Consider the following 72,089-nt stretch of genomic DNA (forward strand, 5'->3'; position numbering starts at 1 on the left):
GACCTTTCCCCCAACACATATAGGAAAGGCCGGGATAATCCCATGCGGCTTGTGAGAATGACCATCAAATGCAGTCAAAATGGTGGGTGAAGGAACAACCGAAGGTGATCCAATAGCCTTCCAGCATGACATCGACATAACACATGTGGAAGCTCCTTCATCTATCATGGTGTGAAAAATATTGATTTTTTGGTATGTAGACTTTATTTGGAAAGCCATATGATGAGGGAGTCACTTTTTGACATTTAACATGTCAAAAGTGAGCACTAAAGAGTTAGCTGGATCAACTGCTCCAATTGCGGAGAGTAAAGCACTTCTCTGAGACGGACACGACTGAAGAACCTCTAAAGCGGACATAGTGCACGGACTTTGAGCCAGATCCTCCACAATAGAGTAATTTTGGGCAGCCCTAGCATTAGGATTAATCGTCGCGCGTTTAGTGAAACCTTTCAGTATCCGTGGTATAGTCTCAACAGGGGGTCGCTCAATATGAAGGTCAGTACTTCCGGGAACAGTCTTGTCCTTGGAAGTTTCGGCTTCACCATAATCACGTGACCAAGTAGCCACATGGAAATTAGAACCCATCATGAAAACATTTGAAGATTTCTCCCCTTCTTGGTTGCCCCCAGTGGAGGTTCCAGGGTTTGAACTCGCGCCAGCAAGAAGTTGCTGCCCTTGGGGAAACGGGTTGGTTAACATAGCTTGAGAACTAGAAGTCCCTTGCTGTCCTAACAAGCGCTGAGCGTATTCAATCTTAGGGTAGAGATGAGTTAGATGGTCTCCACTGCACAATTTGCATGGAAACTTAACTTTCTTTCTTGACTCATTTCTACCACCACCAGTGTTGTTGCCGGATTTATTTGCATCAAGCTTCCCATCCTGGTTCTTTTTCTTACCTCGTCCTTTCTTTTTTCCATTGGAATTTTGACTTCCTTTGGGGTTATCAGATTGGATGGCCTTTATTGAAGAATTTTGGGAAGCGGAGGGATTAGACGATCTGACTTGGTTGTTAGAAGCAGCTTGCAAAGACAACTGCTGCAATTGATTCAACAAGTTCACCATAGTTGTATCTACTGACCCAATGATACCATCCACGTGCGGACCTGACTTCGACTTAGCTATGCCAACCGTAGATCCAGGAGCATCTGGCAAGTATTTATGTAGGATCCTAGACTGAGAGTAGATCAATTCTAATTGATGGGCCCTAAAAATGGCTTGCTCGTCAGAATAGACTCCAGACATGGAGACATCCTTGGAGATCTCGGGTTGTAAAGACTTCAAAAACCACTAAAGACGGTACTCCAAAGGGATTTCGGATTTAATGAGCCTCTTTCTCCATCTCCATTCCTGAATATGGTCAGAAATGTGGGTTGCCTTATCCTGACGAAAGGTGGCCAAAAGTTCAATTCCGACATCATAGTGGACAGGCAACTGAAAATGATTTAAGAAGATATTGGCTAAGTCAGCGAACGATGTAAAGCTGCCTCCTGGCAACTCTATATACCATTTGGCCGCATTACTAGTCAAGGTGTGCTGAAAGAGTCTCAACCTAATCGAGTCATCGATAAGGGAGTTAGATGAGCACCACAAATGGAATGTGGTTACATGGTCGCATGGATCTTCACCACTCTTCCCTTCGAATTTTGGAATGTCCGAAGGGAGTTTGGTTGGGACCGGAGGCCAGGCTGGATTGTACTTGATTGGGTCATTTGTTAACTTAGTGAGATCTGGCAAGTTCAACGTTGCTAGAAACGGAAACCTAGGTGCACCTTGGGGGTTCCACCCGGACTGGGCAGAACTTCCAAAGCTCTGAAAAGATTGTCCTGGAATTTGAGAGGCACCAGGTTGCCCGAAGTAACCAGTAGAACCGGCTGAACCAAAAGGCAAGCCTTGTGATCTAGCAAAATTCGGAGTTTGACCAACTCCGACCGTATAACCTCCATAACCAGCAAATTTTCCTCCTAAAGGATTGTAAGGAGTTGATAACCCCTGATACGGATTCCAAGCCGAAGCTAGAGGAGGAATATTTTGAAACGAGCTAACCGTGGAGTACGACCTATTCCCTTGTTGGCCGATAAATGGATTCCCAGTTCCCGTGCTACTAACCCCAGGGTTATTCCAACCTTGGAAAGGATTGCTACTTTGTCCTACAGAAGAAAAAGGCATGGATCCTACCGTCAAGTTGGAATGTGGTATATGACCACTTCCAAAAGGAAAACCCTGGAATGAAGCCGATCCGCCCATCATGGGCGTAGCAGCAGTAAACGGAACCGATGGAATACCCTGTGAGTGGGTGCCAAATGGGAAGAATCCAGTACCAAAAGCATTGGTTTGGGCATTTCTACTCGTGGATGGAATGGAGGTAGACCAAACTAAAGATGTGCTAGCAAAAGATCCAAACAAGGAAGCAGAGGAGATGGAAATGGTTCCTCCCCCTTGCACCGATGTTGGGGTTTGCATAGTCATAGCACTTGTAGAAGCCATGCTTCCAGTAGTGGTCATCGATGGTAAGCGCGTAGCGTAACCTAGACTTGACGGTCTATGCGTCGAAGTCCCAACGTATTGCAGTACGTCTGGATGACTAGATGGTAGAGGAGAATTTGGAGCTATTAACGACTCTGAAAGTTCTTCTACCTCTATGTTATTCTCTGCTTGAAAGAGAACTCGAGAAAGGACTGGAGTGTCCCTCTCTTATTTAGAAGTGCGAGGGCTTGCTTGGCCGCTAATGCCCTCGAGAGGAGGATCAATCCCCGATGCGTCAACCGGTGTGGGACAGAACCCACTGGTAGTATTGCCTCTGCACCTTCTAGGAGAAGGCTCTAAACTTGGTGGCAAAAGACCACGAAGTCTTCGAGACCGTCTTGGAGATCGGTCAGCAACTTTGAATTTTTTGTTATGATCTAATTAAAGACTCAAAAAATTGAAAGATAGGCCAACTAGGAGCATAGATCACACACTATAAAGTCCCTAAAGATACAGCCAATCAAACAACTTCCAAGTATTTTCGCTCCGGGTGATTAATACCGAACACCAAAATACTAGAAAGTGAATTAAGGGGCCTTCCGAAGATAGTCTGGGATGGTGAGGGCCCAGTCCTATCAGCGAAGGTATCAGAGGAAGTTACGCTGACCTCCTAACAATAGCCTGCACCGGTGTAAGCCCCCAAGCTTCGCAAGGGTGCCCTCCAGTAGTACTGTCGAGAGTGATGCAATGTCGACCTCAGGTGCCACGGGATTCCCCTCCGCAGCCACCTGTGTAGTTCCCTAGGAGTAGCAACTATGGATACCAACTCGTCGCAGAATCCAGGCAGAACAGTCGTGAGGTAAGTTCAGACAAGTAGGAGAGGCGGTATCTCTCTTCCCTGTCTTCACAGACCCTCGTGCTTAACTCCCAGATCCGGAACTTTCCTGGTCTTCCTAACGCTATTGGATTTTCTCTCGTTATTCAGACTCCTACGTTTGACGTTTATATGGCCTTGGAGAGTTAACTCTCCACTCACCTAATCCAAGGCCCTAAAATCCTAATCTTGTTGGTGTAACTGACAAAAACAAAAAGTTCTAGTGAATTTTAGTTAGCGCTTGATTTTATTAGGCTGTTCTTTAAGTCACAAGGTAATGGAAGTGAAACTAGTGGTGTCTTTTGACGCAAAAGAAATTAATAAAAACTTAACTACATGCACATGCACTTTTTCATTTTTCGATGAAGAGCAATTTCTATAGGGTTCAAAGGTACTTCTAATAAAACAAAATTTTCTTTTCTTTTCGTTAATTCATACTTCACACTCACGAAAGCTAACAAAGCTATATATGCCTAAAAAAGGGGATGCAAATCTATCCTAATGCAACAACTATATGTGGATGCAAGATTTAAAACTACTCTAAAAACAAAAAATGAAAGTTGCTTGCTTATCAATCTTTATCTTGCCACTTAAAATGCCTAGATGGAATATGAGATGTTACCATTCATTTCGTCTAAACACTAAAAACAAGTACTAAGACAAACATAAAGCACTTTCACTTTACTAAAAGGAAACCAAATGAAAAGCAAGTTCAAGAAAGCAAAACTAAGATTTTCAAAAGATTTTCTTCAAAGCAACAAACAAAAGAGTCTTTTCAAAAGATGCTCTCAACACTGAAACTTGTGATTGAAGAATAGGCAATCAAACACTTTTGCGAATTGACATCACTCAATGGATGAAAACTCAACAAAAATAAATGTGTTTAAAATCGCTCTTAACAATCAAAAGTAGCAATGAAAGCTTTGGCAATGAAAACCAAAAGATCAAAAAGACAAATTCCAAGAAAGTGTCAAACAACAACTTTCATGAAAGAAAGAAGTGAATGGTCACAAAAAGCGATTTTGTCAAGCAAACAAAAAAGTCACCAAAAGCAAGATTAACACAAAGATTGTGATCAATCTCCCTACTCTGATGAATCAGAGCAGCCAAGATTCCTAGTAAGAAATCTTGCGTGCTTTAGCAAAAAACGATGACGCTTGCAATCAACAAAAAATAAGACCAATACTCCTTATACTCAGAGAGAATTCAGAACGAGATGCTCGTTGTAAAACAAATAACTGATACTGGAAAATGACTGTTTCAGACTGACTCAAACCACCAGACAAACCTTCAGAGACTAAAAAGATTTATAAATCTTGAAAATTGCAATATATACGCGACTGTACTGAAGTACAGATTGTATGTATACGCGACTGTGTTTGAGGAAACCTACGTATACGCAGGTTTACTCAAAGAAACAAGTGTATATATGGCTCTGTATCTAAGAAAAACAACGTATATGAAAAGCTTCAAGAAAAATAAAAAAAAACAAACTGAAGAAACTGGCAAAGCTTAAAGTTCAAGAACAGACCAGAGAGTAACAGCAAGCAGACAAGGCAGCTGAGCCCTGATTGGCTTGAAAAACACCCAAACTAGGAACAACAAGAGTGTTGTCCCCAGCGGAGTCTCCAATTCTGATAGAGAGAATTACTCCCCTATGGATTTTTGGGTTGAAACCCTAGCAGACTGAAAGTTATCTGTTCAAAGAAACATGCATTCATACAACCATTATGCTATTGTAAGCAAATTCTATGATAAGGGTACGTACCTTTGGTCCTACGTTTGAGAAGGCCTTTAGGGTCCAAACCCTTCTTAGAGTTCCCTTCTTCTCTTCTGTCCTGCAAAACAACCAATTCAAAGAACACAGTAGTATATGGACAAAAACTTATAAAGAAACCATCTTAATGTTACAAAGAAAGGTAGTTAGTTATGAAATCCAAACAACCTTTTATATATGAATTCTAAGCATGAATATCATTAACATAAAGAAGATTCATTTCGGGAACCAAGACATGTGTTTCTTTTATTATAGACAAATAAAGTACATAAAAAGGAATATTTTCACCTGAGTCACCTTTAGCAGGCTCCAAGCAAAGCTTCCTTCCGGATCCGTTCCAGCCTCAAGCCTCTAACAAACTCCTTCTATGACTCTCTCCATGATGTCATAAATGGTGGATGAACATCAACACACAAGGAAACAAAGGTTTCCTGTACAAAATGGGGGAAGTGCAGAAGGCACAAGGGACTTCAGACCTGGTCAAGGGAAAAATCTCAGCATAACCTTTCTCTCTCTTCTCTCCTCCTTTAGGCCTTCCCTTTGAGGTCCTTTTATACCATCTCCAAAGTAGTTTTTTAGTCAGGAGTTGGTTGGGAACAGTTGGGCCACAGGCACTAACAGGTGATCAGCAGGTAAAACCCGCGATCTCCGCCTGAAAATAAGGAGTTTTATATTTTTTTAAGTGTTTTAATACATACACGTGGGTTGGCTATGCACATACCTGTGTATACACGCGTTTAACTCAGGGAAATGTCACGTATAAGGGATAAAACACTGTTTTTTAAATTTTAGGACCAGGTCTGGAAGGAGGGGTTGCCCTAGGCCATGAGTACAGCATCACAAACCATAAGAGTGAGATTTGGAGCTATAACACCACCTAGTCCCATAAACCATCTTAGAGCAGCCCCTTTTAATGTTGAGGGGAATAATTTCAATTTCTGGGGATCGGTGGTGTAATCATATCCCCTACACAACACATCAAATTTGAATAAAAATGCATCCGGATCTTCTTATGTAAGACCGTGAAAGGTTGGGATATGTTGAAGAGGGATAACTTTCATGGGTGCATTTGCTGCAGAATCCCCTATAGGATATTGTAATGTAGAGGTTTGATTATTTGGCTGATTCTGAGCCATAGGATCAAATATGTGCCAATAACCTTCTGGGATATCTAGGAGGGTATTCCTAGGTTGAGAGGGAACGATTTTAGCGGGGACAATTTTAACAGCACTTCCTTTATCTGGGATAAGAGGAATACCTGATGTTTGAGGGGATTGAATTCCTTCAACAATGATTTTCACAGCACTCCCCTTATCTGGGCTATTTACTGGCTGATCTGTTCCAATGAGAGATTTTGGTTCTTCTATTTCCCCTGTTTCTCCTTCTCCTTCACAGAAGTTACTGAAATTCCCTTCCTGCAATAGTTTGGAGTAGAATTTTCAATTCCCTGAAAGTCCTACTCTTCAATTTAACTATGCACCTCAGCAAAGGCTACAGATGGTGATCCTGTGGCCTGAAGGGAACTAGTAGGCTGCTTAGAAATGGTTTTCCTGAAACCTGCTGATGGCTGAGATTCTGTTCTCTTATAGATTTCATCTATGAAAGTTGTTCGGCCAAGGGTCACCGACCCCTTGGCTTTTTCAGGTTTGGATGGGAGCTTAATATTCTTTTCTTGTTTTTTCTGCTTAGTCATGCACTCAAATAAACTGCTAATTTCTATTCAATCAAAGCAAAAGCAAATCTGTTAGGAAAGCGGACAATGTAGCAGGGCTTTTACATGCTTCGTACGCAGGTTCTTACCTTTCGTTTTTAAAATCCAACTCTTTCCTAGCAGGTTCGTACACCACTCTGAAGAAACAAATGGCTACACTCTTTCCCCGGCAACGGCGCCAAAATGTAGAGCTATAAAAAGGGTCTCTTTCACCTCTAATTACCTCACATTAATATGTCAATCTGGGAACGTTTGGTTATTTCAAAGAGTGACTCGATCCGAGGCTATTTTTCAGAGTAATGCAAGTAGTACAACGTCCTACAAAATACAAGAGTAAACTGATGCTTGTCTATAACTAAGTTCCTTCAAATGACTAAAGCACACACTCTCAAAATATCAGTCAAGGGTCTGATAGCAGTAGTCCATCCCTTTGGAAACTGATGGAAAAGAAAACTAGAGCATGGATCATGGGTCTGGGAGCAGGGCAGTAAATGCAGAGGATCACTACAGCCACAGATCGTCTCTCACACCAAATGCTAGTAAATGAAATAGCAGATAGAAATGGAACGACAAATAGGAAATTAAACAATAAATCTAGAAAGGAACAACAATGCTTAAAATGGAACAACAATTCTGAAATGGAACAGTAATCACTAAAACTAAACCTTGCGAGTAACAATCACACTTTATACTATCACTCAAAAGCTCTTATCGTAATCAAAACTCCAATCTTTCATTCTCAAAGCAAATCACACAATCGACTAAAGGAACAACAATAATTCTCAATTATGGAACAACATGTGAAAGTCATACACACAACATTATAAGAAAGTAATCTGACTTTAATTACAATCATCAACAGGAATTATCACTGTATTTCCAAATGGAACAGCATGAACTCTGAATCATAAAGAACACTCCCTTCAGATAATTACCTTAACACACATACTTAACATAGAAGCTTCATAACACAAGGATAACACTGTTCAGTTGAATCCAATAAGATTTCATCCACTCTGAAAGTATTGATAATATAATGCAGAGTCAATGGAAAGAACATTAATGAACGAATCTTAGCAGAGCATGTAATGTAACTTATAAAGCATATCAGATTACCAACTAGTGATGATAAGCAAACCACGCAGAAATCAAATCGTAGTGATACAGAAGCAAGTGTCCTCCGGGGCCGGGCCCTTAGCCTCAAGGGTACACCGCTTTAAGCTAATCCAGATGCAAAGATGAGATAATCACCAAGTTTATATTAATGCATAAAACAGAAAGTACAATGAGCCAAGTTCAACGAAACTCGATGATCAAAGTTAAGACTTTAACAAAAAGTTACATAAAATCTTCCTTTTAGACTAACAGTGTCGCCCCTTTATATAAGGATAATGGCGGAGATGTCTAAGTGGTAAGATAAATAAAGCAACAATCCCTCAGGATCGAAGATCCTGAGGGATTCGCAAAACTGTTAATCCCTAATCACTTCTTTCTCTTCCACCAAGCTGGTGCCTTTTCCTCCTTTTTCGGACTGGTTTGCTTCAGCTTGCTTTGCCTTGTCTGCACTCGGTCCTTCGTCAAAGGGACAACAGTTACCCTGTTCTTATCTTCTTCTTTGGAACAACAGCTCCTCATTTCTACCCTTTCCTGCACAGGAAAATGACAATTATCAGCGGATAAGTCTTTGCATACTAATTCCACATATTCTACCACAATTCACTATTGTTTTCCTCATTCATGATGTGAAAGATTCATAAGTCCTATTGAAAAGCCACTAAAATGATCATTAAAAACATACCTTTTTAGTACTCCACATCAATAAAATTGCCAATTTCAACCCTACTTACCATCCCAGCTGCAGATTTATTAATCCTTGACATAACATGATCTCTTGGATTTTTCCTAGTTCTTGCCTTTCCTATTGAAATGTGTATGCATAAATCACAAATATCTCAACATGATAACTAAGAAATATATCCTTTACCCATCAAATTGAGAATATCTATCCACTCATCTATGATAGATTTCAACAAGAGAGATTTCAAAGTTTCTTCATCCAGATTATGTATTTTAGCCCTTTTTACATTATAATCGAATCTTTCATGACATATTCAATATTTTCATCTTATTTTTGCATCATTTTAGAGACTCCATATTTAAGGTTATGGGGCATACACTAATCCTTGTATTTTTCTAAGAATGTAGTTTTCATTTGTTCCCATGTTCTTATAGAATGTACTCCTGAGTCCATAAACCCTTTTAAAGCTACGTGTTTAAGAGTGGATGGAAACAATTCAACTTTTGAGTATCAAGCAAGTAGTCATAGGATCTACACAAGACTTCAAACTCAAAGAGAAGTGCTTTAGGACCCTCATTTCTTAATCCTTGGAAATTAGGGAGGATAGAGTATGACATATTTTTCATTGTGCCTGTGGTATCATCATCAAAGATGGGAAATCCAAAATTGTTAAATTGGCAACTAGAGCCAAACTCCATGTGGGTCAGCTTATTTATGGTAACTCATATTTTTATTGGATCCCTCTCGTCGAGAGGTGTAGGATTGATCCAAATATCATCCGATTCTGATAAGTATTTATGGAGATATGAATTTATTTTGTTTATGTAATTATTATCAAGCCGACTAGCTCTTATGTAGGCTCTAGAAGCCCAACCGACATGTCTATTCATCATCCTCGTTTTGGTATAAATAGATAAAGATTTGATGTCATTTCATCATACAATTCTTGATGTGATCTCCTCTCCACGTGTTGGGTTTTTGGAAAGGGAGAGTCACAAAAAGAATACGCTGTCCTTGTTTAATGATGCCCTAGCCAACGTATGCTGATCCAACACAGGGACAAGGAGACTCCTTCAACGTAGTCATGAAGACACATATACATAGTCAAATGATGCTCTAACTAATTGCTAAGAAGAGTACTATTACGTTGCACACAGAAACTCTCTTATATGCTATTCATGGTAACGTTGTTCATGGAGCCCTAGCCGCAGTAGGCCACAGGCTTATGGGGATGCAAACAGTAATCTTTTTGGAATGTTGTCTCATATGCAACCCGCAGTTATATCTGGTAACTATACGCAGCTCATACACGCAGTTCAGGAAGCATGATATGATGTTCATACACACAGTTCAGGAAGCATTATACGTTGTTCAATACGTTGTTAATGCAACCCTATACGTTGTAATGGAGACTTGTTAAATTAGTTAATGAAGACATGTTAATGCAGAAGAACTTCGCATTCTTCCTCTCTGAAATTTCGGGTATATAGCCGCAAATCAAACATGGTCCAAATGCAAGCATAAATGTCAGCCATGATGGAGTAGTAGATGGTAGCCACGATGAATCTGTTGTCATATAGCCACAGTCAAGACTCTTATACGCAGATCATAAAGACAGTTATACGCAGAAGTTTTGGCCTCCTCACTGTCTGGATATATTGGAATTGATGAAGATCCAGGTGGTATTCCTGTAGTTGTCTCAATGATATTCTTGTATGAAGAAAGCATAAAAGAGATGTATGTGATATAGGCATTTCATATCTATCTCAGATAGATGAATCAAGACAATCTTTATATAAGGACACAGAATTCTCTTCGGTCTCAAATTGATATCCCTGTATCAGAAAACAGTACCTTGGACTAACCAAATCTTCGGTGATGAACACAATCCTCCTTGGTGGTATTCATATCCATGAATGGGATCAAATGACAGTGTATTCTTGTGGCAAAGAAGATCTATGAAGCCCTACAACTGTGCTAACTCGGCATAGTAGTATATCCCAATGAGAAGACTGGATCTGTCATTCTCAGTATACTTGCTGATTTGAGATAGCAATATGGAAGTAGCATAATAGTCATTGAGTACACATCATATGGGTGCAGATCCATGATGTTGAGAACAACTCAATGATATTTGGGCGCAGCGCAGCATGATCTTGATCGTGATTGGTACATCATGGTACAATATGTAGTGGTGCAACTAGAGGACTAGATACAACATGATGATAGGTGAAGGAGTCATCTTGAGAATCAGTTGAAGCAGAATGTCTTCAATTGATCTCATCGTCATACGATATGATCTAATGCTAGATCTAGATCAGTCAAAGAGTTGACTACTATTGTAAATGTACTATCTCTCTCTCTCTCCTTCTCTGCTGAACTTTGAAGAAAATAAAAGAAGAATTGATCAAGGGTTTCCCCACACATTGTGGGGTTTGTCCCTAGCTTGCACCACATCTTGTGTCCTCTTGACTTGGCTTGTCTTCTATGATTTATATTTATGTTCTATCTACAGTTTACTTTATGCTGATGTGATTGCTAATATGGAAAAGAAATTAGATAAAATGCTCTAGCATAGAACATACCAAAAACTAACATGGTATCAAAGATGAGGTGAAGACAATGCCCAAGCAAGAGTGAAAGAGCAATCACCAAAGGCAGTTGGGACAATACAGAAGGATCAATGGGTTCCTCATAATTCACCTAGGGTGAAGTCGAAGCAGAGAATGTTATCAGAATGGCGCAGCGAAAGTTTCTGATGACCCATCTAAAGATCACTTCATTAGGAAGTTTGGATCTAAGGGTGGAAGGAAAGGCAGATGCCTTGTTGAAATAAGTTCGGCCGTTATGCAAAGGAGTGTCTGAATGGTAGAGACACATCTCTTGATGAAGATAATAATGATTCATGGGACATCTTCAATAATCAAAGGAATGACTGGTAATGCAGGTCATCAAGGAAATGGTCGACTCTTCCACGAAAGCAAGGAACCCGAGAATCTCTTTTATGTACCTGATCGCAAGAAGAACTTGATGTCCATCTTAGAAATGGAAGTCAAAGGTTACTGGGTGGCACTTATGAATGGAAAGGTACATGTTTGAAAATTGAATTTTCAAAGATGTTTTTGAGTTCAGGGTTGTATCAAGTTGCAGGAAGTCCACTGGGGACCATGTCCATTGACACAGCACAGGAGGTCTGTGAGTCAGATGGTGACAGAGATTCCTAAATTCAAAAAGAGCATGAAGGTACATGTCTGAGATGTATCTAAGGAAAATCTTACAAGGGGACCATTCCCCCTCATGTAGCAGGTCCACAGGTTTGGAACAACCCGAGGGGTTTGAGATTGATGATCAGGAATCTCATGTATGCTTATGGAAGAAAGCCCTCTATGGCTTCAAGCAAAGCACCCTGGGAATAATATGAGAGGATTGATAGCTATCAGATGAAGCTGAGATTCACTAAGAGTGAAATCGATCCAAATCTTTACCTAAAGGTTGAGGATGATAGACCTCTCATACCGACACCTATGTCTGACAGGTGCAGACCCTCTCATTTGTAGAAGACAGAGGGAGTTGGATTCCAGATGCAGAATGATAAAATGCAAGCCTGTGACTACCTCGAGGATCATAAGTTATATGGTAGTGATGATGGACCAAGCTTTGGGAATGCCTCTGAGTTTCATAAACTGATTCGCATTAATGTTCTTGGTGAACCTTCGTCTGGACATATGTTTTGCAGTTAGCATGGTGTGCTCATATTTGGTTGAGTCTCACTGGATTAGTGCCAAGAATCTTTTGAGATATCTTCAGGGCACAATCTCTCATGGATTGAGATACTATGCCAGAAAGATGAATTGCATTATTATTTGAATGCTGAATGGGCAGGCAGTGTGGAGGATCACTAGAGCACTTTTCGGTGCTGGTTCTCTTTGGATTCTACTTCGATGTAGGAAGCAGAAGTCGGTTGCTATAAGCACTGCCAAGACCAAATACATGGCTACAAGTATGATCTCATATGAAGCTGCATGGTTGCGGAAGCTCTTAAGTGAGTTGTTTTTCTCTGTGACGACCGGAGGTGGGATTTGATTATTGAGGAATCCCATATTCGATAATTGCTCCAATAGAGAGACATCAAATACTGCCTTATCTGGGATATGTTAAGTCGATGATCAAGGAGGTTCCATCGCTCTGAGATGATGTACAGGTCAGAGCCCCGAGGAAAGATCAAATTTTTGTTTTTCCCGAACGACTTGGAGTTGTCGAGAGACCTTTGTAAAAGGGTCCTGCATGTTGCATACATTGAGCTCTAGGAGCTATGGGGGGCTTGCGGTTCTTACTGGAGCAACATACGACCACAGGGTGACTCGCCCTCCCCTGGTGGTGCGCACTGGAACAAGATGATTCACGCTCTTGTGGGACAAGATGATTCGCTCTCTTGTGGAACATGATGATTCGTTCTCCTATGTAGCAGGATGATTAGTTCTCCTGTGAGGGCTGGATTGATGTATTCTCCAAGGTGATTGTAGCAGGATTGATGTGTTCTCTTGTGAGGACAGGATTGATTAGTTCTCCTATCGAGGCATCCTACCCATGCAGTCTGGGACTCATGGGAAGTACCTCTCATCTGATCAATGAGCAGGGAAATGAAGTTAGTGACCATAGTAGTACCGATGGACGCATCGTTGTATCTACCGTACTCCCTACACTAAGATGACCTCCATGGTCTGGGACCAGTGGTAGGAGTTGTACATACTATGACGCTGACTTTAGGTCATATGAGTTTGGTCTGGGATCAGTGGTACATACTCCGAGACTGACTTCGTGTCAGTGCAGGACTGGACTGGGACCAGTGAGAGTCGTACATACTATGACACTGACTTCGGGTCGGTTGAGACTAGTCTGGGACCAGTAGTACACTCTTTGAGCCTGCGATACTGATCTGGGACCAATGGTAGGAGTTGTACCTACTATGACACTGACTTCGAGTCGGTTGAGACTGGTCTAGGACCAATGGTACATACTCCGAGACTGACTTCATGTCAGTTCAGTACTGGTCTGGGACCATTGAGAGTGGTACATACTATGACGCTGACTTCGGGTCGGTTGAGACTAGTCTTGGACCAATGGTACACTCTCTAAGACTGCGATATTGGTCTGGGACTAGTGGTAGGAGCGGTACTTACTATGAAGCTGACTTCGGGTCAGTTGAGACTGGTCTGGGACTAGTGGTATGCACTCTGAGACTGACTTCGGGTCAGTGGAGAATGATATGATTCATTCTCGATCAATTCTTCTTCTTCATAGTTCAGCAGAGCTGAGCAGAGAAAAGCAGAGTCAAAAGAGCAGAGCAGAGCTAGCAAAGCTAAGCAGAGTAGAGCTGAGCTGAGAAGAGCAGAGTAGAGTAGAGCCAGTAGAGCAAAGTAGAGCTAGCAGAGCTGAGCAGAGCCAGGTAGAGCAGTGCAGGGCACTAATGGTAGAGATAGTACAGTCGGACTTATGGATCAACAGATTGAGTTCTCCCTAGTTGAGAGGGAGTGTTAAATTGGCAACTAGCGCAAAACTCCATGTGGGCCAGCTTATTTATGGTAACTGATATTTTTATTGGATCCCTCTCGTTGAGAGGTGTAGGATTGATCCAAAGATCATCCGATTCTGATAAGTATTTATGGAGATATGAATTTATTTTGTTTATGTAATTATTATCAAGTTGACCAGCTCTTACGTAGGCTCTAGAAGCCCAACCGACGTGTCTATTCATCATCCTCGTTTTGGTATAAATAGATAAAGATTTGATGTCATTTCATCATACAATTCTTGATGTGATCTCCTCTCCACGTGTTGGGTTTTTGGAGAAGAAGAGTCACAAAAAGAATACGCTTTCCTTGTTTGATGATGCCCTAGCCAACATATGCTGATCCAACACAGGGACAAGGAGACTCCTTCAACGTAGTCATGAAGACACATATACACAGTCAAATGATGCTCTAACTCATTGCTAAGAAGAGGACTATTATGCTACACATAGAAACTCTCTTATATGTTATTCATGGTAACGTTGTTCATGGAGCCCTAGCTGAAGTAAGCCATAGGCTTATGGGGATGCAAACAATAATCTTTTTGGAACGCTGTCTCATATGCAACCCGCAGTTATATCTAGTAACTATACGTAGCTCATACACGTAGTTCAAGAAGCATGATATGATGTTCATACACGCAGTTCAGGAAGCATGATACGCTGTTCAATACGCTATTCATGCAACCCTATACGCTATAATGGAGACCTGTTAACTCAGTTAATGAAGACCTGTTAACGCAGAAGAACTTCACATTCTTCCTCTCTGAAATTTCGGGTATATAGCCGCAGATCATACATGACCCAGATGTAAGCATAGATGGCAGCCACGATGGAGCAGTAGATGGTAGCCACGATGAATCTGTTGTCATATAGTTGCAGTCAAGACTCTTATACGCAGATCATAGAGACAGTTATACGCATAAGTTTTGGCCTACTCACTGTCTGGTTATATTGGCATTGATAAAGATCCAAGTGGTATTCCTGTAGCTGTCTCAGTGATATTCCTGTATGAAGAAAGCATAAAAGAGATGTATGTGATCTAGGCATTTCATATCTATCTCGAATAGATGAATCAAGACAATCTTTATATAAGGACGCAGAAATCTCTTTGGTCTCAAAATGATATCCCTGTAGCAGACAACAGTACCTTGGACTACCCAAAGCTTCAGTGATGAACACAATTCTCCTTGGTGGTATTCATCTCCATGAATGGGATCAAATGACAGTGTATTCTTGTGGCAAAGAAGATCTATGAAACCATACAGCTATACTAGCTCGGCATAGTAGTATATCTCGATGAGAAGACTGGATCTGTCATTCTCAACATACTTGTTGATTTGAGATAGCAATATGGAAGCAGCATAACAGTCATTGAGTACACATCAGATGGGTGCAGATCCATGATGTTGAGAACAACTCAATGATATTTGGGTGCAGCGCAGCATGATCTTGATCATGATTGGTACAACATGGTATAGTATGCAGTGGTGCAACTAGAGGACCAAATACAACATGATGATAGGTGAAGGAGTCATCTTGAGAATCAATTGAAGCAGAATGTCTTCAATTGATCTCATCGTCATACGATATGATCTAATGCTAGATCTAGATAAGTCAAAGAGTTGACTTCTATTGTAAATGTATTATCTCTCTCTCTCTCTCTCCTTCTCTGCTGAACTTTGAAGAAAATAAAAGAAGAATTGATCAAGGGTTTCCCCACACATTGTGGGGTTTGTCCCTGGCTTGCGACACATCTTGTGTCCTCTTGACTTGGCTTGTCATCTATGATTTATATTTATGTTCTATCTGTAGTTTACTTTATGCTGATGTGATTGCTAATATGGAAAAGAAATTAGATAAAATGCTCTAGCATAGAACATACCAAAAACTAACAAAAATGTTTGGACCTCCTCTACCACCTCCTCTTCCTCTTCCTCCACATCTTCCACCTCCTTTATTTCCTCCTCTTCCACCTCCAATCCTAGGTTGTTCACCATTCAAATTATGTACTTCACCTTCCCCTTCTCTTTCCATTGTATATTATTCAGAGCTAATGTAAGGCCAAAATTGGGTTTTATAGTTGCTCTTCTAGCTCCTGAGGTTCTTCTACCAATGGAATGTTAAAATAAGTTTCTTCTTCTTCCTCTTCCCTAGCAATTTCTAGTTCTTGTCCTAGAAGTTGTTCTTTAGTTGAAGATAGAAAAATTACTCCTTATGTTGGGGATGTAGGATCTTCTTCTTCTACTACGACTTTAGTAGAGGAAGTTGGTGAATCGTTAGGCTGGAATTCAGATCTAAGTACCTGAGGAAGTGTATGTCTTCCTGCAATTGATGGAATATGAGTTTGGGTGGATGGTGTGGCACTACGAGGTCGTGGTGGGGTGAGTGGTGATGTTGGAATCAGACTCCTACCTCTACTTACAAATCTACCTCTAGAATCTTGTTGTAGCGGCTACAACCACCCTCCAAAATTTTACCTTAGCCTATTTTGGAGCCTCCCTACCAACCTTCATAATAACTTGCCTTGATTTTTCAAATCCTCAAGCTTCATTCTCTTTCCTGCTCAAAGGTAGCCTGTCGATCACAGTTTGATATTTTCCCTGACTCAAAGTTGGTCTAGTTGTAGGTTCAGTAGCTTGCACTTGAAAATTGCACATTTCTAGAGGGAAACCATCCTTCCCTCCAGAAATTGTACAATCATCTCTGACAGCCTGCTGGGCTCTAGGATTGTGCAATCCTTCTAGCCAACCTTCCTAGCAGGATTTGCACAAATTCTCCTAGCAGCAGGCTATTCAGCCCAGGATTTGCACAAATCTAGGTAGGATTCAGCTACTCTGCCCAGAAATTCCGCAAACCTCTTAGGTAGTCAGCCCAGATCCCAGCCAAAAATCCACATTTTTCTCCAGCAGTATCTTTCATGTGCAACTGAGTTGATTGGTTCCCTCCGGGACTGAGAAAAATAGGCTTGCATACATGGGTTGCTTATCCCAAGGCAGCACGCAAAGGCATCCTTTTCTTTAGGGATCAATGTTAACAGTTGGAGGTTACATGTGAGGATAAATTTAGAAACCTCCCACCAAGTGTCGCTTCCCCTAGATTTGTGGCATGCGCATCACAACCTAGATGTTATAAAAAATAATCAACCAGACACTACAGAGCTCATTCCTCACATCAACCTTGTAGCTTTTACATCCCATATCACATCTAGGAGTAGTTGACACATTCATCTTAGTTGTTTTGGGGTAATCTTGCTTCGCATGCCTTGTGCTGCATTTCTATCACTTTTTGTGTTTTTGCTTGTGGGAGTACTATTTGCTTGATTTCTTTGAAAGCTTGCTGTCATTTTCATGTATACTAGCTTGTCCTAGCTCTGTTTAATTTTTTGTTTCTATCTCACTATTGTCGCATGCATGAAACTGTTTTGCATGGACGTTCGCCCAACCGGAGAACTGCCTCACCCAAATGCATGTTGATCTATTTTCTGATACTTTCATTCATGTTTTTCATGCACTTTTAATCACTTCTTATATCACTTAATGTCGCCATGCATTCATTGACTTACTTGATTTCAGTTTCCCATTGGCAAGTCGGGCCAACCTTGGAGAGGAAGGAAGGCTCACGTTTCTCTCCATATTTGCATATTACTGCCCAACACTAGCTTCAAGGACTATTTTGGGCATTTCTAGAGGACACTAGCTACTTGGCCCAAGAAATTGCACAAATTTCTCCCTAGGCTAGCAGTCCTTCCCGACTAGAATTGCATATTGCGCAATCCCAGTAGTCGGCATCCCGACTAGACTGTGCATTGTGCAGTTCTAGCAGTTAATTAGTCTCCAAATAGCTTGGACTGTGCCTTTTGTAGTCATTCTCCCTACCTCTCGACCAAAATTGTGCAACCTTCATGATCATTCACCCAGGTATGTTACAAATCAGTTCTCATGTTTATTTTTGTTTTCAACTGACAGATTGCTTTCCATGAGTGTTTCATATCTCTAGGTATCGCAAGTGTTCATCTACCTCTCAACAATACAGGTACAATGGTTTCCAGGAGAGCAGAGACAAAGACACCATTCAGAGCATGCTTGCGGATGCAGTCGATCAAGTGTCTATGGGCTTGCCTACTCACGAAGACATCAAGTTGTTCGTAGACAAGGAAATCAAGTTGCAGCATCACAACAAAAAGCATCATGAACAACAACTGAAGGCAGCATACCAAATCTAGGGAATGCAGTGAACACAACGAATGCAAAATGCAAGAGGAAGGTTGTGGACAATACAAAGGCAGAAAAAAGTTTAAATATTAGGCAGATCCACGGATAATGAAAGAAACTTTGGAGACTCTGGCTATGAAGTGACAACACGACATTAATATTGCTTGAAGGCAAAATATGGACAAAGAAGGAGTTTCATGTGCTAAAGCAACAACTCAGGAAGAGCATGAAGCTGCACATATAGACGAATGAGTTACAACATGAACAAGAACAACAGTGGGTGCAACATGCACTCACAGGTGAAACTATGCTCGTACAAGTTAAGGATCCATCCTAGCAGCTGACACATAGCAGACATGGTGAGCAATGTTTTTGATCACATGCAAGGGATTTGACAACATACATTTCATTGAGCGTGCACATGCAATATAACTCATTTAACACACTCACCAAGGTGAAGACAAGAAGCAAGTCCAACTGGAGCTGAACATGTACTTCGGCAAGTTGACGTGCATGACCACCAATACACACTTGAAGATTATCATGGACACCATGCATTAGTGTGTTGTCAATTTAGCCACACCGAAGAAGACCATGCGCATGTTAGCAGACGAGTTGGATGAAGGGGTCGAACCAATGCACGGGTTGCAACTGAGGCAAGAGCTCGCCTCAGCAAGATGTCACCATGAGGTTCATGCACACCATCACAAATGACCAAGCTTGGCAGCAACTCACCACCTTCACCATCAAAAGCATGTCAAAGAGTTGGTCTCATCACAACAGACTGAGTATCAGTGATGTCTTGCAAGGCTTGCTCAAGCCATGTTGTCTCACATGAGTACATGTTCATTGTAATGTTGAGTCATCTCAAGTGTAAGTCAAGTGTCAATGGTTGGATGTAACCGTCATAGAGTAGGTGAAAAGTCATGAGGGTAGTTGAACTGTCACAAAGGGGAATGTCAAGGGTCACCCCATCCTTTGCTATAAATAGTCCCTCATAACTCATTGTAAGGGCTTTTGGTCAGCCAAGCTTCTACTAAGACTATTTTGAAGAATGCTTGGACAATATTATAATGCACCTTGGCTTCTCCACTACATGGAGCTAGTACATCTCTTTGGAGGAGCCGGCGGATGTGGCTATAACATTCCACTGTTGGGGCTAGCAGGTTTACATGGATATATTGTATGATTATGACTTACACTTCTTTATATAATAAGAGCCAGCACATTTTCATGCATTTATTGTTATTGTAGTTTGTATGTTCCAGTTGCCTTACTGATATATGTTTTTTAACTTACGTACTTGTGTATGAACTAATTTGTATGCAATTATATGAATCTTGTTTTTAATGTGTTGCATATGTTATTAATTCTATCACCATCCGTGTTGACTACTTTGTCGGACAACAGACAAACTTTTATCATGAACCTTGCTATATTAACTGTCACACTTGTCTCAGATTGATCCATGAGTGTTTTTCGTGTTATCTTACCTTATATGTTGTGATTGTCACATCCGAGTGGATTGCTCCACCAGAAGCTTCGCATGTCCTTTGTGTGGTGTGTTCCTAGCCGAGTTGGGACTGATCCCTTTCAACCTAGAACTCACCATCACCTTACTCTCCATTTGAAGTGTTGGAACCTCTCATATGCATTCCTTGACTCTCTGCATCAGTCACACCCTTGCTACTAACATAGTTATCTTACTTGCCTCTGTACAACATTGCGGTCAAGGCATTACCTTACGACCCACTGTTGGGATGCCAACACCAAACTGTCTGAGGTCTAATTGGGACCTCTTACCGGGGAGATTACCTTGACATGTTGAAGGGTCCAACACCATCAACAAATCTCTTTCCTTATGCATATAATTTGTATTTGTATTTTTATTTTTTAATGAAAAGAAAAAGACTCCTATATACACTTCCCTAGAAATAGTGCCAAAATGTTTGGTAATTTAATTGATGTTAAATTACTACATAAATTATTGACCAGGGCTAGTTTATTGATGAAGTGTATGTGTATTGTATGTACTAGAAGCCCTGGTTATTCAAGAAATTCCTAGATTAAATTGAGATATCAAGATGCACAAGTTTTCATCATTCTCACATAAAAATAAATATGTCACTCTTTAACAAAAATGAAATAAAAATTATTGCACTCACTTAAATGAAATATCACACTTTCTTGAAAGAAATATGAAACTAGGATTATCACACTTGCTTAAAATGAAGATCACACTTTGCAAAAATAAATATCACACTTACTCAACTAAATAATGAAACTAAATTTCAATCTCTCTGATAGAAAAGAGAAATTAATACTAATTGGAAATTGAAATTCTCTTCACCAAACTCAAATTATACTTCAAATCATAAATCAATCCACACTCTGATATACCACTTATCATGTGCACAATAGATCTCAACTTCACTCATTCATCCCAAGGAAAAACGATTAAATAAAACATGTTCTATTATAAACTCAGTGATCATTATCAAAATCACACTAGCAATCGAATTGGATAGTTAGATGAATGAATTAAACATGATATAAAATGCATAATTGAAATATTAGTTGAAAAAAATAAAATCCTTGCAACTCCAGGGGCCCTCCTGTGAGATGTAGGCAACAACACTACTCCTCAAATGGACTATATACGCATCAAGGCAACATACAACAAGGATAAATAAAACATAATTTTATAATTGTAAAACAAAGTCTTACAAACAATATTCAAGACTATGTTTGTCATGTCGAGAGATAGATTTATAACCTCCATCAAATAATTATTTAGATATTTATGGGCCTATCCTACTCGACAGATACTAAAAATATCACAAAAAGATAATATATGGTTATTTTCTCATGATTTTCTATTGGAGAAGCAAATCATGAGGCTAAATATCAACTTCAATTATTTTTTTTGCTCGCCTGTTTCGTCTTCAGCTCCTTCTTTGTTGGTTGACTTCCACGTTGACTAAGCCTATGCAGTGTTCTTATCATCGATACAAAACACGAATATAGTAAAATATCATTGTGCCATATATTAGCCACCTTCCCTTATATATCTTTCCTCGGATGGAGTTTCAGAACCAATCAAATCTTCGATGCTAGAAAATCAGTGATTAGTTGCATAAATGGTGCAATTTAGTAGCTCATGAAAATATTAAGTTAAGTGATAAATTGATCCGGATTTAAACAGGAATGCAACAAATTATAGAGATAACCATATACACAAAGATGCAGCGGAAATAATACTTCATTTCATTAATGGAAAATACTGAAATATGCTTACAACCAGAAATGGAAATAAACCAGCTAGGGCGATGGTAGCTTATTTCTGAGAAGAGATGTGGTGGCTACATGCCTCTGAACTGTGTTACAATGAGGCTTGAAGGCCTATTTATTGTTGAGAAATAATGGAAAACCATTAACATTCCAAAACCTAACCCTAGGAGATGAAACGCCAAACTGTGGGCCCCGTTTGGGGTAAATTGGTATATCAACTTCCCGGGGTCGTAACTTTGGCATACGATCTCCATTTGACGTGTACAATAGCTCGTTAGAAATATCTATCCGAGTACTACCATTGTTGCCCCCGGATCCCCCAAAAAACATCGTTTAGGGCCTCAAAACGGCTCCGGAAGTTCAGGACCCGAAAAACTGCTAAAAATAGTAAGTTGTGTTATAATTAAGGAAACTGAAAATGCTGAGAAAGACAATGGTGGGGGTCCAGGTGGACTTGGCTGGTGGCCACCAATATCCACCTGGATCATTCCTCCCCCCTTAGGAAGCAATGGTCCCCATTGCGTTGAGCTCCTCCATGAGATGAGGAAACTTTTGTTGAACTTGTTCCCTGGTGAGCCACTTGCCCTGCTAAAGGAGTTGGCCTGCTTTGACAACTCGATACAGCTGGATATTCTGTTGGCGAGTTTTCTTGATTTGTGTGTCCATGATCCAATCAGTTGCAGCTTGTTCCATGCAATCTAGGTTTAATTCTGTGGGTTTGAGTTGTTCTGCAATGTCGGATGTGTCTAGCAATGGTGGAAAGTATGGCCGAAGGTGGTCCACATTGAACACTGGGTGTAGGCCAAGGAATGGAGGAATGCTGAGCTCAAATGCATTGTCTCCCATAGCCTTAGTAATGGTGTAAGGACCATATCGGAGTGGTCTCAATTTCCGATAGGCTCCAGTAAGGCGTTCCTTTTGCAAATGCAACCAGACTTTGTCGCCCACCTGAAACTTGTGTGGCACCCGATGTTGATCATGTCGCTGCTTGTACTTGGCATTTGATTTCTCAAGAATGTCATGGACCTGCTGGCGAATATGTTGGATGCCCTCAATGAAGCTAGTGGCCTTATCTGTTTCGGACTGGACACGAGCTGAATTTATGTGAGTAGCTACAAGTGGCATGGCCACATCAATGGGGCATAGTGGCTGGAATCCCAAACCCACCTGAAAAGGACTATGGCCAGTGGAGCTGTGAAGAGCTCGGTTGTAGCTGTGTTGAACATAGGGGAGGCTCTCGTCCCATGTGCGTGGATGCTTTGAGTTATACATGCACAGAATGTGCACAATCATCCTATTGACAACCTCTGTCTGGCCATCAGTTTGAGGATGGAAGGCTGTGGACTTCGTGAGTTTGGTGTCCAGCATTGACCAGAGACTGGACCAAAATGTGCTGAGAAACTGACTGTCCGATCTGAGATGATAGACTGGGGGATCCCAAAGTGCACCCACACTCGTTCAAAGAAGAGTTTAGCAGTGGCTTCTGCTGTGATATTCTTCTTGCAGGCCACCATAATGGCCATCTTCGAGAACCTGTCGATGACCACAAAAACACAGTCATTTCCATGCTTAGTGGAAGGAAGGCCTGACATGTAATCCATGGAGATGGATTCCCAAGGTCGACTAGGGGTAGGCAACGGGGTATAGAGGCCGTGCTTCTTAATGGTCAGTTTGGCAATGGCACATGCAGTACATGATCTGATGTACTTCCCAACATCATGTCGAAGATTTGGCCAATAGAAATAATTTTGCAGTACTGCCATTGTTTTCTCAACCCCGAAATGCCCAGCAGCCCGACTGTAGTGTGCTTCCCAAATCATCTTGGCACACTCGCTTGAAGGAACACAAAGGTGGCCGAGGTGGCATAATAGGGCATCCTAGAGGTGAAAATCTGGAACATGCCGACCCTCCAAGAGTGTCTGGTATGTATGGCCGAATTCTGGGTCGCTTTTGTAGAGAAGTGGCCAATCAGAAGTCTCGTGCCCACAAGAGTTGAGCACAGTGGTTAACGCCATGATCGGTGGTCGAATGAGGCAATCTGCAACATTATTGGTGCTGCCCTTCTTATACTTGATATTCAAGTGGAACTGTTGCAGGTATGTAGACTAGTTCTGATGGCGATTATTCTGCAATTTCCCTCGGTCTGTATGAACTGCAGGGGTCGGTGGTCTGTTTGGATGACCGTTTCCTTCCCCAGAATGTAATGCTTCCATTGTCGGTAGGCCTGTACAATGGAATACATCTCTTTATCATAAGTGGGGTACTTTCGGACTGTGTCTGAAAGTGTTTCACTGTGATATGCCACTGGATGTCCATGTTGAGTAAGGACTGCCCCAATAGCAAAGTCAGAGGCATCTGTCTCGACCTCAAATGGTTGTTGTAAATCTGGTAACGCGAGCACTGGTGCCGTGCAGAGGCGATCCTTCAACTCCATGAATTCCTCCTGTTGAGATTCAAACCAAAAGAATTTTGCTTTCGCCCCTCCCTTGGTGACTTGACTCAAGGGCCAAGAAATATGAGAAAACCCCAACACAAACCTGCGGTAGAAGTTGGCAAGACCTAGAAAGCTGCGGAGCTCTGTTAGAGTCGTTAGAGAGGGCCAATCCCGAATGACTTGGATCTTGGCTGGATCGACATGCACCCACTGTTCATCAATGATGTATCCCAGATACTTAACCTGGGTCATGCCAAAAGTGCATTTCTCCAAATTGGCACATAGCTTGTGTTGCCGTAGTGTTTGGAGAACCTGTCGGATGTGGTGGAGGTGCTCTTCCCAACTCTGGCTGAAGATCAGAATGTCATCCAAGTATACTACTACAAAGGAGTTGGTGAATGCCCGCAAGATGTCATCCATTAGCCTCATGAAGGTTGCAGGAGCATTCGTCAATCCGAAAGGCATAACCAACCATTCGAAAAGGCCCTCCTTGGATTTGAAGGCAGTCTTCCACACATTAGAGGGTTCGATTGGTACCTGGTGATATCCTGACTTCATATCGATCTTGCTGAAATATTTCGCCCCCTTTAGTTGGTCTAGGAGGTCATCAATCCGTGGGATCGGGTACCTATTACGGACAATGATCTTGTTCAGCACCCGATAGTCAATACAAAGTCTCCATGTCCCATCCTTCTTGTGTACCAACACGATTGGGCTACCACAAGGCGATGAACTCAGACGGATGTGACCTTTCTGCAGGAGCTCCTGAATCTGCCTCTTGATTTCATTGTTCTCCAGAATGGAGCGCCGATAAATTGGTCCATTGGGTAGCGGCACACCTGGGGTTAGATCGATGGAGTGCTTGACTTGACAGTGAAGAGGAACCCCTGCAGGGGAGGTGAAGATGTCCTCGTACTCCTCCACAACCTTGTCCATCTGTAGTTGTCGTGCAGAGGGACCCCGTCTGGATGCCGTGGCCACTGTCTTCTTCTTTCCTTAAGGGCGTATCATCAGGAAAACAAATTTCCTGGTTTTGGAAATGATCTTACTGCATTGTCTTGCAGTAATCAAAGAGATGGCGGTAGGTGGTGCTACCTCTGGTATCCTGTACAACTTATTTCCCAATGTAATAGTAACAGCACGGGGCCTTGATTCATACACAGCATGTCGCTTCCACAAGTATGGTTGTCCTAGTAATACATCACAAACTTCAAGGGGAGCAATGTCACACAATACCTCATCCGTGAAGGGCTTGATGTTGTATGGAAGGCAACACTGCTGGCTCACGCGAAGATCTTGTCCTTGGTGAAGCCACCCAATGGTGTATGGTTGTGGATGTGCTGTGGTCGATAAGCCCAACCTCTTCACGACCTCTGCCGAAATGAGGTTCTTTTGACTCCCGCTATCAACAATGAACTGTATCGGGGAGCCCTTTACCCACATCTGGGAGTGGAAGAGACGCTCCTCCTCCTCTTGATCTTCGGGTTCATTTTTCTGGATCTTGGCGGTAGCAATAGTGGCGTTGGGATCCGCATCAATGATATGCTTCCCTTTTTCATTCCCCTTATCGGGTTCTGACTCAGAGTCGGAACATGCATCTGATTCTGAAACCTTTAGCTCAGCCACCAGTGACTGCTTGGCCCAACCCTCACTTGTGTTGTGAGTGGAGCTCTTATGGAACTCACACCATTTTCCAGTGTCCTTTCTCGGCTTCGCGGCGCTATTCTTTGCTTGCAGCTTCGGCTGGTTGTCTTGGGCTATCCCGCCTTGGCTTTGTCCTTTGTTCTATGGTTTAGGGGCACCTTTCCCCTGCTTTGGATTCGCAGATCCAAAGTCTCGCTTCTTTTGTTTAAAATTCTGCTCGACCTTGACGGCATATCGGTATGCTGCGCCGAGCAAGGAGATGTTCAGGAATTGTATTTCTTCCTGGATGTACTTGTGCAGGCAGCCACGGTATTTGAGTATCAAATGTTGCTCTGAATCCTTGATACCCAACTTTGTGCGAAGGGTATGGAAAAGATTGGTGAACTCCGGCACGTCTTGGTCCCTTCCCTGCCGCAGCGTGGTCCACTTTATGTATTCATCCTCATAGCTTCCAATAGGGTAGTACTGCTCCTTGATGGCATCCCGGAATGAATTCCAGGTGGGTGCGGCTGAAAATAGTGAGCCAGTACTTTCATCCTTCTGCTCGCAGTAGGTTTCCCACCAGTCCTTGACGTGGGGGGCTGCTTTGAGAAGAGCAAAAACAATCTTTTCCCGACTCGAAAATTCATGAACAGAAAAATAACCCTCTAGCATATTTAACTATTTATCTATGACTTCTGCGTCTATCTGACCCTCGAATATGGGCATTTCAAAATTAACTTGTACCTTAAAGGGTGTGGCGTTTCCAGAGTAGCTGCTGGAAGCCAATGCGTCGCTTCTGGGTAGCCGCTGAAGGATCTGGGCAAAGTTGTCCATCATCGCGTTCCGTTGTCGCTCGAGGGCTTCTTCGAGCAAGATTTTGATGGGATCTCCTGCCCCCTCATCTTTCTTCTCATCCGCCATGGGAGCCCGTCGGGATTTGCGAGGCTGGTCTTGCAAAGGTTCAACCAGTTCAAGCCCTAATTCCTTATAACCCGACCTTGTTGGGGACATGCAAAGAAAAACAGAGAAAAAGCAGACCGCTCTGATACCACTGATCCGGATTTAAACAGGAACGCAACAAATTACAGAGATAACCATATACACAAAGATGCAGCGGAAATAATACTTCATTTCGTTAATGGAAAATACTGAAATATTCTTACAACCAGAAATGGAAATAAACCAGCTAGGGCGATGGTAGCTTATCTCTGAGAAGAGATGTGGTGGCTACATGCCTCTGAACTGTGTTACAATGAGGCTCGAAGGCCTATTTATTGTTGAGAAACAATGGAAAACCCTTAACATTCCAAAACCTAACCCTAGGAGATGAAACGCCAAACTGTGGGCCCCGTTTGGGGTAAATTGGTATATCAACTTCCCGGGGTCGTAACTTTGGCATACGATCTTCGTTTGACGCGTACAATAGCTCGTTAGAAATATCTATCCGAGTACTACCATTGTTGGAAAGGGCAACATGGGTCCATCCCATGGACCCATGTTGCTCCTGGATTCCCCAAAAAACGTCGTTTAGGGCCTCAAAACGGCTCCAAAAGTTCAGGTTCCGAAAAACTGCTAAAAATAGTAAGTTGTGCTATAATTAAGGAAACTGAAAATGCTGAGAAAGACAATGGTGGGGGTCTAGGTGGACTTGGCAGGTGGCCACCAATATCCACCTGGATCATAAATAAAATTGAAACTTATGAAATAAAATATGTTTAAGTACCTTCTATTTCCATGAACCTTGTAGACTAGTGCCCAATTAGAGTTACCAGAGTAAAAAAGGAGGAGGACGGAGTGTAAGAAGATAGTAAAAAAGAGACAATTTTGGTCTTCAACACAAGTGTGACAGAATTTGAGAAAATATGTGTGCATTAAATTACTGTGTAATGCATTGCTTATATGGATACAATATATTTTATGTTGCAATGATATATGGTCTAATGTTTAACAATATTTTATGTTGCAATACGATATGTTATTTACAATGCGCGTTGCTCCTATGCAATGTGGCTCAGATGAATGATGGTTTAGAAGTGTTAGTAGTGATATTTGATTTCCTTCACCGTGATTTTACTTCAAATGACACCAATTTAGATACAGAATCAAATGGGAGTGTTAGTGTTGGATCATGGGATTCGAAAACCACACATATAGTATACATAGTCTATTTGATTCGACATTTCTGAATAAATTAACTACTGGAGCTATCGATTAGGGTCACGAAATTTAAGATACACTTTTTTTTTTCACAACATTAATGTTAGTGCACTCTGAACAATGAAGATAATATGGATGGAAAATTTCCTTTGATGATCTTCTCAAGCTTGTGGAGATGAATCATCAATTAATAAGTGATGCCGAGACTGGTGGATGTATTACCACATGTTTTTACCACTGTTTTGGGCTCGTAGAATAATTGTGAAAGTGTCGATGACATATTGGCTACTTTCGATGCTATCATAGCATAAATTGGTTTGGTTTTGATATTGTTTGTCAAGAAATAACTCCATTTGCGATAGAACAAAGCAGGAAGCTGGCCTCAGAGGTGGATTGTCCCAAATATGGTTGTTTGTGGCATTCCAATGGAGAATATCAATGTCCTATACCTTCTCAAAAGTGAGAAGGAACTCATCCTTCAAAAAATAAAAATAAAAGTACATCAAAAACTCTCTCAAGCTGATCTAAAGATAGGTAAAAAGTATGAGGATAAATTATGGATTAAACTCCAGTCCTTGTATGTTAATGCAAAAGAACTTGTCGAATGTGAACAAAGGGTATCAAATATTTCCATTACTCAACTAGATGCTCTATTACAATCTATACAAATTGTACCTTACAGGAAGAAGCTATAAGTGAGTAGAAAAAAGGGGATAGATGCAGATGAAAAACTCACAAAGTTGTTGGGTGTGGAGCCTGATTATCTTCTATAGTACCAGCATATTGGACCCCAGTTCAAAATGGGGCGGCAACGCCGCCCGTAAAATAATCGCTACCGTGGCTAGCGGGGGGTTTCGGGGGCAGCACCCCCGAAGCTAAAAACATCTGTAAAATGGCCTTGTAAAAGTATAGTAATTTCTAGTCAATCTGGGCCGTTCATTAGGCGGATGATCTGACGGTAGAACTTATGTTTAGTTTAGGGTTTTTTGCCCTAGAAGGCAACCCCTCTCTTTATATGAGGGCATTGCATTTGAGGCTGTGAGATATAGATGTGTATTTGGTGAGCGAAAAACACAGAGGTGAGACTGTGAGAGAAAACAAAGGATATTACAGCGGTTTTGCTGTAGGTTGTATCTCTTCATTTTGCTGGATAATAAAAAGGAAGGACTGGCTATTCGGGGTGGACGTAGCCAAAACTGGGTGAACCACGTATATCTGTGTCTCTCTTGTTTTGTGTGTTTTCTATGTTTATATTTTTGCAATATTATATGTGTTCCATTGCTCCGTAATATATAATTTTCTAACAAAAGTTGGTCTCACCAGCTGTTTCCTTACAAATACCGCTTGGGGAAGAAACTATTATTGGAGATCAGGTTGCAGCAAGATTTACAACAGAAAATGATGATAAATTTGAATGGATAGTGGTGAAAGTGATCCATAGATATAAATACAACAAAATATGAAGTAATTGATGAAGAGTTGGGTGATGATGAAGAGATTTATTGATGCAGGAGCATTGGAATTAGCCAGCAATGTGGAGGATTGTCCACATGTTGTGGCTAATCACAGTAAAATTCGTTGACGGGTTTGCCAAATTTGGGATTACTAGGAAGAATAAACTTCTCAATTACTTTGTTATTGTAATAAGTGTGAGATTGCCTTATTTTAGAATAGAGATAAGGTTGTTAAACAAATGTGATCGAGAGTGATAAGGTAAGAACTTTATTGTTATGATCTTTCAGCAAAGCAGGAGATCCCGTTCGCTATTATTATAAAATAAGCTCATCATAAAAATGTGGTGAGGTGAGAGCTTAGGGTTTTTTTTAAGAGAGAAGGAGAGATAGTTAGGTGGATTTTGTGTGGAGAGGAAGCTCAAATTAGTAGTGAGGTGTGTGTGTAAAAAAAAATAGTGATCAGTCTCTGTGTAATTGGGCAAGAGCCAATACTTTGCTCCATTCATTGAATGCAATTGTGGTTTGTATGCTGACAGAGGTCAATTCTTGTGAATGAGACCTGAGACGGAGACCCTGTATTGCTATTTTCTATGAATAGAATTTGTGTTGTGTGTGTATCATTTTCTGATGAGCGTGAACTTGAATATCAATGTTTTTATTGTAAAAAAAATGAAATGATAGCGGCCTGTGTGTGTTCTTATTTTAAATTGTAAAGAATCTCATTATTAAGTCAAAGTCAGCATAGTGGGAATTGGCGAGTTGCAAAAGTCATTTAATATATGATTTGGTGTAATCATCTGTTGGAACCTTTAAACGAAATTAAATTTTATGTCAATCGATTTATCGGGTCTGTGTATAGCCTTCGTGTGGACCGGAGAGGGTTCATATCACAACGGATGACACTAGGAAATGGATGCGAAAAGCTGTAAAGTTGGTTGAAGTGAAATTGGATCCGGAGTAATATCGGAGCATATACAGGAAGAGGGGTTGTTTACCATTAAGATTTGGCAATTTCCGATCAGTAGCGTATCGGTGGACGCAAAGTGTCATGAAGAATGGTTAATGTGATATCGGATCCGATAACATAATATCGGAACTGTGGATCGCCGATTAGATCGGATCAGAAGGTGTTTCATATTTGCATTGGAGCGGAATTGTAGTAATGGTCTATAATTGCGGCATTCAAAAGAATTGTGATTAGGTGTCTTTGGATAGTTATCACATCAGGAACGATGTAAATGCTCAAATTCCTGTGTCATATTAAGATTGCAAGTTGAGTCAGATCAGTCAATCAGATCCAGGTGGAAATCGACAATGTGTGGTTGCAAAAAGCGATTTGCACTTATTGATCAATATTCACACCTCCGCAGACACAACCAATGACTTACCCGTCTCAAATCTATGGATCTCCAAGCTATGAAAATGAAGCAGTTGAGGCATTCCTGGCATCTGATGTTCCTGGTCTTAGCTTGACGGATACTCAGAATGCTCGTGATATTATTGATGTGTTAGTAGATGCTAAATGCTTTGGATCCTCACAGTAAGGAGGGCGTAAAGCAGGAAGTCATAATAGATCTTGTAGAACAATGTTGTTCTTACAAGCAGCGGGTGATGCATCTTGTGAATACAACTTTTGATGAGGAGCTTCTTTGTCAGGGTATTACATTGAACGAAGACTATTCCCATTCAATTGATGAAGTTACAGAACTCTGTTTCTGCGCAGAGTTAGAGAGCGACCACTGAAGGTGATTGTAATGGTCGATGTGTGGATATGATCTTGTGAAATGGTATTTGGGTTCAAATGACATTGAAATAGGTTCCGATCTAATATAAAGGGAGGTTATTGAATCAGTGATAAAGTGTCGGGTCTCGATGCAAGTGGTAGTCTGTAAATTTGTCAGGTATTGAGGTTTTATTTTGGGCAAAAGCTGAGATGAAATTTTATATGCATGGCAAAGGTGTAGATTCTGGGTTTGGCGGGGTTACCCTGCATCATTTTGGTATCAGAGCCAAGTTAACGCTCTGAAAAGGTTGTCTTTGGAAACTGAATTTTAATTTTGCCAGATGTATAATTGCTTGAAGTGCATTGATGAATATGAGGATCAGGCTATAAACAATGTTGAGATTATAATGGAGAAGCAGAGAATACCCAGGAAGGTCTGGTAAGAATGTTTAAGTTGATTGCATGACTGATTTGATTAAAGATTGTTTAAATATTGTTGAAGTGAATGATATTGATGATCGATTGGGTTAATAGGACTGAAAGAAGAACTACTACAGGAATTGAATTTTGGAAATTGTATAAGCAAAACAGCATTTGCTTACAAACAGGTTATCAGAAGGAATTGATAGTATTTGAAAGATACTTTGATGTGAAAAGATTGTGCAGGCCAATGGAAGCAGTGGATTTGCTGAAAGATGGAATGAGATGTACGAGCATCATAGCATATGAGCTATGTAAAGAAGATAGAGCAAGAAGAAATCTCAGATGTGTAAACGTGACAATACCCGGTAATAAACAAATTTACTGAATGAAGAAGGTAGTGAGCAAGAAGTATTCAAGAGGAGATGAGAACAACTTCCAACTGAGGTTGGGTAGAAGTTGATGAGGCAGCTCCACAATTGTGATTGTGGATAGGAGATAACAATTCCAGCAAGAAGAGTGCTGGTAGAATTGTTAGTCAGTGAAAGGTTCAAGGAAAGAACCAATAGGTGCCAAAAGACTAAACTCAGGAAAGTTTGGTGAGGCATGAAGGAGACTTGTTACAGGCGAAATGGAAAAAGTTAGTTGCAGCTCACTAGTGAACAAGGAAAGTCCACCAGAGGAAGGAAAGGAATTGAATATTGATGGTCATGACAGGGGTACAAAGGAAAGTCACAGACATAGGGAAAAGAGCGCTGAAGCAGTTGGACTCAAAGGAATGAGTAAAGAAGAAAGGGACATAGAGTTGGCTGAGATGAAGGCAGAACTCAGTCATTTGGAGAAGCTGGTATTGAAAGGAATTAGAGAAAAATGGAAACAAGGATTTTATGTGGGAAGAAGAGTTAAATGGCCTGTCAAAGAATTGTTTGCTGAGAAATTATTACTTCGAACAACTGAGAATGAAGAAATAGAATACATCTGTGAACCAGAGAAAGGACCTCTCCTTGGGGACGAAGACAATGATGATAGTAGAGAAGAACTGATCTATGCAGATCAGAATGAGAGAAATGTGTTGACATCATCTGCACAGACAAGAGGATCTCATATTTTTGGGATTAATTATTTCTATGAATGTAAATTTGCAGGTATGCAGCCTAAAGAATTTGAACCTGTGAAAGGAGCAAAGGCAAGACAAACAGGAAAGGAGATGCATAAGGACTTTCAAGACTTCAATTGGTGGAGGAAATTAAAAGGTATGGCTGAATGGTTATGTCTTCTTTTAGTGGAAACTTATTGGATCATATTTGAAGGAATTTTAGTATGGACAAAAGACCAATGGAAAATGGAAACAGGAAAGGAAACAAATGCATTGCATATTTATGAAGTGAAGAGAAGGAAAGCTGACACCGAGAACTTAGTTGAAGAAGGTAAGCCAAGGAAATCTTTGAAAGATCAAAGTCTTATCAGAGAAGAGGAAGAGGAATTATTATCTTATTTGGACAAACTGAGTATTGGAGGAATTTGTGTAGAATAGGAAGGTATTCTACAAACTTATGATGAAGTTGCCAAGTATAGTCAAGAAATTTCAGTCCCAAAAGTTTTCTTTGATGATGAAGAAGAAATTAGAAATGTTGAGGAAGAATTTCTCAATAATTTAGTGAACTATCAGAATAGTTTAGAGGAGCATGATGAGCTGATCATTGAGGCCTCGAATGAAGAGCCTTGCATTTTTGAAACTGACATGTTGTGTATGTTTTCAGGTTTGACAGGTGAGGAACAACGATTGGACAATGTGCTTATGCATGTTGATGAAGAACTGAGATTACTGGAAGAAATGGCTGAAACAAAAAGATATTTTGAACATGTATTTAATAATTTTGAGAATGATGGTATTGACAAGGAAATTGTCATGATTAAAGGAGATAAAGATAAACAAATTAAGGAGGAGTTATATGCAAATGACATGTTTATTGAATATGAAGAAATTGACATTTTGCTGAAAAAGTTATTAGACAAATCTGAAGACATAGAGGGAAGAATTATCTTTGATGATAATGAAAGAGAGGCTGTAGAGTACAAACAACAGATTGTAAATGGAAAAGGCAAGGAAGATTTGGACAAAAATTTTATAATTTGTATGGAAAAGGAGAATGTACAGCAGACAGATGTCAGTGGAGTTCAGTTGAAGACAAATGGTAAGAAGGAATTTTAGAAATTGTGGAAGATGAAATTAGATGAGAACAGGGATAGCAAGAAGGAGAAATTGACCACAGGAATTTGTATCAGCAAGAACAGGGGCCAACAACAAATGAAGATTTAGAAATCTGGAGGAACAGAAGTGACAGTGGTAGAAAAATTAAATCAACAACATAATTAAAGTGATGATAAAGTTTGGGATACTGGATGGACAACAGAAGAAACACATGACCAGGAGGTCATGGAAACTTTCAACTTCGGGAGTCTGATGCAGGAGCATCGGAATTAGCCAGCAATGTGGAGGATTGTCCACATGTTGTGGCTAATCACTGTAAAATTCATTGACGGGTTTGCCAAATTCGGGACTACTAGGAAGAATAAACTTCTCAATTAGTTTGTTATTGTAATAAGTGTGAGATTGCCTTATTTTAGAACAGAGATAAGGTTGTTAAACAAATGTGATCGAGAGTGATAAGATAAGAACTTTGTTGTTATGATCATTCAGCAAAGCAGGAGATCCCGTTTGCTATTATTAGAAAATAAGCTCATCATAAAAATGTGGTGAGGCGAGAGATTAGGGTTTTTTTTAAGAGAGAAGGAGAGATAGTTAGGTGGATTTTGTGTGGAGCGGAAGCTTAAATTAGTAGCGAGGTGTGTGTGTAAAACAAAAATAGTGATCAATCTCTGTGTAATTGGGCAAGAGCCGATACTCTGTTCCATTCATTGAATGCAATTGTGGTTTGTATGCTGACAGAGGTCAATTCTTGTGAATGAGACCTGAGACGGAGACCTTGTATTGCTATTTTCTATGAATAGAATTTGTGTTGTGTGTGTATCATTTTCTGATGAGCGTGAACTTGAATATCAGTGTTTTTATTGTAAAAAAAATGAAATGATAGCGGCCTGTGTGTGTTCTTATTTTAAATTGTAAAGAATCTCATTATTAAGTCAAACTCAACATAGTGGGAATTGGCGAGTTGCAAAAGTCATTTAATATATGATTTGGTGTAATCATCTGTTGGAACCTTTAAATGAAATTAAATTTTATGTCAATTGATTTATCGGGTCTGTGTATAGCCTTCGTGTGGACCGGAGAGGGTTCATATCACAACGGATGACACTAGGAAATGGATGCAAAAAGCTGTAAAGTTGGTTGAAGTGAAATTGGATCCGGAGTAATATCGGAGCATATACAGGAAGAGGGGTTGTTTACCATTAAGATTTGGCAATTTCCGATCAGTAGCATATCGGTGGATGCAAAGTGTCATGAAGAATGGTTAATGTGATATCGGATCCGATAACATAATATCGGAACTGTGGATCGCCGATTAGATCGGATCAGAAGGTGTTTCATATTTGCATTGGAGCGGAACTGTAGTAATGGTCTATAATTGCGGCATTCAAAAGAATTGTGATTAGGTGTCTTTGGATAGTTATCACATCAGGAACGATGTAAATGCCCAAATTCCTGTGTCATATTAAGATTGCAAGTTGAGTCAGATCAGTCAATCAGATGCAGGTGGAAATCGACAATGTGTGGTTGCAAATAGCGATTTTCACTTATTGATCAATATTCACACCTCCGCAGACACAACCAATGACTTACCCATCTCAAACCTATGGATCTCCAAGCTATGAAAATGAAGCAGTTGAGGCATTCCTGGCATCTGATCTTCCTGTTCTTAGCTTGACGGATACTCAGAATGCTCGTGATATTATTGATGTGTTAATGTAGATGCTCAATGCTTTGGATCCTCATAGTAAGGAGGGCGTAAAGCAGGAAGTGATAATAGATCTTGTAGAACAATGTTGTTCTTACAAGCAGCGGGTGATGCATCTTGTGAATACAAATTTTGATGAGGAGCTTCTTTGTCAGGGTATTACATTGAACGAAGACCATTCCCATTCAATTGATGAAGTTGCAGAACTCTGTTTCTGTGCAGAGTTCAGGGTATTACATTGAATGAAGACCATTCCCATTCAATTGATGAAGTTGCAGAACTCTATTTATGTGCAGAGTCAGAGAGCGACCACTGAAGGTGATTGTAATGGTCGATGTGTGGATATGATCGTGTGAAATGGTATTTGGGTTCAAATGACATTGAAATAGGTTCCGATCTAATATAAAGGGAGGTTATTGAATCGGTGATAAAGTGTCGGGTCTCGATGCAAGTGGTAGTTTGTAAATTTGTCAGGTATTGAGGTTTTATTTTGGGCAAAAGCTGAGATGAAATTTTATATGCATGGAAAAGGTGTAGATTCTGGGTTTGATGGGGTTACCCTGCATCATTTTGGTATCAGAGCCAAGTTAACGCTCTAAAAAGGTTGTCTTTGGAAACTGAATTTTAATTTTGCCAGATGTATAATTTCCTGAAGTGCGTTGATGAATATGAGGATCAGGATATAAACGATGCTGAGATTAGAATGGAGAAGCAGAGAATACCCAGGAAGGTCTGGTAAGAATGTTTAAGTTGATTGCATGACTGATTTGATTAAATATTGTTTAAATATTGTTTAAGTGAATGATATTGATGATCGATTGGGTTAATAGGACTGAAAGAAGAACTACTACAGGAATTGAATTTTGGAAATTGTATAAGAGAAACAACATTTGCTTACAAACAGGTTATCAGAAGGAATTGATAGTATTTGAAAGATACTTTGATGTGAAAAGATTGTGCAGGTCAGTGGAAGCAGTGGATTTGCTGAAAGTTGGAATGAGATGTACCAGCACCATAGCATATGAGCTATGTAAAGAAGATAGAGCAAGAAGAAATCCAAAATGTGTAAACATGACAATACCCGGCAATAAACAAATTTACTGAATGAAGAAGGTAGTGAGCAAGAAGTATTCAAGAGGAGATGAGAACAACTTCCAACTGAGGTTGGGTAGAAGTTGATGAGGCAGCTCCACAATTGTGATTGTGGATAGGAGATAACAATTCCAGGAAGAAGAGTGCTGGTAGAATTGTTAGTCAGTGAAAGGTTCAAGGAAAGAACCAATAGGTGCCAAAAGACTAAACTTAGGAAAGTTTGGTGAGGCATGAAGGAGACTTGTTACAGGCGAAATGGAAAAAGTTAGTTGCAGCTCACTAGTGAACAAGGAAAGTTCGCCAAAGGAAGGAAAGGAATTGAATATTGATGGTCATGACAGGGGTACAAAGGAAAGTCACAGACATAGGGAAAATAGCGTTGAAGCAGTTGGACTCAAAGAAATGAGTAAAGAAGAAAGGGACATAGAGTTGGCTGAGATGAAGGCAGAACTCAGTCATTTGGAGAAGCTGGTATTGGAAGGAATTAGAGAAAAATGGAAACAAGGATTTTATGTGGGAAGAAGAGTTAAATGGCCTGTCAAAGAATTGTTTGCTGAGAAATTATTACTTCAAACAACTGAGAATGAAGAAATAGAATACCTCTGTGAACCAGAGAAAGGACCTCTCCTTGGGGACAAAGACAAAGATGATAGTAGAGAAGAACTAATCTATGCAGATCAGAATGAGAGAAATGTGTTGACATCATCTACACAAACAAGAGGATCTCATATTTTTGGGATTAATTATTTCTATGAATGTAAATTTGCAGGTATGCAGCCTAAAGAATTTGAACCTGTGAAAGGAGCAAAGTCAAGACAAACAGGAAAGGAGATGCATAAGGACTTTGAAGACTTCAATTGCTGGAGGAAATTAAAAGGTATGGCTGAATGGTTATGTCTTCTTTTAGTGGAAACTTATTGGATCATATTTGAATGAATTTTAGTATGGACAAAATACCAATGGAAAATGGAAACAGGAAAGGAAACAAATGCATTGCATATTTATGAAGTGAAGAGAAGGAAAGCTGACACCGAGAACTTAGTTGAAGAAGGTAAGCCAAGGAAATCTTTGAAAGATCAAAGTCTTATCAGAGAAGAGGAAGAGGCATTATTGTCTTATTTGGACAAACTGAGTATTGGAGGAATTTGTGTAGAATAGGAAGGTATTCTACAAACTTATGATGAAGTTGCCAAGTATAGTCAAGAAATTTCAGTCCCAGAAGTTTTCTTTGATGATGAAGAAGAAATCAGAAATGTTGAGGAAGAATTTCTCAATAATTTAGTGAACTATCAGAATATTTCAGAGGAGCATGAGGAGCTGATCATTGAGGCCTCGAATGAAGAGCCTTGCATTTTTGAAACTGACATGTTGTGTATGTTTTCAGGTTCAACGGGTGAGGAACAACGATTGGACAATGTGCTTATTCATGTTGATGAAGAACTGAGATTACTGGAAGAAATGGCTGAAACAGAAAGATATTTTGAACATGTATTTAATAATTTTAAGAATGATGGTATTGACAAGGAAATTGTCATGATTAAAGGAGTTGAAGATAAACAAATGAAGGAGGAGTTATATGCAAATGACATGTTTATTGAATATGAAGAAATTGACATTTTGCTGAAAAAGTTATTAGACAAATCTGAAGACATAGAGGGAAGAATTATCTTTGATGATAATGAAAGAGAGGCTGTAGAGTACAAACAACAGATTGTAAATGAAAAAGGCAAGGAATATTTGGACAAAACTTTTATAATTTGTATGGAAAAGGATAATGTACAGGAGACAGATGTCAGTGGAGTTCAGTTAAAGAAAAATGGTAAGAATGAATTTGAGAAATTGTGGAAGATGAAATTAGATGAGAACAGGGACAACAAGAAGGAGAAATTGACCACAGGAATTTGTATCAGCAAGAACAGGGGACAACAGCAAATGAAGATTTGGAAATCTGGAGGAACAGAAGTGACAATGGTAGAAAAATTAAATCAACAGCATAATGAAAGTGATGACCAGTTACAAAGTAAAGTTTGGGATACTAGATGGACAACAGAAGAAACACATGACCAGGAGGTCATGGAAACTTTCAACTTCGGGAGTCTGATGCAGGAGCATCGGTATTAGCCAGCAATGTGGAGGATTGTCCACATGTTGTGGCTAATCACAGTTAAATTCATTGACGGGTTTGCCAAATTCGGGATTACTAGGAAGAATAAACTTCTCAATTAGTATGTTATTGTAATAAGTGTGAGATTGCCTTATTTTAGAATAGAGATAAGGTTGTTAAACAAATGTGATCGAGAGTGAATAGAATTTGTGTTGTGTGTGTATCATTTTCTGATGAGCGTGAACTTGAATATTAGTCTTTTTATTGTAAAAAAAATGAAATGATAGCGGCCTGTGTGTGTTATTATTTTAAATTGTAAAGAATCTCATTATTAAGTCAAACTTGGCATAGTGGGAATTGGCGAGTTGCAAAAGTCATTTAATATATGATTTGGTGTAATCATCTATTGGAACCTTTAAACGAAATTAAATTTTACTTCAATCGATTTATCGGGTCTGTGTATAGCCTTCGTGTTGACCGGAGAGGGTTCATATCACAACGAATGACACTAGGAAATGGATGCGAAAAGCTATAAAGTTGGTTGAAGTGAAATTGGATCCGGAGTAATATCGGAGCATATACAGGAAGAGGGGTTGCTTACCATTAAGATTTGGCAATTTCTGATCAGTAGCGTATCGGTGGATGCAAAGTGTCATGAATAATGGTTAATGTGATATCAGATCCGATAAAATAGTATCGAAACTGTGGATCGCCGATTAGATCAGATAAGAAGGTGTTTCATATTTGCTTTGGAGCGGCACTGTAGTAATGGTCTGTAATTGCGGCATTCAAAAGAATTGATTAGGTGTCTTTGGATAGTTATCACATCAAGAACGATGTAGATGCCCAAATTCCTGTGTCATATTAAGATTGCAAGTTGAGTCAGATCAGTCAATCAGATCCAGGTGGAAATCGACAATGTGCGGTTGCAAATAGCGATTTGCACTTATTGATCAATATTCACACCTCCGCAGACACAACCAATGACTTACCCGTCTCAAACCTATGGATCTCCAAGCTATGAAAATGAAGCAGTTGAGGCATTCCTGGCATCTGATCTTCCTGGTCTTAGCTTGACGGATACTCAGAATGCTCGTGATATTATTGATGTGTTAATGTATATGCTAAATGCTTTGGATCCTCATAGTAAGGAGGGCGTAAAGCAGGAAGTGATAATAGATCTTGTAGAACAATGTTGTTCTTACAAGCAGCGGGTGATGCATCTTGTGAATACAACTTTTGATGACGAGCTTCTTTGTCAGGGTATTACATTGAACGAAGACCATTCCCATTCAATTGATGAAGTTGCAGAACTCTGTTTCTGTGCAGAGTTCAGGGTATTACATTGAACGAAGACCATTCCCATTCGATTGATGAAGTTGCAGAACTCGGTTTCTGTGCAGAGTCAGAGAGCGACCACTGAAGGTGATTGTAATGGTCTATGTGTGGATATGATCGTGTGAAATGGTATTTGGGTTCAAATGACATTGAAATATGTTCCGATCTAATATAGAGGGAGGTTATTGAATCAGTGATAAAGTGTCGGGTCTCGATGCAAGTGGTAGTCTGTAAATTTGTCAGGTATTGAGGTTTTATTTTGGGCAAAAGCTGAGATGAAATTTTATATGCATGGAAAAGGTGTAGATTCTGGGTTTGGCGGGGTTACCCTGCATCATTTATCAAAGGAAATTCAAGTTACCACCTTCTCATATCATCCATGCTCCAAAGCACACATATCCTTCAAATACACCTAATTTTGCAATAAGTAGTCAAGCTTTGGTTGTGTACCCTGGAACAACAACCCTATATAAGGCGATTGCATCATTTTCTCAACACAAGAAGAAATTTGATGACATTTGTTGGAGTTCAATGATGACGAAGAAAATGGATTTTATGGTCTGTGAAAAATATATGTGCCAATTATACAAGGGAATCACTAGTGATGTTGTCTGCTATTGTCAACATTAAAAGGATATTCCATAAAAAAATTTCCCAATGGAATGTCTAGTAAGTGTAATTCAAAGGGGATGATGAAATATCATATTGAGACAAGCCTCAGAACCTTGAGTTCATTCCTAGGTTTTGTCCAATTGAAAGACTATATGGGCTGCTCATATATCATGAGCACTGGTCATGTGTTTTTGCCCTTATGGTGACAACTATGGTAAGACTTTTTGTTGAGAAGAATATAAATTCATCTAGCAGTTTCAACAATTGAGACTCCCTTGTCATTGATATCAAAGGAGGAGGTAAGAAAATGTAAGGAAGATACTTCTTAGAATGAAAAGGGGAGTATCATAATGTTTCCATCAATTCCAAAGGGGGATATTGATGGAATTATTGTCATTGATGGCAAAGGAACAACAAGGTATGCAGGATCAAGAGCATGGTACAAAGGAGAAACAAAGTAGTAGCAAGGCAAGGAGGAGAAACAAGGTACGCAGGAGAAAGGAACATGCAAGGAAAGGAGTAGCACAACAAGCCAAGGAGCAACAACAAGGTATGTAGGAGTAGGATCATGGTACAAATGAGCAGAAAAGTGATATCAAGGAAAGGATCAACAAAAAGGGGCAAGGAGTAGCAACAAGGTATGTAGGATCAAGGAACATTCAACGCAAGCAGAAACAAGAGAAGCAAAAGAAAAAGAGCATTAGCAAGGAAAAAGAGTAGCAGTAAGGCAAAGGAGCAATGGGAGAAAAAAAAAAAAAAAGAGTAGCAACAAGGAAACGTAAAGGAGAAACAAGAAGTGTACATAATCAATTTGTGAAAAAATGGTTGCACAGTTAATGTATGCACAAATGAACAAAAGAAACAAGCAAGATAAGTCTTCCAACAAATAAATTGTAGAAAGGCATGTTTGATATGCAGAAACAAGAACAAGGGTGATGGAAAAGGCACATCAAAGTAAAATGGAAAATGTTTTAGATTGTGTTGCTTTAGGGTGATGTTGATGCTTTTGTGAGAATGTTTTATAAATGTTGCAAAGATCACATTTGAAGAATATGTTGACGAAAATATGCAAGGAAAGACAAAGGCATGATGATTGTTGTGATGCAAGGAAAAGGCAAGATTCCATGATAGAAAAGTCAATACAAAGACATGATGCAAGGTAAAGAAAGATGCAAGGCAAAGGAAAATATATGGAAAAATATTGTGATGCAAGGATATTTGAATATGAATGCAAGATTTTATTATTACATGTTATTTATTTATTTTATTGACATGAAGAATATGAATGAATGACATTTCGGTATGATAAAATTTATTTTATATATTTTAATATTCAAGAGTTTAATCAGTGTTGGAATTGAAGAGACACCCTTGGAATGCAAACAGGCATGTTTTGTCATTTCATATTTGGATGAGTGGAACAAAAACAACCATCAAAGGTCATTTATAAATTCGTGCAAGGTTGGAGAGATGGTTGGTTAGAGTGTTAGAGAATGTGAGAGTTGATTGAGATGTTATGCATTAGTTACCTGGCATATACAAAGCTTATGTGAAGCATATCACATATTTGAAGGGAAGAAGAGGCTGTGATGAAGATGGAGATAAGGAGAATTTATGACTAGGTAAACCAACACATTGTTTATTCTTGTTTGCATTAGGCAATTGTAGTATCCTTTCAAGTCATTGCTTGATAAATACCAGGTTGGAGCGTGTTGAGGTAGGAGCCTCCTATGGGTTGTAGCCTATAGAAATTGTATGGGAATTGGAGCTTCCTTTCATGTTGTATCTTATAGAAAATTGTGGTAGTAACCTCCTATAGGTTGGAGCCTATTGAAAATGAGATGTAATAAGAGAGTAGGAGTTTCCCTTTGTGTTGTGGGGAAAAATGCCTATGCAGGACGATCCTATCCACCTAAGGTGTGACAGTGCCTTAGCAACAAACAGAGATAGCTATTCTAGTATTCTTCCTTTATGAATTAAGAATGAAGAGAGATGGATGGACTAACTGGTGTCTTCCGTTTGTCCCTCGATCTGGTTTCTCTTCTCTTTGGGTGTTCACAGCTACTTGCCTTCTCGCTCGCCCAGCTTCAACAGGTCTCTGCAAGATTACAAGAGAAGAACACTACACAAAGACATAGATTCATACACATAACTAGTTCAGGATTAGAAGTAAACTAAACATACGAATGCAATCATACATAAGATACATCAGTATATAGGAGAAAACCAAGATAGCTTTATTGATGAATAACAAGGTTCAGGAAGAGATACAACCCAGAGGGCTCCAATCCAGCATCTCCTTCCCAGCAAAATGGAATTCCTATCTTCACCTCCCTTCAAAGCATTAAGCACCCAATGATTCCAGTCTCAAACCAATAGCAATTCTTTACAATAACAAAATTCCAGCCTCTAGATCTCATGGAGGAGAGATCCATATATAGATGTTTTGGAGAGAGGATGAGTCAGCTTGGGACCTGACTAGTGTCCTCTCCCTCTGTCAGTTCTTGATTCCACTTGGAGGTTCTTGCTTCCACTTGGAGATTTGGAACCTCTTACTCATCACCAGTCGAATTCCCTGAGGAAAGTGTCATTTTGGAAGCTTCCTGGGTTTTGACACCTTGAGAAATGAGCTTGCCACATGTCCACTCTCGCTCAGCGCAGGTAGCCAGTGTTGGCTTTGACATTCAGCGCAGGTAGGCAGTGTTGGCTTTGACATTCAGTGCAGACAGCCAGTGGAGCCATTGACATGATCCTGAATTGACTTGTTTTTGAGCAGTTTCTCGTGGAGAACTTCTTTAAATTGATGTGGTTTGTTAGCCTTGTTCCTCTAGGGGTAGAAACAACATGTTTAGGGACTTTGGATCCCTTAGATTATGGAAATTTCATGCTCAATGTTGTAAGGCACAAAAATGTCTATAACAATTGCCCCCTAAAGTATGAGGTCGTTTATCGGGTGAAATGCTTTATCCAGGAGGGTCTGAAGTTCATCTAATGCTAGGAGGAGACCTGTAATAAGATACAATACAATACATTATTTTTCATACCGCTTTCATGATCTAGCTGAGACGGGTATTCCCATGCTCAGCTTTATAAATTCATTTTCTGTACATAGAACAGACAATCGTCTGATGGTAGACTGATAATTTTGATGAAATTATCATCCTTTGAGTAGGATGATTATCTGCTGCAATGATGTACATGTCAAATGTCTTTATCTTTCCTAAATATATATCGCAGCCCGGATGGATGAAACTAGATCCGGGGTCTTCAAACTCGTTCGATCTTCACTCTAAGTACAAGTCGATCCATGTGAGAATTGTTTTGAAGTCGAACATGGAAAGACATCGCTTGATTACCGGTCAATGAGGTAAACCGTTAACAAGTGCGAGAGGAATCACTGATAATGATAATGACCCTCAAGGTACTGCAGTACAATTCATGTGGTGTGAATAAAGGACTTGGTGTTGAACACCACACAAAATCTTCTGGTCGAAGGTCATTGATGTATACCTGTCGCCGGAAGTGAGAAACTTGCCATTGAGGCATGCAAGCTTCAAAGTACTGAAGGGGTTGTTCCTAGATCAACTTCTTGGATAATGAGCTAATGTCGACAAGAAGCGATCTGTCAAAGGAGGGCCTTAATGTATCCCACATCAGTGACACGGAACGGAGCTAATGATTTTGATGGAGGTGAAAACGATCTGTGACATATGATTCAGGGTGGCGGTCATGAATGGATGAAGGATAATGTATGGCAGTGGATGGGACACGGTTGACTCTTTCTGAACGACTTCTCTTGAACATATGGCGACACTGATGCGATGGATCGGTAGCATTACCCCAAATATGGATGGTATGGCGAGACCATGGTGATGTGATCGGTGAATGAAACAACCCAACCCGATTGTAGTACGGAGGAAAAGTGTCATGTTCAAGAGCGACTTGCTACCATCAAAGTTTTCCTGAGTTTCTCCCAATTTTTCCCCAGTCATTGCTGACCAGTACCTCTTTATTTTTGTCAAGCTTGAGGAGGATAACATATGCTTGTTCTATAACCTGCCCTTCGGGCAAGCCCATCGCTATGTTTTAATGAGCCTAGCGATAGTGAAACTCGTTCTCGTCTAAAGACAAGTTTGTCGCTATTTAATGATTTTAACGAGTCTAACGACAAAGATAACTCGGTCCTTTTCATTTTTAGAGAGTCTGGAAAGGTACATAAAGTTAACTCCAAAAGTCCTTTTTCGTCATCTAATCCCTTTAGTCTGAAAAAGTATAAAACAATACAGAAGGGATGAGTTTTCTATAGTTTTAACGAGCCGAACAAAACAAGCGCTCGATCGTTTTGTGCAATAATCCCCCAGGTCCAAAAAGATTAAAATCTAGAGGAGGGATAGCACTTCCGGTCTCTTTAGCGAGCTGGAAGGCCAAAACTCGGCAATCTTTTCATATTTTATGAGTCAGTTGAAAAGAGCTTAAAGAAGACTAGTCTTTTGAGGAACGAGTGATGAACAGGGTTAGCAGCTGATTCCAGGTACAGGTTGGAATTTTCCAATCACGGCAGTGTCACAAGGATGGCTAGGTGAAATCACTCTTCGCAGCTGTTCCTCAAAATGGGTAAACAATCATATGGAGGTGAACGATCGGCCAAATGAAAAGTGGAGGTGATGGTGCAAACACGACCAAGGCTTTAATGGCAGATAAGGTTACATTCACAGTGGTTATTTACCGGAAGATAGTTCATTTTTTAACGAGCTTGAACGCGGAAAAACACTGCTCAATCTTATGTTTATTTTTTAACGAGCATGAACTATGCGCTAAAACTGCTCGGATCTTGCGTTTATTTTTTAACGAACATGAACTGTGTGCTAAAACTGCTCGTATATCCAGTCATATGATAAGAGTGTCTCATTGAAGATGCTATTTTTTAGGGAGATAAGATCTCACAAATCTTTGCTCCAGATCCTTTCATTATGCAAGTTCGGAAATGACTAATCCTACGAGTTTAAAGGGTTAGAGCTACAGGTTTAAAGGGAGGACCTAAAAATTTAAAAAAATAAATAGCCACCCCTTGCTTGCACTCAAAAAGGTTTGCATGCCCCCAGGCATAAAGTACGATTTCAAGGTTACCCCTCAATTTGTAGGTAAAACATTTGCTCTACTAGGAAAGGCCTACCTCTTTCAGGTTACCCAAAGATTGTTTCATTTGCACAGCAAACAAGACACTTCTTCAGCGATGTCTACCGAAATAGACAAATGTGAGAGACTCCACCTGTCAACTCACATAACTTTCACAAAAGAATATTATTCTAGAACAACCCCTCTTCCATGCCGGACGGGGTACGGACTAGTCATATTCTCCCACGGAAACCTACCCTATACCCAAAGTTTTCCTGCCGAAGCAGACCAGGACGCATGCCCCCTGGGTTCCAGTCATATCCTCCCGGATTACTCGCGCTCATCAGGAGGACAGACCGTGGGTTGAGACACTTCTTGCGTGAAGAGACCATTTAGGGATGGTACATGACTATTTGCGATGCGTGATCCAGGAAATGAAAGTTGGTCCACGAGCTTGACCACTCTTCCTTCATGCGGAAAACACATTACTCTAAAGAGTGAGGAGACGATGGCTCCCATGCAATATATATAGTCTCATCCAAGGAGTAGGTTATAATCCAAGGGTCCTTAAATGACCATCACGTTCATTTGAATGGTCTTCCCTTTCAATGTGATGGGAACATTGGGGAGGATCCCTAAAGGTTGACTGGTTCCTTTATCGAAGCCCGATAGATTTCTCATTTCAGGCAAAAGCACTGGCGAACCAAGCGCTTTCCAAGCAATAGAGGAAAGGATACTCACAGATGCCCCCTCATCAATGATTGTGCCAGCCATTACCATTCTGTATATTTGGACGATAATTCTGAATGGTATACTTGCTGGCAACCGGGGTCTGCCCAGTTGGTTCTAGTCGAACGAGACAACTAGGTTGCTTGGTGGTGGGACCGAATAGACAGCCGGATAGCTCTGACGAACTTCCTCCCTGTGATAAAGGAATGGGGGCATTGCCCCCTTGTTCATCGGAGTCAGTGCTGATGAAGAGAATTTGGACGGTGTCGTCTTTATTCTCCTCTGTGATGGTATCATTCGAAGATAGAGCCTCTGAAGGCAAAACTGGGTCAACTGTCGTTTCAACCTTTAGACTTTCGTCAGGTATGGATTCAGACGGTTCATCTTCAATGATAGGTGCTTCGGCTGACCACCTAAGTGGGCCAGCCGGGTTCTCAACTAGCGAAGGACTTGGCGGGAGTCTTTGATATCCAGGAGGAAGTTGCGCTCGTAAAATCGGGCGATCTTCCAAAACTCTTTTTGCCTTGTCTAAGAAGGGACAACGGTGGATGGCATGATCGCCTTCACACGGTCTGCAGGGAAATTTAGCTTTCCCTCTCTGTCCTGGGGCTTCACTCCCGCTAGTTGACGGTGAGCAGTCAACATGGTTATCAGAGGTCGACGCTACCGAATTGTGCAAACGGGGAGAACAGTCCCTTAGTATCCGAGGGATGCAGGGACAATCTCTATGGAAGTGGTCTCCCTTGCATATGACACATGGCGATTTAGGCCTAGTGAGTGCTGTGTGTGGATTTTTGTCAGACGACGCTTGTTTGCCCCCAATCGCCTTTGGCTCCTTCTTCTTCTTCTCTTTCTTCCTCTTCTCCTTCTTCTCCTTAGGAACTCAGTTTTTCTTTTTACCAGTTCCGTCAAGCGAAGAGGAAGGAGGAGAGGAAGATGAAGTAGAAGGCTGGTGGGAAATTCTGGTTTGGTCTAACTGTTGACTCGACTGTTCAGGAATAGTGGTGTTCTGAACGACATTGGTTGAAAAGAGCCAGACCGGCAGGCCAATTGTCAATCCTGGAAGTGACAAAGTGGCCATGTGGGGTGCACCAACATCTCCCCAAGAGGAGAAGGGACTAGGATTTCCACCAAGGGGAATTCCTTGGTTGGTGTGCTCCATCTTTTCAACCTAAATATCAACGCGGGAATAAAGGGTGATTGTTCCGTTTAAAATAAATTGTTAACGATGCTTTAGACACAACTTTCTTTTTCACTTTTAAAGAGTCAAGAAAAAGCTAAAGATGACTCTAGTCTCCTTCGATGTTTTAGCGAGCCCGAAGTGACAAACGCTCGGATGGACTTTTTCTGTTATAGAGTCTGAAAAAGGCCAAAAGAAACTGCTCTGGAGTTCTAGGCAGAGGGTGTGCCAAACTTTTTGCAAAACCGCAGAATACTTTTTAAGGTATGGGCGGTCGATCTTCCTGAATGCTGTGTTCAGTGCATTGCGATCAGTAGGGCGGCCGACACGGCTTCCTAAGGATAAAGGTTATATTCCTATAGGGGTCTCCCAATATATACGCGACGGTACGTGGGAGCACAATCCGTACTGGCGCTATCGTCCCTCAGGAGGAATCACCCACCTTCCACGAGATCGACAGTCACCAGGCTTAACGACGCCGGAACACGTCTCTAGCCTAGACCTCTATGTTGTGCGTTATGTTGCAAAATGTTGTTAAGTTCATTCAGTTTATTTTAAGTTGATCTTTTCAGAAGTTTGCCTTTCTGGATCACCACAAGATGTATGATACAATTCCTAAATGCAGTCTAAGATGATAAGCAAGCTTTATATCTTTTCAACTTTGAAAATCCTAGCTACTAAGGGAAAAGAAAGACACCATCTTTTCTCAAAGAGCAATCAGCACACTCTAATGCACTTCCCTAGATCAAGCATGAAAACTTATCAAAATGCAAATGCACAATGCAGGTGTTTGTTTTCCGCTTTCTTAGTATTGATGCCTACAAAGAAAGCTTTTTGTACAACTTTGAATTTGCTTTTAAATGACAAGTACAAACAAGTTTACTTTTTCGAAATCAGAAAGGGTAGAAGAGATTACAACACTTTACGACTTTCGAAATGAACACTTGTTTCGACACTTAAAAGAGACAAACTCAAACCAATAAGCAAAATCAAATGTATAATCAACTGTAAACAACCAATGAACTCTCTCCTAAGATCACAATCAACAGATCTGAATCAAGGGCTACAGGATGATTATTTCACTCATGCAAAGGAAAACTGTAAATGACGCCACAAACACATAAAAACACTCACAGCCTTTTTGTACAAAAGGAGGCGGAATTTAAGCAGAGAAAAGGAGTTATCAGACTGGTACCTATGCTGGTTACAGGCTACAAAAAATAGAGATCAAAACAGGGCAACAGAGAGCATAGAACCCCAGCTGCACAATGCAAAACTGGTTCAGCGCAACCTCAACACTATGGTTTTGACATTCAGCGTAGGTAGCCTTCACGAGACCTACGTTGAAATGCAAAATGCCTTCACAGGGTTCGCGCTGAACAAAAAACGAGAGTTTCTCACTGGGTTCTGGGTCACAGATTGCTAATTAATCAACGGTTTCAGGCCAAATAAAAGCAACAAGCAAGGTACAATCAAAGGGATGCTTTGAGAGGGTACTAAGATCTATCACAAAGGATCATCAAATCATTTGTGAGTCCATTGTTCAGATCATAGACAAATCCAGTGATTGGATCAAGGCAGCAACTGTCTACTTTGCAACTGAGAATAGCAGAAACAGTTCGATTGTTGCTGTTGAGTCTATGAAACAAACAATGATAGAGACACAAATAAAATGACTAAAACAAATCTCCCCAGTGGAGTTGCCAATTTGTTGTGGGGAAAAATGCCTATGCAGGACAATCCTATCCACCTAAGGTGTGACAGTGCCTTAGCAACAAACAGAGATAGCTATTCTAGTATTCTTCCTTTATGAATTAAGAATGAAGAGAGATGGATGGACTAACCGGTGTCTTCCGTTTGTCCCTCGATCCGGTTTCTCTTCTCTTTGGGTGTTCACAGCTACTTGCCTTCTCGCTCGCCCAGCTTCAACAGGTCTCTGCAAGATTACAAGAGAAGAACACTACACAAAGACATAGATTCATAAACATAACTAGTTCAGGATTAGAAGTAAACTAAACATACTAATGCAATCATACATCAAAGATACATCAGTATATAGGAGAAAACCAAGATAGCTTTATTGATGAATAACAAGGTTCAGGAAGACATACAACCCAGAGGGCTCCAATCCAGCATCTCCTTCCCAGCAAAATGGAATTCCTATCTTCACCTCCCTTCAAAGCATTAAGCACCCAATGATTCCACTCTCAAACCAACAGCAATTCTTTGCAATAACAAAATTCCAGCCTCTAGATCTCATGGAGGAGAGATCCATATATAGATGTTTTGGAGAGAGGATGAGTCAGCTTGAGACCTGACTAGTGTCCTCTCCCTCTGTCAGTTCTTGATTCCACTTGGAGGTTCTTGCTTCCACTTGGAGATTTGGAACCTCTTACTCATCACCAGTCGAATTCCCTGAGGCAAGTGTCATTTTGGAAGCTTCCTGGGTTTTGACACCTTGAGAAATGAGCTTGCCACATGTCCACTCTCGCTCAGCGCAGGTAGCCAGTGTTGGATTTGACATTCAGTGCAGGTAGCCAGTGTTGGCTTTGACATTCAGCGGAGACAGCCAGTGGAGCCATTGACATGATCCTGAATTGACTTGTTTTTGAGCAGTTTCTGGTGGAGAACTTCTGTGAATTGTTGTGGTTTGTTAGCCTTGTTCCTCTAGGGGTAGGAACAACATGTTTAGGGACTTTGGATCCCTTAGATTATGGACATTTCATGCTCAATGCTGTAAGGCACAAAAATGTCTATAACACTTTGCATCACCACAATAAAAAAATCATGGTTTTCTCCCTTTATGGGTTTCCAATTATATCTGGTGTCCATATGTGTTGATGGGATATTGTGGTTTTCTTATTACTCATTGTTCACATATTCAATATGTTGGTCATTATTTGTTAAGCTGCTCATTTAATACTCTAGTTAATGATTTTAAAGAAAATAATTGTAATGTCCATGAATGGACTAAACTGATTCACCCCCCTTCTCAGTTTGGTCAAGTTTTCATCATGCTTGGGCTATTAACGGAGTGTTAAGTTTGGATTATGAGTGGTCTGGGTTCAAAACCCACCCGCTATCACAATTTAGGTGTTAACTTTTAATTTTGGTAGGTTGTTGTTTTGTGTCGGAAGTCATTTGGAGTGGTGGTGTAATATTGGAGTTTAACATAACTATTGGGAGTTATGGTTTAAAATTTTGTGTTGGCACCTATTGAATATGGGGGATAACCTTTATGGTTATGTTTTAGCGGTGTATGTTGATTGGAGTCGTGTTATGTGGGGTCGCTCGTTTGGCAGGTCGACCAAATAGTTAGGTGGGTTCGACCCTTTCTGGCCCCAATCCTATATGTGTCTATCATGGCTATTAACGATGGTAATTTGCCCATTATATATGGCATATGATTTTTTTTTCAACATGCCATGTGGTTGGCAGGGTTTGACCACCCGCCAACCATAATATATATAAATATATATGGTGTGGTAGAGTAGTGGGGTGGTGGCCCACCAACTCCCTTTTTTTATATTATTTTTGTTTTTATAATAAACCACTATTAAAAATTCATCCACCAATTTTTAAGGGTTACAAGAAAAATTAAGTAGGAAATAAATTCACATTTTCTAGTGGCCAAATTTCATTTGCGGAGACTCTGCCAAATTATTGCCTCATTAGTGGCTACCACTTGCCCTAGTTTGACCAAAACTTTGACTGCGAATATCTTGAGCATACGAACTACGATTTGAGTGACCTTTACGTCATTGGAATCCAAAAAATGTGCACATATCAATCCAATGACTTTGATTTTTGATCTATTCTCAGCCACTTCTAAATTTTGTGCATGTCTGGAGCCACCTGGATCACCCCTATTGTAGCCACTACAACGACCCTAGAAATTTCACACTATACATTTAAATTTTTGTTCCCCCTTTCTTTTCCATGTTTGCATGGAGGTTTATGTTGCATGAATTTGACCAATTCTTCAAATCACATTCTCATCATGGAATGCATGCTCTCAAATGAACCAGGTAGTGATAGGTTTCTTTTCTATCAGAGTTTGTGCATTATCTTTTGATGCTTGTTAAATGTGAAATATTGAATATCATTGGTGTCCAAACACATTTATGAAAGGAGATGATGAAAATAAAATTATCAACCAAGAAAAGAGTGAGAACCTCAGCTGTTAAATAGATAATAATGCCAGGAAAATATGGTATCGATTCTTACAATAAGTTTTTTTTAATTACGTATCACGTTCCAGAAGGACATGTTGGTTCTTATTGGACATGTAGTTCCCTATCAAAGTGAATTAATGAACCTAGTTTCCATATGCATATGGTTGTTTTAACCCAACTTGATGCAATTCAAGTGACCATTCAAAAATTTGAGATAATATACCAAATCAAGTTACTTGGTAATCATATTCTTGGTGAGAGGAAGTTAGAAAATTAGAACCATGCTATTGTTTTCACTTGTGGACAAGATCTTCGAACAATCAATATAAATCATGGAAACTATATGAAGAAGCATTCAAAATGTGAAAGTTGCTGGAAGAATTTCATTAAAAACCTAGTGTATGATGCCAAACAATACTTAGCTTTAGATATCATATTTTTTATAGGAAATATCTCATTACTTTCTTGGTACATGTCAAATAAAGAATTCATCTCTTTTAGGAAAGTATGAGAAGGAGTATTAGGTTTCTAGGGTATAATGTAATGAATTTTAAAACCATGTATCGATTTCAAGGCTATAAATAAATCATAATAAAGTATTGTTGAAAGTCATAGAAATATGACACATACTTATCCTCCAGTTTTTCTAGCACATAGAGGCCAGTTGGAAATGTCGCTAATCAAGAATGGGTAAGTTATCTCTTCTTATTTTCTTGTGATAGTAGATCATTTAGCCATTGGTCTTACAATTTTTTAGACATTCATGTTTGAAAGGAGTTTTTTAAGAGTCAAGTTCCATGTGCCACTCCTATATCATTAAAAGAAACATTGTTTAATTAAGATGGTGATTATAGGGTGATAAGTTATCTAATTAGCCATGACATACCTATAAAAAATCTTAGAGTTGGTTTCAAGGTGTTAAGAGGAGAAGAATTGTGTTTGAGACCATGTTTATATAGGTCTAAAATATTTATTAGAGAGAATGATCCAAACTTATGTAGGAACACAACAAAATGCTGACATAAACATAAACACAGAGATGCAACAAAAATAAATCCTCATTTCATTAGTATCAAAGAACTGAAAAATTATTACATATAGAATCAAAATAAACTAGCTCGGGTGATGGTAGCTTATCTTTGAGAAGAGAAGTGGCAACTACATGCCTCTTAATTATGTTACAATCATGCTCAAGAGCCTTTTTATTATTGAACAATAAAGGCAAGCCCTAAACAACCAAAACCCTAACCGTAGGAGATGGAATGCCAAGAGTTTGTGGGCCCCATTGGGGTTAGTTGGGAAGCCAACAAGTTCTTTGGGTCATAACTTAGTAATATGATCTCCATTTGGTGCATACGATACCTTGTTAGAAAGTTCTCTCTGATTATGTGAGTCAAATATTCAGAATGGATGTGATTCAAATCTTTAGAATGGACGCAAGTCAAATCTTCAGAATGGATGTGAGTCAAATATTCCTGAGTAGTTAGAAAGATCTTTCTAAGTACATGATTCAAATCTTTAGAATGGACATGAGTCAAACCTTCAGAATGGACGTGAACCAAATATTCCTGAGTAGTTGGAAATGTTATGACAACATTAATGGGACATAATAGCTGGAATCTTAATCCCACCTAGAAGGGGTTGTGGCTAGATAAGTTGTGGAGAGATTTATTATAGTTTTGTTGGACATAGAGGAGGCTCTCATCCCATGTGCATGGGTGCTTCAAGTTTTACATGCACATTATGTGCATGACCATCCTATTGATGACCTTTTTTTGGCCATCAATTTGGGGGTGGAAATTCGTGGACTTAGTCAGCTTGGTATCCAACATCGACCAGAGAATTGACCAAAATGTACTTAGGAATATATTGTCTTGATCTCAGATAATGGATTTTGGGATCCCAAAATGTGCCCACACTCGTTTGAAGAATACCTTAGAGATGGCTTATGCCATGATACTCTTCTTGTAGGCCACCCGAATGGGCATCTGAGAGAATGTCTTAACAACCATGAAAAAAAATCATTGCCATGCTTGGTGTTGGCTATGTGGGTCCTGACCCACGTTTAATGTTCATGAGCCAAAGAAGTCCCCACACTACTCACCATTTCGGCATCAGTTAATAGAGCGCGAACTGAAGTCTCACCCGAAGCAATATGGGGGGATGTTGGAACCAAGTCTCCACACCTTGAGATGGTCGTGATGTCAGTTTATACTCTTCGTCCCTGCCTTCATGTAGGTCACTAAGTTCTAGGGCTTTGTCAGTCTAGCCCTTGGTTTTGATCTTCAGTACCTCGGCGAAGGGGTACGATTGGCCTTCACGTAGCCCTAACCTGTAGTTCAGACACCTTTGTGCTGCTAGGGTAGTGTATAGTGGAGATTCCCAAATTATCTTAAGTGTCTTACTTATCTTATTAAACAATCATAGTTAGCACCATGTAAATAGATATCCTTATTTGCGTTCAAGTATCCAATGTAATTACATACATTCGCGCATCACATAAGCATTATGAATGAAATTCATACAAAATATGACAAGATACATAAACAGGAAACAAAGACACAAAAATTTTAGAATACTTCTCTTTATTGATATTTCCATATGATTATAGAATCTATCTTCCCTATGCACTCAGCTGTAGGGGTTCACAGAGTTAGTTGCAGACTTCCACCCTAGGCTTCTGCGCACTGAGCTGCAGAGCCTCTACCTATGCTAAGACCCAAGAACACTTAGGCTTATTTCCACCCAATGACTCTTATTTTTTCCAGACTTCCCCTTTTTTATTTTCTTAGGGCTTACTTATCTCTTTTTATAAAATCCCATGGGGTGCAGACCATGGGTGGATCTTTACAATCAACTTTACACTTTACAAAATAAGGGGGGACAACCATTTATGACTCATTACACCTTTGCGCTTCGTGACCACAAAATGCGGAGACTTTACTATTTTATTAGAAAATTAACCCAAAAAATGGGATTTTAGCCCCAAAACCTGTCCTTGGGGGATCCCGTTCCCAATAGACCCCAACTCAAACATGGTGACTCACCCTCAAATCACTCTACGGGTGCAAAGATCTTGCCACGTAGACCTCTCAGCTCAACTTGTATGACTGCAACCTCGACAATGCACTGTGCAGCCACCTGCTTCGCTTCTTCAACTATGTTCTCGGTAACTGCTCTTGAATTATTTGCCTAAAGATTCTGTTGTGTTTGTTGCAGAGTTGCAAGCTTTTCTTCGATAGAGGTTGCGACCGCATAAGTCTCATCCAACCAGGGCTTCAGTCTCGCCTTCAATACTGCTTCCTTGTGCTACGCTACATCTACCTATTCTTTCAACTTCTTGGCCTCCTGCAGCTTTGCAAATCTCTACGTGAGCATGATGGTTCACGCTGTGCCTTTGACCTGATCATAGCGTTCGTGTAGTTCTCATGCTTCTGTCTCTAGCCATTGTACACTAGGGTCCTCCTATAGGCTCGTCAAGACCTCAAATGATTGTTCAAAGAGTTTAGTGTAGTTTGTTATTGCACTATCAATCGCTGTTATTACCTCTATGATAGTGGTTGTACATTGCTCCTTCACCTCTAGAAGAGTTGAAGGCTGGGCCCTCAACTGTAAGTCTACAATCTGTAGGTTCAACTCTAGTTGAACCCTAGCCATTTTTGTGTGAGCGTCACACACCCCTTTAGCAAGCTTTCAGATGCACACCATGATCGGTTCATCCTCAGGAATAGACAACTCTGGGACCATTCGGCATGCATCCTCCATGAATTGAATCATATGGTTGTTTTGGTCGATTACCTTGGTTACGTCGGCGATGGTAGAGTTGCGTTGTAGGGCCATCTTCTCATTATTAATCCTCTATACGCTGATCACCTGCAGGGGGACTATTATCGAGAAAACTAGTGTCTATTCAAAGTTGCTAGTCCCACTAAGACGGGTAGCTATCTTAGAAACAAACAAACTAAAGTCACTTTTGTTTTCCTTTATGAGAGATAGATGAGAGAGAAGCAGAGAGTACCAACGTCAATCCTTCGCTTGGCTCCTTGCTTGTTTCCTCTCTCCTTTGATAGAGCTTTTACCACTCCTTTCTCACAAGTCCCACTTCAAGGAACACATGTAGAGTCAAAGAAGCATAATACCATCAAAGCATAGAGATCTATAACCATAATCAATTTAGGATCAGATATACATTAGCCATACAAATGCATACACAAATACAAGATTCAGAAATATACAAACATATGGAGGAAAACTCAAATACCTTTATTGATAGAAGTAGTAGAAGAGAGGATTACAACCCTACTGTCTGATCCAGTGCCATACTCCCAACATGAAAGCCCTCTTCACCTCATGAAAAGCTAGATCACCCAACAATACAATGATTCATAGAGAAACCAACAACACTTCCATCCAAAATACAAAATTCCAGCCTCTGGATCTCTATGATGAGGGATCCATATATAGATATTTGCAATTGGGTGAGTCAACTTCTGGGATTTTGATTAGTTTCATTTCACTGATAGTTCTTGGTTCCACTTGGAGATTTCATGATCTCTTACTCATCCCTGGGTGAATTCAAAGAGGCAAGTGTCATATGAGCAGTTTCTAGAAGATTCTATGGGTTTCCACCTAGAAAACTGCCTCTGCCATTTGTCTTCTCCTTCTCATTGCACCCTACAGAAGGGATTTTTAGTATGCATTGCACCCTTTGGGTGTTACAGGTGATATGCATCGCACACTCAGCATGGAGCAGTCTGTATGGTCCAGTTTTGACCAATTCTGAGTAGTTTTTCAGGGAGAACTTTTGGGAAATGATGTAATCAGTTGACCTTGTTCCTTTAGGGTATGAATGAACACTTTTGGGGGCTTAGAAGCCCTTGGTTTATGGACATATGTGATTGGGGTTGCAGTGCCCAAATATTTCTATAGTAGCTTCCCACTAAAGCATGAGGTCGTAAATATTCTGATGTCGGGTGAAATGCTTTATCATGAGGATTCAAGGTTTTTTGAACTAGAAGGTGACCTGTAATAAGATACAATACAATACATTATATTCATAACATTTTCATGATCTAGCTAAGGTAGGCATTCCCATGCTCAGCTTTATAAATTCACTTTCATGTACATAGGACAGAAAATCATCTGTATGGCAGACTGATGATTCTAGTAGAGCCATCATCCCTTAGCTTGGATGATTATCTATGTAGCTATAAAGTACATTTGATGTCTTTATTTTCCTAAATATATCGCAGCCCAGATGGATGAAACTATATCTGGGGTCTTCAAACTCATTCAATCTTCGCCCGAAGTACAAGTTGATCCATGTGAAAAGATGTTTTGGTGTCGAACATGGAAAGACATCGCCTGATTACCAGCCAATCATGTAAGATGTTAACAAGCGTGAGAGGAATCACCGATAATGATAATGACCCTCAAGGTACTGCAGTACAATTCACGTGGTGTGAATATGGGACTTGACATCGAACACCATGCAAAATCTTTCGGTCGAAGGCCATTGATGTAAACCTGTCACCGGAAGTGAGAAAATTGCCATTGAGGTATGCAAGCTTCAAAGTACTGAAAGGGTTGTTCCTAAGTCAACTTCTTGGATAATGAGTTGATGTCGACAAGAAGTGACCCATCGTAGGAGGGCCTTAATGAATCCCACATCTATGACATGAAATAGAGCAAATGATTTTGTGGAGGTGAAAATGATCTGATGATACAAGGTTCAGGATGGCGTCCATGAAAGAATGAAGTGTGAAGGTATTGCAAAGGATGAGGCGTTAGCTGGGTTGGTGAATTCTCTGAGTGACTTCTCTTGAAAATATCGACGACACTGAAATGGATTGGTAGCATTAACCCCAAAAATGGATGATACGGAGGACCAATGGTGATATGGCCGGTGAATGGAATAACCCAACCCAACTCAATCATGGTGATGGAGTGAAAATGTCATGTTCAAGAGTGACCTGCTACCAATGAAGTTATTCAAGTTTTCTTCCCTTTTTCCCTAGTCATTACTGACCAGTATCTCTTTATTTTTTTCAAGCTTAAGGAGGATAACATATGCTTGTTCTATAATTTTCCCTTTGGGAAAACCTGTCACTATGTTTTAGCGAGCCTAGCGACAGTGAAACTCGCTCTTGTCTGCATCGACAAGTTTGTCGCTATTGTTTTAACGAATCTAACGACAAAGATAACTTAGTCATTTTCAATTTTAGAGAGTTTGAAAGAGACAGAAAGGAAATTCCAATAGTCCTTTTTCATAGTATAATCCCTTAAGTCCAAAAAAGTATAAAATAATATGAAAGAGATGACTTTTCCGATCACTTTAGCGAGCTGAAAAATACAAGCGCTTGATCTTTTTGTGTAATGATCCCTCGGGTCCAAAAAGATTAAAATATAGAGGGATGGAACTTCCAATCACTTTAATGAGCTAGAGAAGCCAATTTCTCAGAAATTTTTTATATTTTACGAGTCTAAAAAGAGCTTAAAAGAGACTCGTTTTTTAGGAACGAGTGATGTTTTTGGGTAGCAGCTGGTTCCAGGTAAGGTTTGGAACTTTTCAATCATGGTAGTGTAAAGAAGGTGGCTAACAGAATCACTCGTCGCAGCTATTCCTCAAAAGGGTAAACAATCAAGTGGAGGCGTATGATTGGCCAAAACGTGGAGGTGTAGGTAAGAACACAACCAAGGCTCAAAGCTAATAGCAATGCAATCACAAAGGTTATTTACCAAAGTTGGGTTCATTTTTTAACGAGCTTGAACTCTGGGGAATCATATGTTCATTGCTAGGTTTATTTTTTAATGAGCTTGAACTTCGTGTAAACTTGCTCTTGCCAGTCATATAATAAGGATGTCTCTCATTAGTAGGTTCATTTTTTAGGGAGCTTGCCCCATGCAAAACTTTGCTCCGGAGCCTTTTGTATGCAAACTAGGAAGGACTAACTACTGTCTTAGGGGTTAAATAACTACTAAGGTTAGGTAGGATAGTTTCTCAGTGGGAAACATCTCCCTTATTTTTCCGGTGCCATTGGCCCTTGCAAATGTGAATGGTTGAATAAACCAACACCTAACACAAGCAATTGAAGTTAGTAAAAACTATGGGGTTAGAGTTACGCTGGTCGCTTTTCACTTGCATAGAAAAAGGTTTGCATGCCCCCAGGTATAAAGAGAAGTAGAGTTTATAGGCTACCATATGGAAGTTCTTGCATCAAAGCAAGATTGTCTCATTTGTGGAACAGACAAAACACTTCCTCGGCTCTGTCCATCAAAATAGACAAAGGTGAATGGTGGGAGCTTCCACTCACATAACCTTTGACGAGGGAAGCCTATTCCAGACTAATCCCATTTTCCTAAATAGATGGGTGTGTCAGACTAGTCATGTATCCTATGCGGAAACCTACCTTATATCTGGGGCTTTACTGCCAAAGCAGACCAGGGTGCATGCCCCCTGGGTTTAGTCACAATCACTGAATCACTCGCGATCATCAGGTGGATAGTCTAGAGGTTGATGAGACATTCCTTGTGCAAAAAGAATAGTTAGGGATGGCATTTGACTAGTAGCCATGTTTGAACCGGGGAATGAAAGTTGGTCAACGAGCTGGACCATTCTGCCTTCATACGGGAAACACATCACCTGAAAGCATGAGGAAACAATAGCTCCCATATTGTAAATGTAGTCACACCAAAGGAGTAGATTGTAATCTAGAGGCCCTTAGACTAGCATCACATTTAAATGAATGGTTTTCCTTCTCAAAGTTATAGGAAAATTCGGAAGCATCCCTAATGGTTGACTAGTTCCTTTATTGAAGCCTGACAAATTTCGAATCTCAAGCAGAAGCGATGGCGAACCAAGTGCTTTCCAAGCAGTTGAGGAAAGGATACCCATGGAAGCCCCTTCATCTATGATAGTGCCAGACATGATCATTCTGTAAGCTTATACTACGATCCAGAATGGTACATTAGATGGTAAGCGGGGTCTCGCTAGTAGATTCCAATTGAAGGAAACGACTAGATTACTTGGAGGAGGGACCAAATAAATGACTGGATGAATCTCTAATGAGCTTCCTTCTTGTGGTAAAGGAATGGGTAGATTTTCCCCATGTTTATCAGATTCTATGTTAACAAAAGAATTTGAATGGTGTTGTTCTCATTCTCTTTGGAGACTATATCATCTGAAGGTGGACCTTCTGAAGACAAGACTGGGTCAACTACCGTCTCAACCTGTTGACTTTGGTCCGGTGTGGACTCAGAGGGTTTATCTTCAGTGATAGATTCTTCAACTAACAACAGAGGTGTGTCAGTCGGATTTTCAACTAGCAATGGACTTGGCAAGAGTTTCTTGTATTCAGGAGGAAGTCACTACGGTGAAGCATGACGGTTATCCAAGATTCTTTTAGCTTCATCCAAGAAGGGACAATAGTGGAGGGCATGATCGCCTTCACATAGCCTACAAGGATATTTAGATCTTCTTTTTTGTCCATTGACTTCATTTTCACTAGTTGACGGTGTACTCTCAACATGATCGACAGAGGTTGAAGACACCGAATTGTGCAAGCGGGGAGACCAGTCGCTCAAGGTCCGCGAGATGTAAGGAAAATCTTGATGATAGTGGTCTCCCTTGCAAATGACACATGGAGACTTAGGTTTGGATTGTGCAGTGTGTGGATTTTCGCCAGACGATGCATGGTTGCCCCCTTTTGTCATTGGCTTCTTCTTCTTCTTCTCAGTTACTTGGCTTTTAGTGTTACTAGCTTCACCAAGCGAAGAGGAAGAAGGAGAGGGAGAAACAAATGAAGTAGAAGGTGGGGGAGCAACTCTAGTATCATCTAGTTGTTGATTTGATTACTTAGGAATTATGGTGTTTTGAATGATAGAGGTAGAGAATAGCCATACTAGCAGGCCAATTGTAAGTCCTCGAAGGGATAATGTAGCCATATGCAGAGCACCAACATCTCCCCAAGAAGAGAATGGACTAGGATTTCCCCCAAGGGGAAATACTTGATTGGTGGACTCCATTATCCTTTGTAGCATGCGCTTGAGGGCTTTGTTGATGGCTTCAACTTGTCCGTTAGCCTGCAGATAATACAGAGTAGAACTATTGTGGGACAGTCCTAATTTGGCAGCCAATTTGACCATCATGTGATTACATAAATGTGATTCATGATCTGTGACTATAGCTTGTGGAACACTAAATCTAGAGACTACATGATTGAAAAAGAAAAGAGCAACCATTTCACTATTGTTGTTTAATGTAGGCATCACCTCGGCCCATTTTGTAAAATAAACAACTGCGACTATGATATACCCATGCCCCCCCGCCGAGGTGGGGTTACATGTCATGAAATCTATGCCCCATTTGGAAAATGGCCCAACAGCAACTACTGGATGCAGAGGTGTGGGTGGTATTCTGGTTTTTTGGTCAAAGATTTGACAAGCATGGGAACTTCTAACTACGGTTATGCAATCTTTGAACATTGTTGGCCAGAAGTAACTTGCTCGTAAAATCTTTTATGTTGTAGCATACCCATATTGATGCCCCCCACACGCGCCTAAATGACAATCATTCAGGACTTTTTCAGCCTCCTCATGGGTGAGGCACCTTCACAGAACTATATTGATACCACGACAGTAAAGTGTATCACTGATGATCATGTAGTCTTTTTCTTGGTGTCGAGTACGTCGTTGTTTTGAGCGAGAGGTATTTGGCCTGTATGTTTGGGTTTGGAGATAGATGATTATATCTCCATACCACGAATCACTCGACGATATCAGAAACAGAGATTCATCCACGATTGATGCTTTGGATGTTGAATCATTGGACGACAATGGGAAGTTGCATAGTAACTCCGCAAAAACTAGAGATTTCTTTGATTTGGATTTTATAAATTCTAGATCAAACTCTTGCAAAATAGCTATCCATTTCGAATATTTTCCCCCAATTAACTAACGCGACAGAATGTAAGTCATAGGGTTGCAATATGATAAAATGGTAGTTTTTCGAAAGAGGATATAGTGTCGAAATCTCTGCACTACTTGAACATCTACAAGAGCTAGCTTTTCAACATAGGAGTACTTTCTTTCTGTATCATTTAAGTTTCATCTTAAATAATAGACAGGATGTTCGATTCCATTGTCTTCTTGAATTAAAACCATTGCGATGGTTGTATCTGCTACAACTAGATACAGGTTAAAGTCTTTTTGATAGTCAAGAGTGTACATTAATGATGCTTTTATTAGGGATTCCTTAAGAGCATCAAAGGAAGCTTGCGCAACCTGATCCCAGTTGAAGGGTACTTCCTTTTTCAAAAGACGCGTATAACTTTTAGCAATTTCGGCGTAATTTGGAATGAACCTCCTCAGAAAGTTTGCTTTCCCTTGGATTTTCTGAATCTGAAGCAAATGTGAAGGTGGAGGCATATTGATGATTGCTTAAACCTTACATGGGTCGAGTCGAATCCTATCCTTAGAAACCACGAAGCCAAGTAAATGACCAAAACTGACAAAACACACACTTGTGCAGATTGAGTCGTATCTTATAGTGTCGGAAACTTATAAATATAGCTCTCAAATGCCACGGATGATCAGTCTGCTTTCGCGAATGAGCTGGTAGATCATCGAGATATCGTTGAACAATGTTCTTGATGTCATGGAAGGCATAATTCATAGCCCTCTGAAAAGTTTCCCCTACAATCTTTAAACCGAAAGGTAGTTTGCGGTACGTGAATGTGCCCCACGGACATATAAATGCGGTCTTCAATTGGTACTGTGGGTGGATATTTATTTGATTACACCCAGAAAATCCATCCATAAATGAAAAGATTTTGCATCTGGCACATTCATCAATTATCCGGTCGATGAAAGGTGTAGGGTAGTTGTCCTTTGGACAAGCTTGATTTACATCCCTGTAATCAACACACACTCTAATGGTTCCTTTCTTTTTCATCACATGAACAATATTCGATACCCAATTAGTCAGAGGAACCGGGTAAATGAAACTAGCATGTAAAAGTTTTTCAACTTCTTCCTTGATGGTAGTAGCTTTCTTTGGGTGCACTTGCCGAAGTTGTTGTCGTACCAGTTTGACATCTGGATACATCTTGATTTCATGTTCAACTATGCTCGAGTCACTGCCTGGAATTTCTTCATATGACCATGCAAAGACATCTCTGAATTCGCAAAAGAGAGCGCAATATATTTCCAGTTCTGAAGAAGAACAAGATTTGCTAACATGAATATTCTCTACAACATTAGGTTTGGTCAAGATATTTATGGCGATAGTTTCTTCAATGTTGGACAAATTTCACTCGGAATCCACCGTATTTATAGTATTTGATAGAAAATAAAAAACTGAAGGATGATTAAGGTTGCTGGAACAATCTTCGTGATAATCTGGAAGATGGGAACGATGGTGGTAATCTTCCCATGGTGTCTCTTCTATCATCATTGACTGAATGATTCCTTCTTCTCTAGAATGTATATGTGACCAAGGATCTGAAGAGGTGCCATATTCGTTAGACCTATCTATCCAAACACTCAATGAGCGTTGATTTGTGTTTGCCACCCAGGCCAAGAAATTTGTTTGCTACAATATTTCTATTAGGCTTGGAGGCAATACCTTCGTAGATATAGAAGATATCATATTGCAAGTTTCCACCATGGCCACTTCTGCTAGATTACTTGGAGATAGTAGGGAAAAAGTACCCATTAAGGTAGGGTCTTTTGGGAGGCCTACTCTGGTATTTTGAAGCAATTGAGAGCTTCCATGGATCATTGGGATGCTTCTTGTAACTTGTGAACTATTTGGGAGAAAGGTTTGTTGATCAATGATTGTAATTCCTCCTTGAAAGGGAAATGCACTCTTTCTAAAGTAAGTTGACACAACAACAGCCATAGCATAAATCCAGGGCCTTCCCAGTAGGATATTGTAATCGAGGTTTCCATCGATAACTTCAACGTCAATCTATATTGTCTTGCCCCCCAGTTCAACTTGCAAGTTACTTAAAATCCCGTACGGGGTGTATGTTTGTCCATCGAATGCTTTTAATGTCATTGATTATCTTGACAAGGGTGGTGAGCCTAAATATTTCCAGCAACTCATTGACATAATGCAGGTAGATGCCCCCTCATCAATAATTGTTCGATGAACAGTTTCGTTGAGGGCATTTACTTGTATGAGGAAAGCGAGTTGAGATGGTAACTAAGGTTCATATCCTTTATGATTAAAGCACACAAGATTACAATCCGCTAGGTCAATCCCACCTATTTCTGATAATAGAGCCTGCTTTTGGGAGGGGCAATTTTGCGGTACTTCAAGTGTCGACATAGCAGATGGCGATTGGGCCAAATCCTCTACTATATTATAATTCTGTGCTGCTCGAGCACGAGGATTAAATGTCGATTTGTGTACTACTCCCTTTGGCGGCTTTATCGTTAGCTCAGGAATGATGGGTGGCACAACTTCGGTTGAAGTTGTTGTCAAACTACTAGGTTGATCTGCAGCCTTATTGTTCGATAGTTGTGGATTCCCGTAATATTTATTCCTTGTCGATATCAAAGCATCATTTTGCTGATTCAAAATGAACAACATAAGCACTTGGGATGGGGAATCATTGTCACTAGAAACCAAATTGGTTTCTAGGTTTGGAAACGGATCAGTTAATACCGCTGAGGTTTTTGAACTCTTAAAGAACTTCTTAATCTCAGCTTTATGTGGAAAATCTCCTTCATCACATATGTGACATGGCTGATTAGGTTTCTTTTGCGCATAAGGGATTTCAGAAGACTTTTCAGGATAAGAATCATTCTATTTCTTCTTTTTTGTGTTTCCCTTTCTTCTTTCCCCCTGGTTGCTTCGATTCTTTACCTTTGTCGGTCGACACGACATTAACCTCTAAGGTAGGAAGTTTGTCATTTGCCTTTTTACTGGAAACTGCAAGGGATTTACTAGATGAGGCCTTTGTAGTTTGTGTATTTGAGGTGCCAATCATGACATCACTAGCATGAGAGTCCTTGTTTGATTTAGGACGAGGAGGAACAGAAAACTATGGCCTAGGAGCACTAGAAATTTTGTGATAGAGCGTGCTAGACTGAGTATAGATCAAGTCTAGATATTGCGCACGAGCAATGACTTGCTCTTTAGTGACAAATCCCCCCTTAGCCACATCTTCTGTAATAGAAGGTAACAATGACTTAATAAACCATTCAGCTAGCAGCTGATCAGGAACATATGTTTTTACCATTCGACGACGACATCGCCACTCATGAATATGATCAAATATGTGAGTGGTTGTCGTCTGCTTAAAATTGGTAAAAAGCTCCATTCCCATTTCGTACGTTATTTGTAACTGAAAATGGGTTAAAAAGGTGGTGGCAAGGGCGTTGAAGTTATCAAATGAAGCTCTAGGCAATTCGATGTACCATTTCACTGCCGGACCAGTTAGCATTCACTAAAAAAGACGAATCCTAATCGAAACATCATTGAGAGTGTTGGACGAACACCACAGATGAAAGGTCACCACATGATTCGACGGATCTTCACCATTTCCATTGAATTTAGGAATATCTGACAGAAGTTTATGAGGAATCGCCGGCCACCAAGGGGCATAAGCAATTGGATCATTTGTTAGCTGATTTAGATCTGGTAATTCTAAAGTTGCGACGAAAGGGAACTGTTGATTCAGGTTTGGCGAAGCATACCCAGGATAAGATGGGATCGCCTGAGTAGTGGGTCTTTACATGCCAGCATAATGTATTTGATGTTGATAACTTTGATAAGGTTGATGGGCATAACCATTATGATATGATTGATGGTAACCGTTTTGAATATATGGCTACCCATTACTTGCAAAGCTTTGTTGCTCAGGTCCTCGGTAAGATTTCTGGAATTGCAGTTGTTGATATTGTACCAGCCATGGTTGTGAGGCCATTTGTTGTTGTCCAATACTGGATGTTTGACCAAGATGAGGGGTGATAGTACCCGTTTGAGCCTGAGTCACTTCAGTTAAGGAGTCACTAATCAGCGGTTTTGATTGAGTCACGGAGACAAGAGGCTATTGTATTACAACCTGGGAGACTTGAGATTGACATACAATAGGAAATGCTTGTACTTGTGACATCGTCACAATAGCCAGTGTAGTGGGAATATTCAACATAGGTTGATTTGGTTGCATTGAATATACAAATCTTGGCTATTAAGATAGTATTGGCACCCAACCACTAGATGCAATTCCAGCTTGACCCAAATTCTGTTGTGAACTCTCATATGGTTGTTCTCCCAGAGGGAACAATGAAAAGGCATACTGCCCCCCATATGGTGGCAATCCAATGTTCAAAGAGAAAATTTGTATTTGTAGACTGAACTGCCCAAATTGATACTGTTGTGAAGGATCAATTTGCTGAGACTCAACATGAGAAATTCTAGATAATATTCCAGACGAACAAACAAGAACATACCATGCTGTCGAAACAGTCCTTGGGTGGACTCCATCTAGCGGATGAGAGCTAGTTGGGACAGATGGTATACCAGTGAACATTTTCGGAGTAGTGGCAGGAGGTTCTGTTGCAGCTGTATCGAATGACATAGTCCTAGATGTCAATCGTTGTTCAGACATATCGAGTCTATCTAAAAGAATTCTTAGCAATTCTACAGGAACTTGCGATGAAGGGTGACTAACTTCTGTAGTAGAAGGATATAGGTGGATCCCAGTTCCAAAATGCAATGGGGTGCTAGATGGAAGATCCTCCACAATCTCTTCTATAGCAATCAGTCTAAGTGGAAGTGGTAGACAGTCAAGTCTGTAAAATGTTTCTGTTGCTAAGAAGGTACGAACTCTGCAGCGATAGATGTTGGAGGGGTGACACCTTCTGAATCAGCCCTATATGGAGCTGGTTCAGGAATAGAAGTGTTTACCATTACACTAGGATCAGTTCTAATGTCCTCTTGTAACTGTGGAACTTCTTTTGTAGAGACAGGGATACCAGAAACAGTTGGAGTAACTAGAGTCTTTGGGATGTTGAAACACAAGTTTCAAATAAACTAGGAGACTTTAACCTAGTTAAATGAGATCGCTTGGCCTGGAATGGTTTTGTTTCTGGAGTCAAAGATGGTTGACTTGTTAGTCTCCACGAACGATAGGGTTTTGATTGAATTTCTTCCATGATTGTGGATTAATTGATCAACTCAAAATAAAAAGGGGAAAATGTTATTTCGAATTAAATGAATTTTATGACACTTTGACACAACTTGATTTTCCAATTTTTAAGAGTCGATAAAAAGCTAAAGGTGACTTTAGTCACCTTCAATTTTTAATGAGCCTGAAGTGACAAGTTGCTTAGATGGACCTCTTCTTTTAAGGAGTCTGAAAAAGGAACGAAAGGTACTGCTCTGGAAATCTAGATAGAGATATTACCAAACCAATCACAAAATCACAATATACTTTTACGTACAATAGTCAATCTTCCCAAATGTTGTGTTTAGTGCATTACAATCGATAGGGCAGTAGACACAACTTCCTAAGGATAAAGGATATCAGCCTATTGTGGTCTCCCAATATATACTCGACAGTATTTGGGAGCACAAGTCCATACTGGCACTTGTTGTATCAAAGAGGAGGAATCACCCAACCTATGATGAAAATGATAGTTACCAGGCTTTACGACACCAGAATACGTCTCTACCCTAGACTTCTAGATGTTGTGCATTAGGTTCCAAAGAGTTTTTATGTTCATTGAGGTTTATTTTACAGTTGATCATTCTTAAGAAGTTTTCCTTTAAGTTTCACCGCGTGATGTAGATATACAATTCTTAAATATGCAATCTAAGATGATAAACAGTCGTTTATTTTCTTTTAGTAATGAAAATCCTAGCTACCAAGGAAAGAGGAGTAAAATTCTTTCAACATAGAGCAAAGAGCACACACTAGATGCAATTTTCCTAAATCAATTTCTGCATGTAGATAAATGCAAATGCACATGCATGTATTTGCTTTTCAGTTTCCTTAATGTGTGAATGGCAAAAAGAAAACTAAGTATAGATCTGAGTTACTTTTCTTCAAAGCAACACTTTAGCAATTTCTTTCAAAAACGAAAGGAAGACTATGACGACACTTTCAATTTCGACTTGAAAATTGCTTTCGACACTTCAAAGAATTGATGATTCAAATCAAATACAATAGCAAAAGTGTAATCAACTATCTAAAAAAGGAAGACTTTACGACACTCTTTTTCTTGACTGAGAACGACAGTTGCAACACTTTCAAATCAAAAGACGACAGTTCGATTAAGCTACTTTTTGCAAAGGAAGACTATAAATGGTGAAAAATACATAAAAATAATTCACAATTCCTTATCAATGGAGGTTGAATAATGTAAAGGAAGAAGGTTTTAACAATGATATACTAATCATAGATAGCAAAACTACTGAATAGAGCTGAAAACAATGAAGAAAAAACCAAAATCTGGAGGTAGAAATAGTCTCACTCAATCATCGCACCTGTAAGATAGGGAAACAGGGATGCATCTCACTTGCAACAAATGGGAGATGCAATGCATCTAGGTTTCCAATGAGAGACAGTGTGATGGTCCAGGGATGAGACTGAGCTTGGTTTTCACTCATAGTTTGCAGCTAAGTTCAGGGATTTAGGCTGAGATTATGATAGGCAGTAAACACAAAGTATATGGGCTGATCTAATGAGGTTATAGAGCTACCACCAAGGCACTTAGGAGGTTTTCAAGTCAAATTTTTAGTTCATAAGCCAACCCAGAGATTCACTGAAGCAGCATTGACCTACTTTGCAGTTGCATAGAAAAAGCAATTCGAAGGCTAGCTGGCTTAACTTCAGGCTCCGTCTATAGTTTATAAAGCAAACAGTAGTAACAAACAAACAAACTATTCGCTCCCCAGTGGAGTCACCATTTTTTTATTGGGAAAACTAGTGTCCACTCAGAGCTGCTAGTCCCACTAAGATGGGTAGCTATCTTAGAAACAGAGAAAATAAAGTCACTTGTGTTTTCCTTTATGAGAGATAGATGAGAGAGAAGCAGAGTGTTATGAAACCAACTCAAGAAAAGATAGAAAAGATAGATCAACGCCTTAGAATTCAACCTTATCGAGGGGGAAACCTCCTTTACATTACATAAATGAACAATTCTTGGATGATTCAAATGAAAAAACCTCCTTTCTAGGAGTCTAAGGAGTCACAATATAATCCAGCCGACCTAACAATAATAATATAAAGCCACAAAAATAACAATAGAGGGATTCTATGGTGCACACTAATAACAATATGGGGGCAACAGGGGCACAACAATATTAATAAGAGGTATAACTACAATAGTAATGGGGTAATCACTAGTATTATAGGGACCCAACATGCCCCTCTCCTTCAAAAAAGTGTTGTCCTCAACGCTTGAGCAGTTCTGGATACTTCTGCATAAAATTATCATCCTCCCATGTGGAATCTTCAACGGATAAGTTCTTCCACTTGATAAGATACTTTGAAATTGAACGATTTTGTAGCTGTCGAGTTCTTGTTACTTTGACTGCTTCCGGTTCCAAAATAATTTTTCCTTCCTCGTCAAGTTCTGGCAATATTGTTTGAACTGGGAGCTTGTCGCCTATAACCTTCTTTAAACATGAAACATGGAAAACTGGGTGCAATCGAGAAGCTGCAGGAAGCTCCAATTTGTATGCCATAGTAACCTTTTGCAACACCTTGTACGGACCATAATACTTTGGTGCTAATTTATTATCCTTCTTAGCTTGCTTGAGGGACATTTTCTTATATGGTTGTAGCCATAGGAATACCCAATCAACTACATCAAAACTTCTTTCGCTGCAATGTTGATCTGCCTGTTGTTTCATTCTATTCTGTGCCAACACGAGGTTATCCTTTAAGAGTTGGAGGACTTATTGTTGATGTTCGATGTGATGTTCCACTTCCAAAACCTTAGAATTTTCTCTTAAATATGATGTGATGGATGGTGGTTGATACCCATAAAGTGCCATAAATGGGGTCATTTTTGTTGTTGTATGGAAGGAAGTGTTATACCACCATTCAGCCAGAGGCAACCATTTGACCCATTATGTCTGTTTATCAGATACAAAGCAACGAAGATATCCTTCCAAACATTTGTTTACTATCTCAGTTTTCCCATCAGATTAAGGATGATAAGATGAGCTATGAGCTAACTAAGTACCAAGACAAGAAAATAATTCTATCCAAAAATCTCCAGTGAAAATGGGATCTCTGTCACTTACAATAATCTTTGGGTTTCCATGTAGCTTTTGAATTGTTTCCATAAATGCAGTAGAAACTGTACTAGCTTAAATGGATGTGATAATGCAAAAAAGTGTGCATAATTGGTAAGTATGTCAACTACCACCATGATGACACTCTTTCCCTTAGACTTAGGTAAACCTGTGATAAAATCCATTGAAACCTCCTCCCAACGTTGGCTTGGAATGGATAAAGGTTGTAATAGACCTAGTGTCTTAATTGTTTCAACTTTATATTGTGTGTGGAGCATGATTGTTCAGAGGTATTTGTTTCAGCCGGATGTATACCCCAGGAAGTTTTGTACACCCCTCCATGCTGGGGGGTGTGGGGGGGACTTGTCCCCCCCGTAGTGGTCCGGGGGGGCCGATCCCCCCCGGCTGGGGAGTTAGAGGGCCAGCGATCCCTCGGTGGGGGCTCGGGGGCAGCGCCCCCGAAGCCAAAAACAGCTGTAAAATTGCCTTGTAAAAGTATAGTAATTTCTAGTCAATCTGGGCCGTTCATTAGGCGGATGATCTGATGGTAGAACTTATGTTTAGTTTAAGGTTTTTTCCCTAGAAGGCAACCCCTCTCTTTGTATGACAGCATTGTATTTGAGGCTGTGTGATAGATGTGTATTCTGTGAGCGAGAAATAGAGAGCTGAGACTGTAAGAGAAAATAGAGGATATTACAACGGATTTGTTGTAGGTTGTGTCTCTTCATTTTGCTGGATAATAGAAAGGAAGGACTAGCTGTTCGGGGTGGATGTAGCCCAAACTAGGTGAACCACGTATATCTGTGTCTCTCTTGTTTTATGCGTTTTCTATGTTTATATTTCTGCAATATTTTATGTGTTCCATTGCTCCGTAATAAATAATTTTCTAACAACTGGTATCAGAGCCGAAGGTCTATTTGGTTGATAAACTCACAGGAAAGAAGGGTTCTTGGTTTGAGTGGGAGAAATGGCGGAAGATGGTAAGTTTAGGGTTGAGAAATTTAATGGCCAAAACTTCTCGCTGTGGAAGATGCAGATGGAAGATTATCTATATCAGAAAGATCTATACCTACCATTGGGCGGAAAAACAAAGATGCCGACGGGTATGAAAGATGAAGAATGGAACCTTCTTGATAGAAAGGCACTCGGAACAATACGGTTGTGCCTTGCTGCGTCAGTCGCCTTCAACATTTCAAAGGAAACCATGACAGAAGGTTTGATGCAGACGTTGTCGAAACTATATGAAAAACCCTCGACCTCAAATAAGGTATTTCTTATCAAATAGTTATTTAATATGAATATGTCGGAAGGTGGATCTGTTGCAAACCATTTAAATGATTTTAATACAGTTACAAGTCAGTTAAGTTCTGTAGGGGTAAACTTTGATGATGAAGTTAGAGCTCTGTTATTCTTGTGCTCATTACCAGAAAGTTGGAATGGTTTGGTAATGGCCATTAGTAACTCCGTTTCTGGATCTAGTACTTTAAAGTTTGATGATGTTGTCGGTGCTATCCTTAGCAAGGAAATGGGATGGAAAAGCTCCGATGAGACATCGGGAAATGCTTTGAGTGCAGAGTCTAGAGGAAGAAAAATGGAAAGAGGAAAGAGCTCAGGATATCGTAGTAAATCAAGGAAAGGCAGATCCAAGTCCAAATCGGGGATAGTGTGCTGGAAATGTGGAAAGAAAGGACACCTAAAGAAAGACTGTGGATCTCGGAAGGGAAAAGAAGGAGATGCATAGCAAGAAAACAATTATGAAGCAAATGTGACAGGTGAGGTGTTACAAGATGCTTTGATTCTTTCTTTTGAAAATATTATTGATTCATGGGTGGTAGATTCAGGGGCTTCATTCCATGCCACACCAGATAAGAAATACTTTCATGACTATGTTCAAGGATATTTTGGACAAGTTTGTTTGGGTGATGATAAACCTTGTAAAATAATTGGAATGGGTAAGGTTCTTGTAAAACAGCAGAATGGAAACCAATGGCTATTAAAGGAGGTAAGGCATGTTCCAGATCTAAAGAAAAATCTGATTTCAACAGGGTAGTTAGGCAGTG

The 72,089-nt window shown here is 40.1% G+C and overlaps 1 pseudogene; it reads left to right on the forward strand.

Annotated features, from left to right (window-relative positions):
* Positions 1–28,318: 28,318 nt before the first annotated feature.
* On the forward strand, positions 28,319–40,528 carry LOC149211530 (SAGA-associated factor 29 homolog B pseudogene; annotated as a pseudogene).
* The last annotated feature ends 31,561 nt before the right edge of the window (positions 40,529–72,089 follow it).

This window comes from Pinus tabuliformis, chromosome 1_1 (genome assembly GCF_031772625.1).
Source record: "Pinus tabuliformis cultivar Carrire ecotype Pingquan chromosome 1_1, CPIR1, whole genome shotgun sequence".
Taxonomy (NCBI): Eukaryota; Viridiplantae; Streptophyta; class Pinopsida; order Pinales; family Pinaceae; genus Pinus; species Pinus tabuliformis.